Genomic DNA, 71,640 nt, shown 5'->3' with positions numbered 1-71,640 from the left:
TGATCCTTGAGGTCCCTTCCAGCCCTGACAATTCTATGATTCTGTGATTCTAACTTCACAGAAATGTGGCTTAGCATGGGTATACTTCTGGATGTGAAGTGCATTAGGAGCAGCAGATTACAGAAGGGCTACTTTTAAGCTCAAATTTCCATCTGCTTGATATAGTTTCCTGCTGCTCCACTTAGAGCAATCTGGAATACAAAATAAGTTTGATCAAAGCCATGTCCAAATGCAATTTTCACTTATGTCAGTTGAAAATTTTGCTTGAATAAGACCTACAGGATTTATTACACAGGATTTTATTACTCAAGTTCCCACTAAAATAATTGCTATAAGTGTAATGACAAACAATGGGGAAATAGTTGGGTTAGAGGATTTTAAAGAAAGTTCCTGTGTTTGTATAAAAAGTATCCCGGTTATTTTTTAAAGTTTGTTTTTCCTCTTGTGACACCTGTGCTGGAATAACCAAAAACAACATTGCATTTTGGAATTACCTCCTTTTAAATGTTTTCTTCTTCCCCTATTACTCACATTACTTTTCCAGGTTTTATTTTCTACCATGGTAGGGATTTTCTTTTAACTTTGTTGTATTTTTGTGTACACACACTAACATAATACTGCTGACCTTTTACTGACTTGTGAGTCAGAGGATTAATAAATCTGCATATGACCTTCTGAAAATGGTGGGAAAAATTCCCTTAACCTGCTTTGCAGGTGGGCAAATGGTGAAAATCCTATTTGTTTTTCCCCCATCCATTTATTACAGTGGATTGCTTCTCTTGCATAAGTGTTTCATATTTTTAAGTTATATATTTTGTCTACTAATATATAGAGTTATACAAATAATAGTACAGGTAACAACATATTCATGTTCTCTGTATTGGTTTTTAAAATGCAGACTTTTAGTGCATTTTGGAGGATATAGCCTCTATAACTGAAGTTCTTTTAAACTGGTTGGTTACAGTTGCTTTCTGATTTTATTAACATCTTCCCTCTTGTGAAGAGTTTCAGTAAAATACAATAGGAAACCCAGAACAAATCACTCCAGCACTCATATTGGTGGGAGCATAACAAAGTGAGGGAGAGGATCTTGCTATTATGGGCACAAAATATGTAAGTGTATGAGGAGGAACAAAAAGGTTAAGGTTTTGCTTTGTTATCTATCCAGCAAATGCTAAAACCAGCATCAAGGCTTTGAATTTGCCTCCCACAATGACCTTTGGGGTAAAGTGAATTAGTGAAAAATTTCAGAATTCCTAATTTTAGAAGTTATGAACAACAATAGTTTTCTTTGAACTCCATGGGAACTGAAAGCTCCATCTCCAAGATGCCACTAGTTGCATATACCCTGTACGTAGACATCCAAAAGTGGAAGTCACTTGGGTAAGTTCTGGCCTTAAGCTCTGTGTCTCTGAAACCCTTCCATGCAACAAGTAAAGGTTATGAAAAGTGAGAGGGAGAGTAGGATATTGTGGGAGAAAAATATCTGGCAGTGGCATCTGCTGCAGAGAAATAGAAAATAAGAGAAGAAGGGATTCAAATAGCAAATTGCTGTTTGGTCTCAAAAGAAGAGGGAGCAGAGCTGTGAAAACATTGCTTTCCAAATGGAATAATGTCCAATCTGTCTCAACGTTCAGTTTCCAAGTGCATTATGAATCCTATAGAGAGCACTTCACTAGTGAAGAACCCTACCTAATGTCTGGAACTGGACGTATAAAGTAATATTTTATTTGCATGTTATTTTCTTTTGGGTTTAACTCCTCTTAACATTGTTTTTAGCAGTGTTGGGCTTTCATTATTTGCTGAAAGGCAGACTTCTTGTGAAATCAGCCTTGCTGAAAACAAGGGGGTATACCAAGGAAGTGTATCCCTTAGCAATAGAAAACAAGTTAGAGTTCTTCAAAATTTTTCTATTCACATTTTCTGTCATTGTTAGTAGGCCTTTTATAAAGGAATTGGCTCACACTTCCTTTGGAGTGGTTTAGACTCAAGCATTAGTCAAGTTTAATGAGACAATTCTGTGAGTTTCCTTTGACACTAGTTACTGAAAATCATGTTCATGGTTTGATCAAGTATTTCAAAGGTATATATACCTCCTTGGGCAAAAGGCAGGGGGAGAGAGAGTTACGTCACTGTTTCTGTACGTATGAGACAAACTACTTAGCTAGCACATAAACTCTAGACAGGGTACACTGTAATTTAACTTCTTTCCAGGTGTGCATTAGTCAGAGTTAAGGCATTAAGAAAGAAGCTGTCCTGTCAGAAGTATCACTTAAAAAACTTTTGCCTAAAAGTGTTTAAACATTACAGCAGTTACTCTTACAGCAACTGGGCATACAACCTTTCTGTTTCAGTGACTATTTTGCTTCAAGTATAGAGCAACACACACAAGATGGTTAAAAGTAGGCATGCCAGGGGCTCTAAGGTCTTACATCCTGACATGCTGTGTGCTTTTCTTAATGTGACCCTCCCCACTTGGCTCCTCATGGTTGTTGCCGCTACCATTCCACCCTTCCTGCAGCCTCCCTTGTACTTCTTCCTTGAATTCTGACAAAGCTAATGGATCCTAAAAGCACAAGAGACTTGGTTTCCACTGGTGCCCTTTTCCAAGAAGTTGGCCCTAGGCAAGTCACCTATAAATTTCCCACAGAATCATTTGGGTTGGAAGGAACCTCCAAAGGTCCATAGAAGGCAGCACTTGTTAGCACCCAGACGTCATGCCTCAAGCTGCCCAGCTTTTGATGCAGTATGTTTCCACATTGATGATGGCTGATGAACCTCAAAACACTGCCTGCATTCACATCTACTGCACCCACAGTCCAGGCACTTAGGTACATATTTAATGAAAAAACTCCACAGACAGTTAAGAGTCATAGAAGGATTTAGGTTGGAAGGGACTTCAAAGATCATCCAATTCCAACTCCCTGCTATAGGAAGGCACACCTCCCTCTAGAATAGATCAGTCAAGGCCTCATCCAACTTAGCCTTGAATGCCTCCAGGGAGGGAACATCCACAGCTTCCCTGGGCAACCTGTTCCAGTGTCTCACCACCCCCACTGGAAAGAACTTCTTCCTAACACCTAGTTTAAATCTCCCCTCTTCCAGTTTAAACCCATTACCCCTCATCCTGTCATTACAAGACCTTGGAAACAGTCCCTTCCCAGCCCTCCTGAAGGCCACCTTCAGATACTGAAAGGCTACTATAAGGTTTCCTTCTCTTTTCCAGGCTGAAGACCCCCCAACTCTTGTAGTCTGTCCTCATAGCAGAGGTGCTGCATCCCTCTGATCATCTTCATGGCCCTCCTCTGGACTAGCTCTAACAGTTCGATGTCCTTCTTGTGTTAGGGGCTCCAGAACTGCACACAGTACTCCAGGTGGAGTCTGACAAGAGCCAGAGTAAAGGGGGAGAATAACCTCCCTTACACTGCTGGCCATGCTTCTCTTGATGCAGCCCAGGACACTGTTGCTGTCTGGGCTGCATGTGCAAACTACCTGCTCATGTTGAGCTTTTCATCGACCCAGACCCCTTGGTTATTTTCCTCAGGGCTGCTCTCCAGCCATTCACCACTCAGCCTGGATTTGTGCTTGGGATTGCACTGACCCAGGTGCAGGACCTTACACTTGGCCTTGTTGAATGTCATGAGTTTGACCTGGGCCCACTTTTCCAGCCTATCCAGACCCCTCTGGATGGCACCCCTGCCCTCTGGCAAGTCAACTGTGCCACACAGCTTGGTGCCATCTGCAAACTTGCTGAGGGTGCACTCAATTCCTCTGTCCATATCACTGACAAAGATGTTCAACAGTACTGGACCCAGCACTGATCTGGATAATGAGCAACCTCATTGTCCCCTGTGTATAATGCAACAGGTTGCAAAATCACTAAAAACTGAACTGGCCAAGTAGCACTGATAAGAAAAAAAAATTGAGGGTGAAAGTGTTTGTCATAAATGAAAATAATGAGATTTATTTTTTCACTTGTTGGTGGCAAAATTGACTATTTAATTTTTTCATTCTCAATAAACTTTGTAAAATTTAAATGGTAAAAGGCAATCTCAGTAAAGGGAAGGGAAATAACTCTACTGCTTAGTTAAGTGAAGCATGTTGTACATTCTGACTTCAGAACTTTTGCTTAGTGTTGTTTCTGGGTTGTCGATTCTGTGATGGTTTGGGTGTTACCTGCCTCCCCTCTCTTATGAAATAACCCAGACTAGACTCAGCCAGCTGGAAGTTAAGGAATGAAATTATATTTACAGCTTAGTGCAAGGTACAAGCATATGTATACAGCTATATTCAAGTTGAAAGTACTACAGAAACACAACACCCCTCCCAGAACAATCAGATTGCCAGGGGGGCTCCTGACCCAAACCTTCTCTGCACCCCACCTTTCCTTTCGTTCAGAAATAACTGGATCAACTCAGGTATATCTCATGTGATAAATCTAGAGATCTGAGGTGAGATGTCAAAAAGACGACAAGGAGGTTAGAGGAAAAAGGGTAAGGTTGGATTAGAGTTAAAGCAGAGGCAACCACAGAGACCAGATCACCAGAAAGAAGAAGAACACAACTGTGAGCTAACTGAGCAGTGTGTGAGAAGTGAGTGTCTTATCTATGTTTTGAATAATTGCGTTTCTCAGCAGTAGAATGGGTGATATAGGGTACTTCCCCACCCTTTTCTTCTCACAGCAAAGGATTTAATTTCTCTCACTAAAATATTCCAATTAGCCTCAAACTAGCACAGATTCAGTGAATACTTAATTTATTTTCTGGCAGTTATCCTGAAAGGAAAGCCAAGGAATATCATCTGAATACATAATTGTGGTTTGTTTTGTCAATATGTTGTAATAGCTGAAGTGGCCATGTATTTTGTGATTTAATGGAAGTACCCTGTCATCTTGGAGCCGAAGCAACACCTTTCTGCCACTTTGCATTACTTGGTTGTTTCATTCTGCTTCCTGACAGTAATTCTGCAGTTCCTACAGAGGACTTGTAGCTTCACAGAGAGAGTGATTTGCCATTGGAATGGGCTGCCCAGGGAGGTGGTGGAGTCACCATCCCTGGAGGTGTTCAAGAAAAGACTGGATGAGGCACTTGGTGCCATAGTCTAGTTGACTGGATAGGGTTGGGTGCTAGGTTGGACTGGATGATTTGGAGGTCTCTTCCAACCTGTTTGATTCTATGATTCTATACATCTTTTAAGCCATAGAGCTAGCATTAGAATCATAGAATGGTTTGGGTTGGAAGAGATCTTAAAGATCATCTAGTTCCAACCTTTGATGTTAGGAATGGTCTTGGTTTTGGGGTCTACTGAGGGATGTGGCTGTTATTACACAATGGTAGGGGCTGGAAGGGATTTCTGGAGATCATCTAATCTAACACCCCTGCTAGAGCAGGATCACCTAGAGTAAATAACACAGACACCAACAGGTGTTGTCTTTCTGTTCCTCTGTAAGCAATCTCTGTGGAAAACCTTAGAAAAAAATGGGAAAAGGAAAGAAACCAAATTATGTGTATCCTGGTAGTTTTCTGTAAAAGGATCCTTCCCAAGATCTGAGTTTTGAGCTAGAATACTAAATTGTAAATTTACTTCACCTAAACTTGGGAAACATTGTTTCCAGGAAAAAAATAAAAGGAAAGTTTTCCTTGAAAACTTATTTGCTTTCCACAAAGAAAGGAAAAAAAAACCATATTTCCATTGCAATATCAGTTTTATTTATTGGAGAAAAGCTTTCATTTAAAAAAAGTAAGTAGCTTTTCATGGTTTATGCTTTTATGTGAGTGCATTTATTTGTCAAGGTACTTACTGCTGTGAGGACAGACTGAGGGAGTTGGGATTTTTCAGCCTGGAGAAGAGGAGGCTCTGGGGAGACCTAATAGCAGCCTGCCCGTACCTGAATGGGGCCTGCAAGAAGGCTGGAGAGTCTGTTTATGAAGGCCTACAGTGATAGGATGAGAGACAATGGTTTGAAATTAGAGAAGAGCAGATTTAGTTTGGACGTTAGGAACAAGTTCTTTACCATGAGGGTAATGGAACAAGTTGCCCAGGGGTGATTGGGGCCCCATTCCTGGAGATATTCAAGGTCAGGCTTGACAGGGCTCTAGGCAACCTCATCTAGTTGAAGATGTCCCTGCTGACTGAAGAAGGTGTTTGACTAGATGACCTTTGGAGGTCCCTTCCAACCCAGACCATTCTATGGTTCTATGATTGCACAAGAAAGGAAGTTGAGTTCTTGTAGATTTTACCTGGACCCTTGTTCTATGAAAGACATCGGACACCTCTGGGACTGCGTGGGGGAAGAGGTTTCACACGGTATGTCTCGGCAATAGGAGGCCTAAGGACTGGTACCCTTGACCTGAAGGACATGCAGCAGCCTTGCTGTAATCTTGGTGTGGACTAAAAATTGTGCTTCAACTTCTTGGCAGAGCCATTTTTTAAAAGGCAGAGCCTGCAGAAGGATCACTTTGCTATTGATACCCCTTCGTTGCTTCTATTTCTGTGGATAGCCTTGGCAGAAAACTCATGACATAAGATAATTTTACAATTCCTTGGGCCATGTTTGTTTTCTCCTTCCAATTTCTACATCAATTTTCTTTTCAAACAGAGAGCTATAAAATGAAATTTGTTAAGGAAATAAAACTTTAATTACTGGTGAGTTCTGTACTGACATAGTGTGAAACGTCACTGCCTGCTTGATGCCATACAGGTCTGTTTGATTTTGCTAAGAAGAGAGTTCCTACTTAATAAAACCAGCCAATTTCATAAACAAGGGAAGTGAAATGATCAGCAATGATACATGCTAAACTCAGTGGGTGAGAAGACTAGACCTGATCTCTGCAGTCAAAAGATCTTTGACCCTTCACAGGCTGTTTTGCAGAAGTATGCCTGTGCTGACCATGCTCATGCACAGGATACATTTTGTGTTTGCATCAGTGGAAGTGGTGACAGTCAGCTCCTGTATGTCGCTGCAACGCTACTCAGATATGCAGGAGTTGATACTTCACTACAAATCATGCTGCTTGAACCTCCCCTCCACATCACTGCCAAGAAATGGCTGCATGTTGTATGAAAACAGCTACAGGCAAGAGTTGGGTGGGGAAGTACTAAGTAGGTTGTAATATTTAGCATACAAGGTTCTGAAATCTGAGTCTGGAAATCTTGATCTCTGGAACCGGATCAAGTAGAAACTTTCTGTGTGAGATTGCTAAGGCTTTACCTCCAGAATAGACATCTCTGTCCTTGCTGGGTTTGTTGCTGGTAGCTGGTGGGATTTTTTTTTTTGCTTTTAGTGGTAGCCTAGGGTGTATTTTGATGTAAAGGACTTGGTGAGAATAAGGAATATTTATTTTGGAGGCTGAAGCTGGGCGGTATTTTTTTAATTTTTCCTAATCCTCTGAGTTGGGAAATGGGATCTTACTTTTCCTGGAAGACAGGGGGAGGGTGGTGACAATCAATGTGCTAAGCCATTAGTCACCAGCTGCTGGAGTGCAAATATTGACAAGTACAAAGGTTTGGTGGTCTTGCTTTTCTGCATGAATATCAGCAATCTATCAGAGAAAGCCTGTGTGTGCTTCCAGGAGGCCTGTCCTCGGGTAAGGTAATTATTGCAGTTGAATAAGGAGGTAAATGGCTAGACACATGTAGCATAACTTCCACTGAGCCTGTATTTCCCAATGTCTGGTTATGCAGAGTTTTGCCTTGCAACATAAATGTCACAATTCTAAAATCAGCAGATTGCTTTCCTGCATCATACTTCCTCCTAATAACAGCCTTGTAAGTTCACATCTGATCACTTGATCATAGTTCTTAGGTCTCCTTCTTTGCTTTAAAACAGCACATGCTCAGAGGGATGTCCCTCAGGAAAAATGCTGTGGCTGTGTTGTTCACATGCTAGGAATAGAATCACTGTGGGAACTGAGCAATTTTCAAAACTGAAGCACCCTGCAGCGAAATCTGTGAAGTGAATGGTCCATGGACCCTGAACAGAGATCCATGAGCAGAGGGGTAGATATTAGATGATAGTATTAAAAGTCTTGTCTATAAAACAACCCCAAAAAACCAAAACAAAACCCACTTTCCACTGTTGCAAAGTCTGGGCAAGCTCTGTCAGCTTGTGACACTGAGTCATTGTATAAAATTAATGACTGGATGCTGTAGGGAGTTTCAAATTCTTATTGATGAGACCTGCAGAAAGCAAAGCTAGAAGATCTGGTGTTAGAGATGTCTACAACCTGGGAGACAGGTACAGCCAAAGAGGAAGTGTAATCTTGGTCCATTTATCTGTATACCCTCAGTCAAACTGCATATGCCTAGTGCCTTCTGCCCATATAATTCTCAAGTTGAGTATCCTCTGCAAACACTGTGCTGTCACCTCTTTTCTTTTTGAAAACCCACAAATCCCTTTCTGTACAAATCTCAGTTTTTACTAGACTAACACTCTGGAACCACTACTCCAGACTCCCTTCTAAAATCGGTACTGGTGTTGCAGGTATATAGGTACTTGTACATAGATAAAAAGCTGTAGAACAAGGAAGAATAGCGTTAAGACTTCCACTGATATTAGCTGAAATCACAGTTCTGTTCCCAAAGCAGATGTTAAACATACTTTAAGCAAGTTCCATTCCCTTTTGGCTTCTGGAAGCCACTCTACATGGGCTTAGCTGGACAAACGCCTCCTTGGTGTCCACCTTCCTCAGCTTGGAAGTGGCCAGACTGGTTGCTTTTAATTTGAGAGTCTCTATTTGTTAGAGGTGTTCATGTAGCTGGTTTAGGTACTCCTTCTAAGCCAAACTTTCCTAAATCATGTAAAATGAGCATTTTTAGAAGCAGTCCTAATGAAGTTAATTGACCTCTGAGTAACAAAGAATTTAGCACCTGCACCTGTTCTTGTGCAGGTTGCATGTTACATTCCTTTTAGCAGAAGCACTCAATAATCAAAACATCCATTCTTCAGTAGGGCACCTGGGGTTTGATTCATAAAGCTAGTTCATTCCTTTTAGTTCCTTTTGCCAACAAATGTTGTCCTCAGTCACCTGTGTTATAGCATCTGTTACTTATTGGCTTTCTGATAAACACGGACTCAAAGGCCAAGATCTGTCTTTAGGAGCAGTGCAATGACTTTTACACTTACAACCTCCCTTTGTGAAAGTAGTCACATTAGTATAAACAGGAATTTTGCCTGAAAAGCATCTGAACACACTGAGTGAAGACTCGGGATTTGGTTGGTTGGATGATTGCTATGCACAAAATCTTATGTTTGCATTCATTCAGGTTTTGTCACTGGAATCTGGGATGTTGTCTCAGTCACTTTATGATGATGAAGAGCAGAAAATCTGCTCCTTTGCACGTCCTCATACTAACAGGCAATTAGATATGTGTCTGCCATCTGTGAGTATTCCTGGAAGTAGCTTTAGTATGACTTAACTGTTAAGATTTGAGGTTCTGAGAATTAACTGCTGCTGGTACATCACCCAATGTATTTTTGTCTTTGACACATCAAATTTTAGTATTGGTGCTGGAGACACAGAGCAACTTTGCTCTCAGGACCAACTTTGTCCATAGGTGTGCACATTAGTTATTTCAGTGACTGTTCCCAAGATCAGACCCTATGTTTTTCCGACCCAGTGGCAATGAAACTGTTTTTCTCTTGTGAATCCACTATGTTGTCCTAATCTGGGACATAGCATAAGGTGGGTATGGATTATAGTTCTGGAATTTTTGCCTGAGATTTGCATCTGAAAATTAGTATTTTGGTAATTGAATTTTTCTAAGTTTCTATTTCATGGCTGACATTTATTGTGAGGCATGTTCTATACCGAGAAAGGTTGTACAAGTTTGAAGGCACTTGAGTACAAGTTCAGTCAAGGTGGCTCTGAGGCTTTCCTTTATAAGTGCACAGTAAGGTTAGCATGGATTAGTGGTGGACTTGGCAGTGTAAGGTTCATAGTTGGGCTCAGTGATGTGAGAGGTCTTTTCCAATCTATATGATTCTATGGTTATTTTTTTCCTTACCACAAGGAGAGCTGAAGCTCCTAATTTCTAATAGGTTAAAAGACTGTGTCTTAGAGCACTTGAAATATGTCATTATACTTAAGATCTGTGCCTTTTCTGGTTATCCTAAATCATCAAGTTCTTCTCCCTGGAGTTACCCTAGATAGGGTTAACTGTTGGTTATACTGAGTAAGCATGTTGCACAAGACAACTCCCATCCAACTGGAGCAAAAAAAACCCAACAAAACCTACCAAAACCAAACACCAAAACACGACAAAAATCCCCACAAGGTTTTTAAGTGTAGAATTTCCTAATCCTATTTCTGACAGAAAAGACCTAAAGACAAGGTTTCTAGGGTAGTGAGACCCACTCAGCAGCAGTAGTAGTGCAATTTCCTCATTGGTTGATGTTCCCCTTCTGAAGCAAAATTAGTGATTCTTTCCTACTTCATCCACAGCTCTGAAGGAACAGGCAGTCTTGAGGATGAAATCTCAGACTCACTGGCAAAATTCCTGGTCAAGGAGCAGAATTTTGATCCTGCCCTGAATGTTTTGCTGTTGATTAAATTCTCTGTAGCTCATACCATTGCATATATGCCTTTCCATAACAATTTTAATGACACCTGGCAGTATGAAGACAATGAATGCCTCAGGATAAAACCCTGAACCATATGGATGAGTAATGTATTAGTAGAGCACAGGCCACTGGCTTTGAGACTGCTTCATTATCCAGGACACATTTTCTTACTGTGAAAAAGGATTTTCAGGGAAAGCCCTGTGCAGCCTCAGCAAACTTCATCATTTTAGAAATGACATTTGTGTATGAGTGCTGTGAAAAAAAAAAGACAAACACAACCAAACAACCCCCAAACCAACAAAACCCAACCAAAACCATGAAAGAAACTGTCAGATGTTTTGCTTAACTGGCACATTATGGTTAGTTTCACCCTCTTTCCTGGCTTTTCAGTTGGGCAATTGGTTTCCTGGGAAGTCTTATGGCTTTGTCAAGACATAATATCATGTGTTACTATTTATATCTGCACTGAGTTGTGAAAGCAGACGATTCACCAGAGAACATAAATGCTGATGTAAATTATTTGCACATCACAGTGTTGGGTAGAGGGAGAGTGGAAATGCCCTTTTGACTGGGACGTGTAGGTTTTCAGACCTGCAGAGGACACAGAACATTGTGAAGGGAAACAGTAAATGCATGGACTGTAAACAGCTATACATGCAATGAATGGAATGGATCACATCATCTACTACAAGTCACCAAATCTACAAATAGATCAGATCTTTAAACTGAGGTAAACAGCCACCAATGGCTATTGTGTGGGCATGGGTCAGATGTTAACAGCTAGGGTGAACTCAGATCTGTTTAGCTGTGGTTTAGCTATTTAGTGGCCCTGCAGCAGGGAGAGGCAATGGGTGACCTCCTGAGGTCCTGTTCTGCTCTTATTTCTGTGATTCCAAAAGCTGCATGTAAATAGCCCAAGCTGAACTCAAAAAGCCACCAGAAGAAAGATAATGACAATGACAAGAGCATTCGTAACTCATGTCCTTGTTTTTCTTTTTTTTTATATAGCTACAGCAAAGCTCAAATAAAGTCAGTGAGGCAGAGCTCTGTTTGAAAGAAAATTTCAGTCTCACAATTATTTCCATAATGGAATGAACACAGAAATGGATACACTCACATAAAAGAAAGAAAACAGATAAATCAAATACTGCTGCATTCTCAGTTCAGCTACTTACTACACAAATAACGAACATGACAATAAAAGAAAACCAGCACTGCTAATTCTTTCATTGCTTGGGCTCTCAAGATAAGCTTGTCACAAGGTAGCTGTAACCTGTCACTGCAGAAAACAGCAGTCACGTTGGACTAAAATGTCAATAGAAGCACTGGCTACTGTGATGTCCAAACAAGTGATGGTGTATGGCATAACAAGTAGTTCTTGTTGTTTGTTAGCCTTCATGAGTCATCTCCTGAACATTAAGAAGACTGGCACATATCTTTCTGAAAGTGGACAACATAGGAAATGGATCTACAGAATAAGGTGCCTTATGATAGAAAGCACACCTCTAAAGCTGAAGAGGGCTTAACTAGGCTAGTACCTGCATGGAAAACCCATTGAAGCCCCTGTATATAGGAATATTTGGCTACTCCAAATGATGCTCCAAAGTATGGAGGTCAAACATTGTTTATCCTCCGGCATGGAGGATAAACAATGTTTCCTCAAAAGGAAAGTAGGTTAATATAGTTTCTTCTCCTAGGACTAGATTCAAGCAAGTATTTAGGAGTTTATAGCCTAAGCTATCACAAATCCTGTATCCCAAGTGTAAGCAGAATTCGTTACCTTTCAGACAGAGATATCTTTCATTTAACACTCAGAACTCAGAATCCAGAGAATTGGACTCCTTATAATTTGAACCATTTATTTCATGAGTACTTTCCCTAACTAAGTTCTCTGGTAGTAAAAATGAACTTAAGAAAGATGGAAAATGACCTAGGAAAACATGAAGAATGTCCTCCTGTGAAGGCTGTAGATACCCTGAATTTAATTCTCCGCTTAAACACAGCTGTCCTTAACACATCAGAGCCTCTGTCTCCTTTCCTTGGAGCTTAAAGAAAAGAATGTTTGTGACTAGAGGGTGGGGAGCAAGCGTACATTTCAGAGAGCAATCCTATGAAGGCATCTTCAAGAATGTCAGGGGTTGTAGAGGTTTCATTCAGTGAGAAAACTAAGGACCTGAGAGAGCTGAGAGTCTGGGCTGCGCGAGAGGTGCTAGTACAAAGATGATAGTGGAAACAAAAAAATGACTAATGGAGCAGTCTGGCTAGACTGATATATGGACTATATTAGCGACTGAGAGAAAAATCTATGGAGGATAAGAGACCATAGAAGTTGATGTCTGAGCGCTTGAGGTCCTAAATAATATTAGAGTTCTTCGGCAGGCCTGCTGTATCTGTATCTGTCTCTTCCTCTGCCTTTTGTAGCTCTGGAACTAATTTTACAGATTAAATAAAGTACTTTGTCGACTCAGTGTGTCTGGCACTGAATTTGTAAATCCCTCCTTTCTATTTCAGTCAGGCATGACTGGGTGAACAACCTCTATAACTAAAAGAAGTGACATGAATAATTCTTCCTTGAAATAAGGTCGGTGTTATCCTCATGTGACTTGAGCTGTGTGGAAGGAACAAAGACATCAACTGGGTGCCATTAGCAACACTGGGTGCAGGACATATTTACTCTTGATGTCTCAGCTAATAATTAAAAGAGACATGGCTATTATCTCAGTTTTTACAAGAACCACAGTTGATAGAAATGTACTTTAGTATCAAATTCACCTGGAGGGTGAAAGAAATTTTGTCATTATAAAGCAAGTTGTGTGTTATGCCCAAAGCTATTGCATTCGTGGCGCGCATTTACTGAAAGAGTTGCTAGCATTCATATTCTGCTTGGTCTTTATCATCATAAAGCCTAATCTTTTCTTGTCACATTAGAATACAGTTTGTGGATTTTTTTTTTTTTTTTTTGCTTTCTGTTCCTTTATGTACTTCTTGCTTCTCATTTCAGTGTACAATACAACTGATTTAAACTGGTATTGTCAGCTACGTTTGCTATACGTGTGATCTGTTAAATGTAAAAGGAATGGTAATAGTTGGTGCAGCCTGCTGAGGTTTTCAGATAGCCACAGAAAGGAATGCTTTTTATTTTCTTTTAAAATATACAATCTTAATCTATCTTAATTTAATGTGGAAAGCTTATTTTGTCCTTATCACAAAAGGAAAAGGACAATTCTGCAGTTCATTTTTTTCCCTTTCCTGCAGAATGATAGGATAGCAACAGTGGCCATAAAATAGCAAAATGCAGGATATCTTGTGTGCTAGTTTGAAGCAAGCTAGAATGTTTTGGTAAAAGAACTAGATAACAGGCAGTGAAATGAAAAACAATTGATGTCAACTTCTCTCACAGTCTCGCTGAGAGGACAGGAAATGACAGCATCTTCAGCAAAATGGACGTCATAGATTTTTTAATTGTTAAAAATATCCTGCATTAAATACTGGGTAATCTCTTTAGAAATGCTTAAGTTCCCAGTTTCACTGTCATATTATACTTCTGCTTATCTGTTAATAGAGGTTCACATTCTGCACCATGTCTGTCTAAATCTACTTACAGAAAGGAATGATGAGGCAGATGTATTACACTGGAAGACCTACATTATTTTCTTCTCATCTTCCTTACTTAGCTATAACTGTTCTCAGCATAAATTAAATAGTAGGAAAACTTGTCTTTCTCATATACAGATTTTTAAGTTCTGGCTATAATATTAAATCCATGCCAAAGAACTTTTCCAAACAAGCCACCAGCTTTAAAAACATAAGATTTTAAAATCAGCTTGTGGAAAGCTCACAACTGTCTCATCATGAAAATTCTCCTTAGCAAGGAGACAAATTATGTAAGAGGGTTTTTTTTATCAGATGATGGTTTTGCTTCTGCTCTTGCAATATCTTCAGTTGTTAATGACATCTCTTAGCCCTAGCTGAATGCTCATTGCAGAATTTTAGATACTGGAGCAAAATCCTTTCTCCTTTTACTGCCCAGTCCGAATGGATGAGGAGGGACTGCTCTTGACTGCAGGGGCTATAGCAGAATGGTGATGGAGCAGGTGCATGAGAAGCACACTTTCCATTGCCCAAAATAATGATGGGTAACTCACAAAACCAAAATTATTGATAACCTATGGGTATCACAAAATGTGTCTCAGTGTTTATCTTTCAAATAGTTTAGGATGTGCACCCTTGAAAGGCCTGTAAACAGATTGCGGGCAGTTGTGAGCAGCAGCAGGAGGCCAGGTGCTGTGAGTACTGGAGAACTGCACTGCAGCTCCCTTGAAACAGCTTGCAGTTGCTCCCTCTCTCCTGTAAAGCAAGAAGATAAAGCCACTAGCCTCAGTGGCGTCAATATTTAAGTGGTTTGGCTGAACCATTTTTTGTCCAGTGGATACTATTGTCAGGTAGCAGCCAGCAGGAGGGAGAAGGATGTTATTGATAGAAATCTGGAGTTCAGAGGATAAAATGCTATTTTTGGAAGTGCTACCCCCTTGCGCCAGTGTTCATAAGCATGTTTAAAGGTTATGCTAAGTACATATAAGTCAGAAAACAATATTCTGTACTGCAACTTTCTCAGATTACCTAAGAGAAGACTTCTAAATTATCAGGTGGTCTGGCAAGGATATAGAGTAATTGGTGTTCTTGTGTTACGAGAACCACTTGCTATAACTCCCAGATGATCAGATTATCTTCACATCACCATACTTGACTATTCTGATGAGTTTACCAAGGCTGGTTAAAAGAAAGCAGATAGATTTTACAACATTTGCTGATAATCTGTTTTCATTACTGTAATTTGGCACAGGTCATAGAACACTGTGAGTAATTTTGCTGTTATTAATTTAACTGTTTTTTTGCCCCAGTTGCATAAATACAGCTAAAAATCATTATTTTTGCTTTCAGTTTTGCCAGTGGTGGGTAGCTTGTTCTATTGGCAGTAATCATTTTTTATTTATTTCTTTTTTAATCTAGCAAATTGCACAAATCTGGCTTTACCTCACCATCTTTCTAGACCATAGCTGTAGCCATTTACAGCAGATTACAGCTCTTGTACTCTACCATCACAGAATTCAGGCCAAAATCATCAGCCACTTCAGTGATATGGGAATATGACCAAAAGGCAATTTCTTGTCCATTGAAAATAGGTCAGGAGATCAGAAAGGGTTGGACAAAGGCAGATTGTAAATTCTAGATACAATAATTAATAAAACTGCATTAAAGTAAGACATATTTAATTTTAGGGAACTAGAGCTATCCAGATATTTTGCACTTTTTAAATTTACATAAGCCAGTTTGCATAAGCTGGCTCTTTTGGGGATGTGGGAATTTAATTTACATGGACGTTCTGCATTTCTGATGAATTCAGTGAATCTACTTTCCCATAAAGCCAATGGTTCTTTTTAATGCTACTACTTCTTCTTCTAGTGACAGATAATATTTTAGTGATTCAAGAATTACAAACAAGAAACTGCATTAATGTCTCCTTCTTTCTCACCCAAGTTACTGCTCCACTAAACAAATTGTTATACACTTTCTAGGATCCTGCTTCCAGGGTCCAACACAGGGCAGTCAGAAATGGGACTCACACCCCTAACTGTGTTTAGATTGGCTCCATAGAAAAGAACCCAAATCTAAACTCTGAATTTAACATCACATCTAAACAATACAGCATACTGAAGCTATTAGCTCTTTAGTGCTAAACTTAGTGATGAGCAATTCCCTGGATGATTTGTGCATTCCAGAACTGCTACCACACAAGATTCACGGGGACGTGAGGAAGATTCAAGTTGCTTAACAGACACAGAGACACACACACACATATATATGAGAATTACATTATTCCCTAAACTGCCTGATAAACCAACATTCTCTTTTGACATAGCTCATTAGGCCCTGAAAAATTCTGTGGTGTCACAGATGTTACTACAGAGGAAACCACACTGGCAAGCAAGGAGGAAATAGTAGCAGCACTTTGGGTAATTTAACAGAACAGAAGGCTTAACCCTTTTAGTGTTAGAACAGGGCCTTATGTTCTACATTGAATGATTTAATCCATTTTAAGGTGTTAGTACTTTCCCCCTAGAAAGAGGTTTGGCAGAGGCTGGTTGGACATTTCATGTAGACTCTGTTTCAATCTCTCCCAGGGCTTAATGACACCATATCAAAAGGTGGCTCTTTGATTACCAGAAGGACACCAGATCATAGGTACTTTGGAGTAATCTGGCTTCAGACTCTACTGATAAAATTCAGATCAAAGTCTAGCTCCACAGACCACAGAGAAAAAAAACCATCTGCAATGCAAGTTAACAATAGTCATGGAATACCATTCTCAAAAATATACACAAGCAATGTTGATGGCTACCACAAATGTGTTTCACTGTTTCATTACCTACTCAGTCTTGTCTCCTCTCAGATTCTCAGAACCATAGAGTGTTTGAGTTGGAAAGGACCTCTGGAGCTCATCTAGCCCAAACCCATGCTAAAGCAGGGTCACCTAGAGCTGTGTGTGGGATATAGCCATATGAGTTTTGAGTATCTTCAGTGATGGAGATTCCACAATCTCTCTGGTCAGCCTGTGCCAGTGCTCAATCCCTCTCATAGGAAATGTTTTGAGATATTCAAATAGACCCTTCTGGATTTCAGCTTGTGCCCACTGTCTATAGTCCTGCCACTACTGAAAAGAGCCTGACTCTTTGCACCCTCCATCCACGTATTTGTATGCATTGATGTGATCTTCCCAAAACTTCAGGGTAAACAGCCTCAGCCTTTCCTCACAGTTCCCCTTCTATCTCCAATATGCTCATGCCTTTCTTGTACTGAGGAGCCCAAAGTGGGCTACAGAATCTCAGATGTAGTCTCATCAATGCTGAGTAAAGGAGAAGGATGATGTTCTGTTGGTCATCTTGTCTATTTTTCTTCCTTAAACTAGGATCAAGAGTATTGTACTTTCTAACACCCTTACCCTAGTTTGGTAAAAGATATTTATTTAGTCCCAGAAAAATCTTTTCTTGTGAAAAAAAATATTTAAGAGCTGTAGATTGATCTCTGAATCAGCCCATTGGAAGTATCTTCTCTGCCCACAGGTGTAGGAGAAACCATTGAACATTTACAGTGGTGTTTCATAGTTCGGTCTCTAGATTAGGTCAAGACAGAGCACACAGGAAAGTCTCTAATGCTGGTTTATGTACTCCAAATGGAAGAAAAGTAGTTGCTGCATTTGATTAGTTATTCCCCTTGCTGTGGCCCTTACTGCTAATCTGAAATCAAAGCTTTGTCTCCTAGCTGTTGGGTTATTTTGTTCAGGTGGGAGGCAAATGGAAGAGGCTTGGCTCAAAGTAGATCTCTTGGAAAGGAGGGAGTCAGCCCTTGTTGAGGCTCCCAGCAGCACAGACTGGCAGCCTCTTCTCATAGCAGCCAAAAAGACTCTGAATGCCACAGTCAGACCTCTGGGACCAAGGATGTTCTTGTGGCCCTGGGAGCATACCAGCGCTCATAACAGTGGGAGCTGAGGTTCAATCACTGACTTTTGCTTTGTTTAATCTGTTAATTTACTTGGTAGTCTCATTCATGAGCCTATCATCACCTGCATGGATAGACAGTGAGTAATTGAGCTCTTTCCCATTGTTAGGTCTTGATACACACCACTGCAGTAGGAAGGACACTGGAGGTGCCTGTGACTAAGGGCAGAGAACATGTGAAAGGAATTAAATTTTACTGCTTGTGGTGCTGTTTGCAGGACACAGATACAATCTGGTGAATCTGTTTGTTACACTAACCATCAATGAAACTGAAACCTCAGGGTTTGGATCTGTGTAATTTCAGTGACAAAATGTACAGGGTGCCTATAGTCCACCTATGCATTCAGCCCAAGTTCCTAAGTGACTGTGGATGCTATATTTTGTGATCTTTCCACAACTGCCAGGAAGATGACTGCAAGCTACTAACTCCCATGTGGTAGCAGGCGGCTGGGAATGCATCAGTGCAATCCGCCTGGGCTGAAGAAGGGCATTAGGCAATTCGGGAAAACATTTGGCAAAGCTATCAGCATGGACTTCTCCCTTTTCCAAACACCTAGTTAATATTCATTATGCCAATCAAGACACTAGCTGTCCCTGCCTGTCTTGTCTTTTCTAGGATGATGAAATGTAGTGTGATTCTGCTGCTAAAGAAGGCAACAAGGGGCATGTAGTCACAGAGGGTGTGGAGTACATCTGGGGGAAGCTAACAGCAAATTGAAGTGTCTCATAATATGGCTTCAGCTCAAGGAGAAACTGACACTGGACTACTTCTCTTTTGGGTTTTGGTACATAGAATTTGTGAGTTCACTTTCACCCTGTGAGTGTGCTGCCATATTTGGAGGGGATGGGGAACGCACTAGTTACTTATTTCAAGAGCAGATGATCGTGATAAAGTATTTCCTTGACTGAGTGATTGTAAGGCTGCACCCCAGTGCTCATCTTTACTGTCTCTATTGTTCATCTCCTCTCTATTGTTATGGTTATCACTTACAATAAAAGGGCATTGATTTACAAAACACTTGAACTTTATTAACAGGGTATTGTGGGGTGATGAAGTCAATTGAGAGCTTCACAGGAGGAAGAGGTGACTTGATGGAGTGTGATGTGCTAGTGGCAATAGCTTGCATGCCTTCAGAGCTGTAGCTCTGGGGCTGTATTTCCTGTGGTTGCCAGCATATTCCCTCCTATTGTTTCCAGAAGTTCTGCCTTGTGTTTCATTGTCCGGATTGCATCCAGCCGCATGTCTTGCAGTACTTCTTTGCTCTTCCCAGAAGGCTGACCCTACTAGATTGACTCACCTTTTTCCTTGTGATAGCATTAGGTGCTTCAGAAAAGTCTGCAATAATAAGACACATCTCAGAGGATGCTTTCCCAGGTGTATCATCCTAACTTGCCACAGCCACCACCATAGGATTTCCTGGTTCTGTTGATGCTTCGTTGGCCTCTGGATATAAGCACACAAAGAACTCAACAACTCTTTATTTCCTTGTGGTTGAAATATTTGCAGAGGTGTGGAAAGATATTGCAGAAATTTGCTCTTCAAGATCACAGGTGAACTAAGAAAACCAAAGCAGCTAACTGTTTCTAGTCCTAGTATTTCCCAACTTAAACCCTATATATTTAAACTTTAATTAGAATCTTGAAGGTAACCCTGCATTTCAAGCTTTGGGTGCTGAGCATGTTTTTTCCCCCCTACTATGCAAGATCAACATCTTGTAAAACTTATCCTGGAAATACAGAAATAAAGGGATAGGGAAGGGTAAGAAGAGGATTTAAGGGAAGATATTAAATTATTCCAGTCAGAATCCTTGAGGGAATAGCTTTGAAGAGGAGTCCTTAAGTGGTGGGAGACAAGACGGGAAAATATGCAGCCATTATGTTACACAACTTTCCGAGAAAGGCTGATGGAATAATATTCCTTGCCACATTCAGTTTCTTCCTCTGTGCTGTGCTAGCAAAGTCTTAAGCATCCTGTAAAACACTGCTCTTAAATAGGTGAGTGTCAACAGCTTCCAATGGCCGTAAGCCACTGGACTGACTGTGGCTGCCTCCAATGAGCTTCTATTAGCTTTTGCCAAGCAAGGTCCTTGGCTCCCTCCCGTCTTCTGCCTCCCCAGAGATGGCTCATCAGCCTGTGTTTGCACTGGGAGATCAGAGCAGACCTAGAGTGGCCCTAGCAAGCACTGTGACATTACAGCACGGGTGTGGCTGCTGCTTCACATCATCTAAATAAGTACTGTCATCATACATTCTTCTTCTATTAGATGGCAAGATAGACAGAGCTTAACCTGAAACCTTCATGGCACAGCCCACTGCTCAGGTCTGTGTCTGACCAAAAAAGGTGGGTTTCTGATACACATGTCAAGTTTACAAACCAGAAATTTACATATCTGTGACTGAGTTTGTAGCAGAAAAAAAATCAAAATCTTATTGTAGGTCAACCCCCATAACAACATAATTTCATTTCTGTAGGATATTTTAGCTGTCTTTTCCCTCAGTTGCTCATATGTGTATAACAGAATCACAGAACTGCCAGGGTTAGAAGGGACCTCAGCGATCATCCACTTCCAACCCCCCTGCCATGGGCAGGGACACCTCACACTAGATCAGGTTGCTATCCACCCTGGCCTTAAAAGCTTCCAGAGTTGGGGCTTCTACCACCTTTCTGGGCAACCTGTTTCAGTGTCTCGCCATCCTTATGGTGAAGAACTTCTTCCTAAGTTCCAATCTGAATCTAACCACTTTTAGTTTTGCTCCATTCCCCCCCAGTCCTATCCCTACCCAACACCCAAAAAAGTCCCTCCCCGGCTTTCTTGTAGACCCCCTTCAGACACTGGAAGGCCACAATAAGGTCTCCTTGGGTCTTTCTCCTCTCCAGACTCACTCTTGTGTATCGCACATTCATTCAGATAACTATAACCTATCAATACATTTCGTGGACACCTATCCCGTTGTTTTCTCCTCTGCTCTTCTGTACGATGGCATTGCAGTAAACTTAGTTTTGTCATACAGATGCTGTGTAATGCACTTCCTATGCTTTAAATAAGTTTTGTTAATGTATTGAATTGTATGCTTTAAAAAGATCAAAACATATCATGTGCCCTGTCACTGAAATGAGAATGCTGTCACCTCCATGTGCTGTCTTTTGCTCTTGCATTCAGCCTATGCTTCTGGCAAGAGTAAAGTTGCCTTTTGGGGTTATGTTAGGATATAAAGGCCACTCACTGGAAATTACTCAACTGGTTTAAAAAAAAAAATAGTGAATTTGAGAAAACTTATGACCCATTTTCAGGAAACTACTTTGGTGGTTTAGGATGTGGGGGGCATTTGGTATTTTGTTTGGTTTGTTTTTTTGTGGCCTCATTTTGTTTTGTTTGGTTTGTTTTTTTGTTTGGTTTGGAATTCTTTTTTTTTTTGTGTGTGTGTGTTTGGATTTTTTTAGGTGGTGGAGACTGACTAAAAACTTGGTAGAGAGGAAATGGACGATGATTCAAATACCACCTGAAGGCATTCCTGTGTGGCCTGCCCTAGGTGATCCTGCTTTGGCAGTGAGGTTGGGCTTGATGACCTCTGGAGGTCCTTTCCAACCCATAGCATTCTGTGATTCTGTGTGATTTGGAAGCATATGAATGATCTGGAGGAAAGACAAGATCCCCATTTTTTCACTCATACCTGTTTTCATTGGCTGGGAAAGTAAGGACCAGAGTTGTTAATTCAACATTTAAGTACAGTAAACATTACTTTGGATTCAAGATTCAGGAATTTGACAGAGGTTAGTGTTTAGCTGGAGTTTATTTCTTGTGGAGTAATAAAAAAACAGGTATGTGAGTGAGGTTTTGGGCTCCAGGTCTATGTTAGTGTTGGACCTGGACCAATTCTGGGCTTTCAGGCAATTGATTGTACATGTTCTTTTTGTCTCTAAGACAATGCATGGCTTCATCTCTGCACCACCACTGACTGCATAGTTCATGTTCATTAACAGGGAATAGAAGTGGAAGTGTGGCAGTTCATTCTATAAAAATCTTTTTTAATATAATTGAGACTTTAAATTATGGATAGCAGCATCTAAAAAGTTTACAAGGCACTTGGCTGTTGAGTGTGGGTAGCCCTGCAATCATATAGCTGTATCAATTTAAGTCACTATTTAAACTGCTCTGATGTGGCCCACTGGGAGGGGTTTGCACTACTAGTAAGGAGTGTGCCAAATTATCAACGGTTTAAGGTAGAGATGGACATGGTGCACACATCTCTACTAGAGCAAAGCAAGTTCTCACAGTATAATTTCTGTGCTTAGACAAGCAGTTATGTTGTCATTGCATCCGTTTCTCAGCCATAACCTTGCAAAGCAAACTTATTTTCCCTGATCTTGAAGACCTTTTGAAAATCAGTGTGGGTCCCAAAGCACAAAATAATACATAGTTTAGCTATTATGCATTTAAATATCCATGCACACAGAGACTGTGATCTTATCTGTGTTCTTTGCTGCTTAGTGTATAAATTCACTTATGTCTGCACTAAAATGTCTGTTGTTGATAGAAGACATTAATGGAATGACTCACTTTTCCCCAGAAAATGATCCTGTCCTTATCACTGATGCTGTAACTACCCCTAGTCACATTTAATAATGCACATAACTCTCAGACAGCTTGTTCCTGAAACAGCAGCTTACTTATAAGAAGATCTTTAAAATGTTGCTTTATCTCACCTATATTTCAAGGAAAAGCCATAGGTGCTTATAGGAGAAACATCAAGAAAAAATGAACAGGAATCAATCTACTCTATGATCAATAAGTATAAATGCACAAATCCGTGGGTGTGGGGTATACCCTCGAGTGCTGAGAGAGCTGGAAGGTCATGAAGAACAGAAGAGGTGCCTGAGAACTGGAGCAAAGCCAGTGTCACTCCAGTCTTCAAAATGGACAAGAAGAAAGATCCAGGATACTACACAAGAGTCAGTGCCACTTTCATCCCTGGAAAGGTGATAGAGCAGCTCATTCTGGAGGTCATCTCTAAGCACATGGAAGAAAAGAAGGTTATCAGGAGTGAAGGAGTAGCCAGCATGGATTTACAAGGTGAAACCGTGTTTAACTCATCTGATAGCCTTCTATGATGGAATGATTGAATGGGTAGATGCAGGGAGAGCATCCTCATAGGTAAGCTCAGGAAGTGTGGATTAGGAAAGTGGATGGAGAGATGGATTGAGAACTGGCTAAGCAATAGAGCTCAGATGGTCGTGAAAAATGGCACAGAGTCCGGGTTGAGACCTGTAGCTAGTAGTGTACCCCAGGGCTCAGAACTGAGTCCAGTCTTGTTCAACATCTTCATTAACAACCTGGATGAAGGGGCAGAACGTACCCTCAGCTGATGCCATGAAACTGGGAGGAGAGGTTGATGAACTAGGCTGTGCTGCCATTCAGCAAGATCTGGACAGACTGGAAATCTGGGCAAAGGGGAGCCTAAGGAAGTTCAAGAAGAGTAAGTATAGAGTCCTATACTTGGGAATAAATAACACCAGGTACCCATACAGATTAAAGATTGACCTACTGGAGAAGGACCTAGGATTGGTGGCAAGTCATCCATGGGACAGCAGTATGCCTTCATGGACAAAAATAGCCAATGGTATTCTGGGGTGGATTAAGAAGTGTGTCCAGCAGGTCGAGGGAGGTTCTTCTCCCCCTCTCCTCTCGTCTTAGTGAGACCACATCTGGAGTATTATGTCCAGTTCTGGACTCCACAGTTCAAGAGGGTCAGGAAAATACAGGAGAGAGTCCAATGAAGGGCTACAAGGATGTTAAGGAGCAGGAACAACTGTCTTATGTTTAGTCTGCAGAAGACTGCGAGGGAATCTTATTAACGTATACAAACATCTGAAAGTGGGTGTCAAATATCTGGGTGTCAAGAAAGGGCCAGGTTCTTTTCAGTGGTGTGCTGTAATAGGATAAGGGGTAATGGACACAAACTGGATCACAGAAAGTTTCCACATGAGGAAAAATGTGTCTACTGTGAGGATGACAGAGCACTGGAGCAGGCTGCCTGGAGACATTGTGGAGTCTCCTTCTCTCGAGACTTTCAAAACCTGTCTGGATGTGTTTCTGTGTGCCTTACCCTATGTGATCCTGCTTTGGCAGCAGAATTGGACTTGATTTCCAGACGTCCTTTCCAACCCCTGTCATTCTATGATTGCATTGAGATTTTAGCCTCTAGAAATGGAATAACTGTGCCAGAAGAAATATGCATGTTTTTTCCTGAGACTTTACTAAGGTCATATGCCAGATTTCAATAGGCTTTTCACCACGCAGTTTGTTCTTACATTTGAAAGGCAGAGCAGCTCCTGGGATATAACATGGCTTTAAGGATAGGCTTGTGGGTCCCCAGGATAGACCCTAAAAACCCCACCCACTGTAATCAGCCTCTCAAATTACAATGCAGCCGGGCACAGACCTCTTCAGGTGATTCCTCGCCTCCAAGCCAGAAGTTATAATCACACAATAATTCCTAGTTAAGTGAGGGTGCGATTGCTTGCTATAATCTTTCTTTGCAAAACATAAACAAGATTTTCTTCCTTAGGGAAAAGAGAAAGGGAATGATTTTAAGGCTGGTTATTGGGTTGTTTTGGTGTTTTGGTTTTTGGTTTCTTATTCTGGTCAGACCATTCAGAGAACAGCAGTAAAGGTAGGAGCTCAGATAAATCACAGAATCACAGAATTGTTGGGGTTGAAGTGACCTCGAAGATCACCCTGTTGCAACCTCCCTGCAGGGGCACCTCAACCTAGATTAGGTTTCCATTCACCACCACACAATGAGAACACAAGCTTAGTCATGAGGTGTGCTCAGACTGATTTTCTCTTCTTTCCATATACCCTCCAAAAAAAGAGATTTTTTTTTTCTCTGAAAATTGCTAAAGAATGAAGCAGGTAATAGCTCAGTGTAGCCATAAAACCTTGAACATCTGCTTAAGTACTCCAGTCTGTGGATAAGACAATCACCTGGTATGTGCTCACAATAACTAAAGTCAGGGTAAGTCTCCTCTGAAGATATTAGCTGTTCCCATCTGGTTTGGGCACCCAAAATCTGCATTTTCCAGGCTTGACTTCCCCTGAGGTTGCTGTTGAACCCTCACTGGGTTTTTGGTGGTAAATGACTATTTGCCCTCAGACTTGTAAATCCCCAGAAAGGCAATGAAGGAACCGTAAAGGGAGACTGGTCTGTTTATTAAGTAAGAATGACATTTTGAACTGAGCCTAATTACCACAATTTCTGTGCAGGAAAGGCAGTAGTAAAGATCTCTCATGAAAAATGTAAAGTGTTACAGGGCAAGATGCACCATTTGAAAAGTAAATTATGGTCACCATGCTTTATTTGGACATACCAGCATCCTGGCATCCTTATGTTTCATAGCCAGACAATGAAAGACAGAATTTAGCACCGGCCTCTCTAGATGAATGATGAAAAACATGAATTAGGGTCAATTAAACCACTATGACAGTAACTTAGGAGTAACTGGAAGCTTGCTTTGGCCACAAAATGAGCTGTAGAAGTACTGCATTGTCTACCAAATGAATACTTTGGATATATATGAATTAAGCAATCTACTTTTAAAAAATCTGATATTTGTTTTTTACTCTTTTTACTGTTATAATTAATTAGACAGGACAGTTGTTCCACAAGGTCTTTCTTCATTAAATCTCCTCATCTGTCAGTTAAGTCACTATATTGTGCTTGCATCACAAAATTCCTTTTCTGTTTTTCTACAGAACATTGTAAACCACAATGAAGAAAAATAATTTCACGAGTAACCAAAAGTCTTTTTTTCCCTACAACACTCAAAAGTCAGGAGTCTATTTTTTTGTACACACTATGTGAAGTCTTGGATTATCATTTCTGCATTGGTATCTGAAAGGGTCCTCTGGGAAAAAGATACCTCTGGGTAGCTGGAATCAGAAAAGTGTGTTTGAAAAGGCAAATTTCATTACAACTTAGTTTTTTTGCTGAGCTGCATGCAGTTTGTGAAAGGTGAGGTTATTTGGTCAGAGCCCTGTGTAGAAGGGACTTCAAAGATCATCTAGTTCCAACCCCTCTGCCATGGGCTGGGACACCCTAGATCAGGTTGTCCAGAGCCCCATCCAAACTGGCCTTAAAAACATCAAACAGTGGGGTTTTCACCACTTCCCTGGGCAACCCCTTCAAGTGTCTCACCACTTAAGCTCATGTTGATGAGCAGGAAGGGAGCCTCAGTGTTAAGTCTTCATTTTTTATTCTGTTTAACAGTGAACTCCCCTCTGTACCTAAGAATGGAGTTTTCTTGCAAAGAAGGACTTCTCCTTGGAATTGTTTCTGTGCCATGCCCACCTTATCTGAACACCAGGATGAGGACTTACCAGGATGCAGTTTAAAAGGAATGATCTAGCATTTGCTCAACATGAGCTGAAAGCTGTGCAAGTGTGACTGATAGCTACTGTTAACTTATCATAATAAACTAATAATATTGTGGGGTGGCTGCTAGGTGCCCACCAAAGCTGTTCTACCACTCCCCCTCCTCAGCTGGACAGGGGAGAGAAAATAGAGTGAAAGTCTCATGAGTCAAGATAGGGACAGGGAGAGATCACTCACCAATTACTGTCACAGACAAAACAGATTCAACCTGGGGAAATTATTTTAATTTATTACCAATCAAATCAGAGAAAGACAATGAGAAATATCCCCAAATCTTAAAAGCATCTTTCCCCCAACCCTCCCTTCTTCCTAGCCTTAACTTTACTCCCAGTTTTCTCTTCCTCCTCACTTCCAGCAGCACAGTGAGGTGGGGAATGGGGGTTGTGGTTAGTTCATCTCACTTCATTTCTTGTGCTCCTGGCTCCTCATGGGGGAAGGCACCTCTGTTCTCTGGCTTCAGTGTGGGGTCCCTCCCGTGGAAGATAATCCTCCATGAATGTCTTCAATGTAAGTCCTTCTCATGGGATACAGTTCTTCACGAACTATTCCAGTGTGGGCTCCCTCTATGGGCTGCAGTCCTTGAGAAACAGACTGCTCCAGTGTTGGTCCCCTGCAGAGTCCAGAGTTGTGCTAGCTCATTTGCCTCAGCGTAGGCTCCTTTCTCTCCACCAGTGCACAGGGCTGGCCAGGAGCCTGCTCCAGCGTGAGCTTCCCATAGGGTCACAGATTCATTTGAGTGCATCTATCTGCTCCAGAATGGGGATTTTCATGGGCTGCAGTTAGATATCTGCCTATTACCTTCCATGGGCTGCAGGATACAGCCTGTCTCACCATGATCTTTACCATGGACTGCAGGGCAACCTGCAGTCTGGTGTCTGGAGCACCTACCTTTCTTCCTTCTTCACTGGCTTTGGCACCTGCAAAGGCAATTCTCATATTCTCATTCCTCTCTGGCTGCAATTGTTACTGCACAGGGGAACTGTCTTAATACATTACCACAGAGGTGCCACTGCCATTGTTACGGGCTCATCGTTGGCCAGCAGCTAGTCTGCCTTGGACCCAGTTGGCATTGGCTCTATTAGACAATGGGGAAGCTTTTAGCAGCTTCTCACAGAAGCAACCTGTGTAGCTCCCCCAATAGCAAAACTTCGCCATGCAAACCCCATACACATTGATTTTTGTTGTTATTATGTGGCTGGATAACTTGCTAACAGCTCTTGATGCAGAAAAATAAAAAAGAGAGAAGAAAAAAATTGCTTTTCAGAAACCAGATGTATGAACAAGAGGTAGCTACCAACAAGATCCTCAGAATGATGAGTGGCAAGATCTTAATTAAAATTTATTTACCAGCAAAGGAAAAAAAAGAAATAAAGAGCAAGTAATATGCTAAATAGAACAAAGCATACATCCTGCCATGAGGACAAACTGAATGCAGTTTTGTTTTAAGGATGACACTTTATATATCTGTGTAAGCTGTTAATTTTATAACTTGATATGAACATGTATTTTACATTTTACTCAGCCTAAATCATACTCAGGCAGTAGTTGCTCAGAGTAACATCTGGCAAACATCCTACAAAATAGATGAATTTTATTAGAAACATTAATTTCAGAGAGGCAAACAAATCTTTGATTCAAGTTTTATTAGTAAGCCATTCAGAAGAGAATTTAGGGAATAGTACTTCTGTGGCTCTGCATTAGGAGAAAAAATTGCTTTAATTAGGTATGGTAAGTGATCAATTCTGCATGCTATGATTAGGAGGACAGCTCTATTAATAATATATACAATAAGATGTCCAAGTCCATGAACATCTGTTCCTAATCATCAAACCCAGAATATACCAAAAGCTCTCATTTGTATTCATTTCTGTGCCACAGAAACTCAAATCCCAAATATTTTATTGTGATCTTTATGCAAAAAAAAACCCACAAAACAAAAAACAGGGGAGGGGAGAGGAGGAGAGGGAAGGGGAAAGCTAAGGAAAGAGAGGAAAGGAAAAGAAAAGGAAAGAGGGGGAAAGGAAAGAAGATAAAAAGCAAGGAAAAGAATAAAAAGGAAAGAGAAGAGAAAAATAGAACAACAACGAAGACAACTCTACTTTCCTACTTGCATTTCAGCAGGGCGATGACTAGTGAAAATCAAATGTAATTTTCATTGCAAGGTAGAGATTTCCCAGAAACGAAGTTTGCCTGTACTGACAATTGCACAGTGGACACTTTACCTGGACTTTATAATTAATATTAACTACTGCTTGTTCACTGTCTACTAGAACCGGAAAAGTGGAAAGTCTGATCCCTAAAATTGTCCATCCTCAACATTCTTTTTGTGGTGGTGATTTTGCTTTGCTTTTGGTTGCTTATTTTTGTTAATTTGTTTGTTTTGTTGTTGTTTGTTTGTGTTTTTTGTTTTGTTTGTTTTTTGTTTTATTTGATTGATTTTTTTTTTTTGTATGTGTGTTTTGTTGGGTTTGGATTTTTTTTTTTTTTAGAAAGAAGGTTTAAAACACTTTACTTCTGCCTTTCTTCCTCTTCACCTGTATTGATACGTGCTAGTTTGAAGCTACCTAGAATGTTTTGGTGAGAAGAACTAGATTACAGGCTGTGGAAGGAAAACAATGGAGATGTCTACTCCCCTCATAGGCTTGCTGAGATGTATAAAAACAAAAATCCAAACATAGTTAGGGGAGTCTCACTTCTGCTACTGGTGAGCTCCAAGCTGCACCTCTCTTCCTAACCTCACCCTCCATTTTTTTTTCCCTTTCCTAATCCACTTTGCTTCCTAACCCCCTGGCAGAACCTCCATTCTTCTGTGGGACTGGGATAAGGTTTAGAGGAGTAGGGGGAAGGTGAAGGGGCAGTTGGGAGCTCCTGGGGACTCAGGTTTCTGGGAGGGGAGTTGTGTTTCTGTATTACCTTTTTGCCTTGTATATTTCTGTATATAACTGTATATACTGTAAATATCTGCTTGTGTGTTGTGCTAGCTGTAAATAATAAGCTTCATTCAATTTCCAGAGCTGGCTGAGTCTAGTCTGGGTGATTTCTAAAGTGTGTGGTGGGGCAGGGAACACCCAAACCATCACATAATATTAAATGACCAGTTAGTGTATTTGAGAAAGACACAGGAAAGATTTTGAAGTCTGCTCGTTTCAGCAGGAAACTCTTCAATGATGAAAACTTTGATTTCTGGCCTGTCAAAATTTATGGTTCTTCTGACCTGAAGTCATTTGCCACACAACTAATTCAGCTGTGGCTCTGGTCTTTTGATTGGTGGATTACTGCCTTCCTGGATAGAATCTCTAGTCTAGTACAATGTACCATCTGGGGCAGACTTAATTTTCTGTTGTCAGGGTTTGCTGTGTAATCTCCGAAACACTAAGATACACTTGGTAGCAAAGGTTATGGATTCTGGAGATGAATGCCTATTTATCACAGTATCACCAAGGTTGGAAGAGACCTCACAGATCATCAAGTCCAACCCTTTACCACAGTGCCCAAGGCTAGACCATGGCACCAAGTGCCACATCCAACCCTGCCTTGAACTGCCCCATAAAGGAAATTAAGTTTTAGGGTAATCATAATGTTACTTATGGTAATTTTCTTTTTAATTTCAGATGTAAACAGTTGCCCTAGATGTAGTTCTCAGCACTCCAGATCACAAAGGTAAGGTAAAAACTCTCTAAAAATTGTAAATAGGTATGTATGGATGTCTCCAGAGATTCCTAAAAAGGTGTTAGCAATTTAAAAGTAATTGAACCTTGTTGTACAAAAATATTATACTAGTAAAATATACTGCTTTCCCTTGATTGTGATGTTTCCTTACCACATTGAACTTCTCTGTTTACATAATGAAAATCTCAATAGCTGCCTTTTTTTCTCCCTCATAGCCATACATCCAAGTTCTTTATAGTACAATAGTTGATAGCCATAAAATTAACAGCCAATTGCTGAATTGTCAACCTGTGCATTAACTGTATTTACCGTGCAGTTTGGACTGCTCACTTGTTTCACTCCCTGCATATCAGTTTTGAACACCCCACTGTTTTTCAGATAGGTCTCAGAATGTCACAAATGGTCAGAGAAGATGCATGACGGGCCAGTAGAAACTGCAAGTTTAGTTTGGTATATCTAAGGGGATTGCTGGAACAAGACTGGAGGAGTGCACTTAACCCCATCAGGAAGCTGGGAATCTCACATCCCAAAGGGCTATTGTTACCCCTGGAAAACTTAAGAAAAACGTTATGAAAACACTCTGTTGTCACTGATGCTAGCTGAGGTTCCTTAGTAGTAACAAGATTCGCAGAGTTGTTTTTTTCCCAAGGGTATGTTTTGGATGACACTGGTGCAGCAGCTAATGTATATTTGCTGCCTGCTACAAACAAGGCAATCTTTTGCTGATGTCAAGATGAGTCAAAGCCTAGCTTGAAGTTTGATCACATATCAGCCAACTCTGAACCCTAGTGCAGGCCAGATGTCTGTGGCAGTGAAGGAAAGAAGGCTGAGACATAAAAGCAGTCATTCCTACCCAAAGGGGTCAGTCCCAATGGTTCTCTATCCTTCCAGCATCTCTCACAGGAGCTGACCTGAGACAACTCAGCTCTATGTTGTGGCAGACAATGACTCTTTTTCAGCTGTTTTCCACAAGATTCCTTTTCTGTCATCTTAGCAAATGGGATCAGCTGTGGAGAAGTCCAAAGTATGCCAAAGCAAGTGCAAAAAAAGGTGTGGGGGAAAAGGTGCTGAACAAGCTGTTAGATCAGCTCAAGCCATGACATGTACCTTTGTCCTCATGCCTGCTTTCAGTATAACTTAATATTAAGGGTGCTGACAATGTAGCTCCAGCAGGTCTCGTTGTAGTCAGAGACATCACACCAAAACATGCCCGTTTGAGGAAGGCATGATTTATCAGTGCTTGTGGGGGAAAGTACCACTCTATGAACGTCTGCAAGGGGTGGGGGGAGCTGTGGGTTCAGGCATATCTCTCTCCATTTCGGACTCCTGAAAGCAGAAAAATGGAGCTGTAATGACCAAGTTCAGCTACAGCCAGAAGTCAGAATTCTCAGTCCTTGACTCATTGAAGTGACAGCATTACCCCTGATAAAAAAGGCTACATGTGCAGGGTCTGCAAATACTTGATTCTGGCACAGGTCTGTGTGCACACATGCAAACAAGGAGAAGTCCAAGAAAAAGCATCAAAGGACTTAGGCACACCATGGTTTTTACACAACAAAAATGTGTGAACAGTACAAGAAGGCAGCAATAATGTTTCCTAATGTATCCAAATTTCACAACTGACATTTTGCAGTTGAATTAATCTTGCATCCCTTGCTGATTATCATAGCTGCTCTTGGCTTACCATGCCTGACTGGTTTTTTAGATAAACATTAAAGGATTAATAAGATTCAGGAGTGTATCTTATTGATTATAGCTACACTTTAATGTGAAGTGTGTACCTAAATCAAATGAAGTCCTTTGACAATTCGTATCTCACTGTGGATGAATTTATCTGGTGCAGATGTATGGCTTGGTGCTTGACAGCACTGTCAGGGAATAACCGTTGAGGAAGTGTCAGGGAATTCATTGTACTTAGTGCTGTGCTCTCTGGGGTACATACTGCTGGCTTCAAGAACAGACGTGGCATACGTGACCCACTCCTGCGTGTGTCAGAGCTCGGTCTTTGCGGCTCAAGTAGCAGCACGAAGTGCTGGTAATCTCGGCAGGGTCCTCGACTTGAAGGGGAAGAAAATAACCGGCGTGAACTTTGCCATTTTGGGGAGTGAAAAGTGCCGGGTTCCGACTGAAACCCACCTAGCTCCCGGCTATGCCCTGCCGCTGTGTCGCAGCGCAGGACGCGCCGCATGGCCAAGCCAGGCTTCGCGGGTGCCTGAGCAGTCTTCCCTGCGGCACAGCCCTCCCCCTGGGCGAGTTTACACACGCAGGCGGGTCCGGCGGGGGTCCCGGGAGGCAGCTGAGAGAGGGAGGTGCCGGCGCGGGGGACGCGTTGCCACGGTTGCCGCGCAGGATAGATGGCCCTGCCATACGGGCAGCTGCGCGGTGGCGCAGTTAAGAGCGGGGGGCAATGTCGTTAACTTCAGTTGCACTGGGTGAGGCGCGAACGCTTCGCCCGCAGTTTCCAGCACGTCTTGGCTGCAGGCGGCGTCTCTCTGATTTTTCTTGGCTTCAGTTTTGGTTTCTGCGGAGGCTTTGTGTGTTTGTTTCCTTGTTTAGCACATCGTGGGCACTTTGCGCGTTGCACTGGGAGCAGTTATTTACTTTTTGCTTTTCGTGAGGCGCTGTTAATTGGATGCGTGCTGGTCGTGTCGAGGACAGACTGAAGAGAGACAGCTCGTGGCCCGCCAGTTCACAGAAAGGGTTATCTATAAAGCGGTGACGCCGGGGAAAGGCGCGCTGCCGCTCGCAGCCAGGGACGAAGCTTTGCACGGTCTCACTCGAGCTGTCTCGGAGTGGCACAAAGTTCGCTCACAGCCCGCAAAGTGTTTTCTGCCAACAGAGCCAAAAGACCTGACAGGCCCTTTAGGATAGATAATTAAGAGAAGGACTATTTTATTATGCAAACCTTTTAAAAGCTAGGGCCTTCCTCGCCCAGGGATACCGTACCTGCCGCCTAATGAAACACTTCCATCAGGTCCCGAAGCCGCCGCTGCCCGAGGCGCGCGTACAGGACAGCTGGGGCGCTCCGGGAGGGGCATGCGCAAACCCCACCTGGTCTAACTAAGAGCCTCGGCGCGGGGTGCCAGGGGACCACAGCGCGGCCGACATGCGCGGGCAGGATTCCTTAATGGCGCTGCCTGCGCCCCTTCAGGGCAGGCGGGGCTGGCGGCGCGGCGGGCCACGCCCCTCGCGCGCACGTGCGGGAGCAGCCGCCGCCCGTTCCCGCGGGCTGGCCGCGCCCCGCAGCAGCCGATTGGCTGCCGGCGCCGTGGGAGCGGCCTTAGGCGGTGCGGGCCGGGCCGGGCCGTGTCGCGCGGGCTCCGCCTACGCGCGGCGCGAGCGGGCGGTGTGGCGCGCACACATCCCGCACGTAGCCGGCGTCGTTCGCAGCGCGGGGTCGTCTGCCCACTCGGACGACAGGTCAAGCGTAGGCTGCCGGGCGCGGCTCCTGCAGCGCCTCAGTGGGTCCCGCACGCTGCTTGGAACGGAGCATCAGCAGCGCCGGGCTTGGGCAGCACCGCCGTCCCTGAAGCGCTGGGCTGCGGACCGCAGTGCAGCCCAGCCCGTCTCGGCGAAAGTTTTGCCTCGCCTCGTCTGGCCCCGCGCCGCGGCGGAGCCCTTGCCCGGCTCGGTCTGGAGCCGGCAGCGGCCCGGCAAGCATCACCTCCCGACGCGGGCGCCGGCAGGGTAGCAGCACTCCTGTCCCCCACGCGCCATGCCACTGGGGCACATCATGAGGCTCGACCTGGAGAGACTCGCTCTGGAGTACGTCGTGCCCTGCTTACATGACATCGGCTTCTGTTACCTGGACAACTTTCTGGGAGAGGTGGTGGGAGACTGCGTGCTGGAGCGGGTGAAGAGGATGCACCGCGACGGGGAACTGGCCGACGGGCAGCTGGCCGGCCCCAGCAGCGGCGTCGCCAAGCGGCATCTCCGTGGCGACCAGATCAAGTGGATTGGGGGTACTGAGGAGGGCTGCGAGGCCATCAACTTTCTCCTCACTCTGATAGACCGACTGGTGATGTACTGCGGTAGCCGGCTCGGCAAGTACTACGTGAAAGAGCGATCCAAGGTAAGGGGCCGAAGGGCCTCGGCGCGCCCGCCCACCGGCGCCGGCTGACAGCCGCCGGACCGATTCGACTCGCAGCTCTCGGTGGGACCGGGTGGAGGGTTTCCACGGGCTCCTTCCCTGTGCCGTATCCTCGCTGTCCGCGGGTGTCTGTGGCCGAGGCAGCCCAGCTCCTGGTGGCAGAGGTGCCTTGCGCTGCCTCAGGTACTGCCGTGGCGAGTGGCTACTCGGCCGCCCTTGCCAGCAGCGGCAGGGAGCGGTGACCTCCATCTGCGGGCCTCTTCCCCCGCCCTGTACCATCCGTGCTCTGGGCACGCTCACCGCTCTGCCGTGTTCTGGGTCTTCGCCGGGTTTCTCGGTTGCCGGACCCCGGACGGGGGTTTCACTTGTATCCCCATGTGCCACGGAAGACCAGTTCGTAGGCGGCACTCTGTTTCCCGCCGGTGAGGCCAGAGAGTGGAAACTGCCACCACGGGACATGCTACGCCAAAACCCAGGCTAATCTTGAGCTTGACTTTATTTTGAAGCGTTGTTTGAGATAGAGGGAAAAGCAGCCTTTCCCAGCACGCACAGGGCATACATCCCATTATCTGGCTGTTTGCGCTCATGGGATAGTCCTACCCAAACTAGTTTCGATGGCCCAAATCGTGCCAGCGTCCTGCAGCTGAAGAGATGATTGTTACAACATTGCTCTGTGGCACAAAATACAAGGGATGCTCAGTTTGAGTGCAGCAAACTTTTTTGAAGATAAGTGGGATTTTTTTTGTTGGCGTTTTGTTTTGGTTGGTTGTTTTTTTTCCCCCTAAACTTTCTTGCTCAGAAGTGGAGAGGACACTTGTAATACAGGTTTCTCTCCCAGTGAAGTTTTAGTTGCATTTGCAACACTCATTACTTTTTAGTTCGGGTAACTTTTCGTTTTGCTCCCAACTTGTAAGTTTTGCTGAGGCAAAAGTGGATTGACCTTTGCTTCGTTGTTCCTGCTGCTGAAAACATCCCCGTTCCTCTATCTCTGACTCAAATTATATATTATCAAAACATCCACTTTTTTTTAGAGATATGCCAGAAATAGAAATTAACCTTTTGCAACTTTTTAAGTTTCATAAATGTTAGGTCTAAATGTTCCTAACTGAACTAAGGAGATGTGTAAGTGGTTCTGAGACTTGTCCCCCCTCAAAGACAATGAAGAAAATGCCATGGTGATGTTTGCCAGTTGCTTGAGAACACCTTAAAACCTGTGGATGTACCTTCACACAGCACATGTGAAGGATGTACTTGCACACAGTGTTGGGATTAATAAAATGTTGAAATGTTTCTATTAGCACCACTGGACAATTTATCAGTTCAGTTAAAACTTGGGAAGATTTGGTTTAAAACGTGCCTAAACTAGATGTCACTTATTCATGGTGGGAGCCTGGCATTAGAAGGTACATGTAAGCATTCTGCTTTGACATGCCTTTAAGGTTTTCCTAGTTCCTTTGAGTAACTCTTATTTGCTTGATTACTGCTGCAGGTGTATTGCTGGCTGTCTGGGGGCAGGATAGGAAACAGAGGCTTGTATTCAAGTTGGAGTGAAAGGAGGTTGTCCAGCATTTTTTTACAAGGCATTTGGAGAAAGAGTCAACTGAATATGTGAGGGCTGTTGGTGCTGGTTGGAGAGAAGGGTCATTTGAGAGTGACCTGGGGTTATGGAGATGATGTTAAAACAGTTGTGGTGTTCTGGCAGTCACTTTCGTATGAATAATAATAACAGGACAGTTTGTTTTATAGATGCCAAGCTACTTGCTGTTAAGAGAGGCTTTTGGCCCTTGTGCTTTAGCATGGAAGATGTCAGGCTTCAGAGAGCATATGGAAGTGCTGCACAACAGTCCAGAACTAAAGGAGACTCAGATGTCCTTTGTAAAATAAATGTGGAGGAATTTGTATCAGAAATTCATAGTGACTAATGCACTCATAATAATAATAAGTACCATGGATATGTGGCAGCTGCTGTCTGCAGCTGAGATATGGGATAGCTTCAGCAGAAACATTACTCCTGTGACCAACCAACTGACTACTACAGTATATGGAGCTTTCCAGGTTATCTATAGACATTCCCCTTCCATTGTTAAACCTTCTCATGTTGTCTATCTCCTGAAGTCTTTTGAATGCATACACAAAAATCCCTAATTTGAATTAATCTTATTTTATCTGCACAATTGTGTAGGTAAATGAATGTCTAGAGAACTTTTACAGCTTAACATTTGAAGGGACATAGGGTGTTTCTGAGTAATTGAACTAGAACTTCTTAGCTGGACATGTGATATTGTAATTTATTGGTTTGGAATATAGGTATTAGATGGAACTAACAATCCAGAGCAGTTTATTTGAAGTGTAAGCCTTTGGCTATGTGGTAACTCCTCTTGTAATAGAAATGAATCTGTGTATCAGCCTAAGCGTTATGTAGAGGTTTATGCTTGATCCTTGAGATCCCTTCCAACCTGGTATTCTATGAACCTGTAAGAGAGGAGGGCTTGCCAAGTGAACTTCTGTCAGCTCACTGTCTGTTTAGTGTGGTGTGCTTCATGTTGTTTTGGTAGCTTTACAAACAGAAGTTAAGAACAATTTTTGTCTAATAAAGGAAACTTTCCTTGTGTGGAAGGCATGAGAGAAATGACTCAGGATTTTGCTGTTTTCAAATTAATTTCAGCAGTGTTAAAGAAAGTTAAGAGTGAATCAGAGTGGACTGAAGTAGAGTTTTACAAGGGTACTGGATACTCTTAGGAGCTGTTGGTCTGGTAATGAAATGTAACCCTTTTTCTTTGCAAACCAGTGATTTCAATCTATCTTTGGAATAAGTAGTTTAAAAAAATACTAGCTGCAAGGTTGAATGATCAAAATAACCAGATAAAATTCTTCTAAAGGATTCATAGATCAAATATATTGCTTGTAGGCTTCTGCATTCTCAACTACAGTTTACATTTTCTGTTAAGTGATACGATGATTTCACTCTTCTAGTGGGTAAATGGCTAAAGATATCACTGAGGCATTGTTGGCCTGGATTCAGTCTTCTCCCCAGAGTGAGAAGATTCATGTCCTTGTGCAGTGGGACACTCTGTCTCCACTCTACTGGAACTCTGATGCTTGGTGAAGGGAAGCTGACAGGTGGTTGCAGCTGGGAAACAAAGCTGCAGCTTGGTCTGTGAGGCCAATGACCTGGAGTGCTCTTAGGTTGAGTGATGATCTGGGAACTTTGCATGAAAAGGTGATGTGCTGCAGCCACTGACTCCTCAAGTCCTAAAGTCCCCCTTCTTGGGATTAACTGGCATTTATAGGGACTTGATGGGTTGATGGGGTGCCCTGTAGAAAAATCCCTGCATTGTCAATAAATACTTTTAAAATCAAAACAAACAACCCCCCCTCACAAGCCTAAAGGGTAGGAAAATATTCCAGAAAGGAAGACATTTGATAAATTTCTCTTTCAAGACATGATAAATATTTACGTGCCTTTTTTTTCTCTCTTTAGATTTAGAAGCTGCAGATATCCTAGGTGTTGTGGAGTTTGGGATATCCACGCCTTTGGCAGCCTCGGATGCTGCAGAGTCTGGACAGCCCTGGGCTCTGGAAGTGTCCGTCCTGTGGGGAGGCAGGGGACAGAGGCTGGCAGGACCTGTGTCAGCTGTCAGTGTGGAAACAAAGTTGTGTTTGTGGTGCAACATCTGCTCCTGAGCAGTTGTGGCTAGTTCCCCTTTGACATTTTGCCTTTCATGGAGTAGGACAGCTCTCCCTGTGATCGGCTTGGTCCCAAAGGGATGCTGTCTGTGCTGGCTAACCTAGGCCACCTCATCTGAGTCAGCACTTACTGCACTGCCAGTGGGCTATTGGTCCTCACAGGTGAGAGGTGGAAGGTACTTTGAACTGGTGTGGCTGTGTTCAGCATGGACTCTGCACCCTGGTCCTGACAGCAGCACGTCCCTCTGTGAGTCAGTGGTACCCTCTTGAGTGCCATCATAGGTTGCATTCCATGTAAGGGCTGCCTTTGGGGACCTCAAGCTCATCCTGTGCCTGCTGTACACTGGTGAGATCCAGTAACTAGGAAATAAGGCAGAACCCAAATGCTTGCATTCAGTGTCAACTATATGGCCTGAAGTTAAAAGAACATGTTTCCAATATGGGATTAGTTACTTTAGAAGTCCCTGTGGGAAGTGAACCCTCTTGAAAACTTTATTGAAAATCTGTTAGGCCTTTCACTTTTTTTAATGGGATGTTTTCTGCTCCCTCTATTGTAGCCATAATACCTCCCTGCTCACCCACTCCTGCTCTCTCTGATCTTTGCAGGAAAAGTGCTTCGTGGATAGTGAGTCTTTGCTGGAAGTTACAGTGGGCCCTTCTGCATGGGGCGTGCTTAGGTAGGTTTAGAAATGCGGTTGGTGTAGCAGTTTGCTACCAAGATTTACTGAGGACTGAAGTGCATGAAATGTCACAGGCCTGAGCTAAGTGGTTTTACCAAGTCCCTCATAACTCCTGTAATGAGACAAGATATTTTTACATTTATGTATGAAGAAAAGTTCTTTTCTATAGCATTCAAACTATATCCTTTGCAATTAAAACACAGACTGAAATGCTGTTGCCTTTTCTGATTTGAGGTGGGTGTAAGGAGCAGGATAACAGAAAACTGCCTGTAGAGTTGAAGGGCAAGTACAGCCTGTAGAAATATCCCAGTTTATTATGTTAGAAAGGACTTTCAGTAGTTGTATAAGCAGCATGCCTTGCGATTAGTTTACAATGGGAGATCTGATGAATACCACCACCCAGAAGAAATATGCATAATTTCTGTTTCTTCTAATCAAATGCACATGTTCTAGCATAATGGGTAAGTTCAAATCTGTTCTTCTGGCCAGACACTGGCAGAGTCCAGAGCCACTGGAACTGTAAATACAACAGACAAGTCATTTTATGATATCAGACTGAGGAATTCAGCATTGGCACAGATCCTAGAGTGGTTGCTTTGGCTCAGTGTCAAAGCTGATGTTTATATCTGTGTTTGTCAAGCAAGATTAGTTAGCTTGGTTAATTATACACAGGAATTTTTACTTGACAATCAGAGCATTAAATGGGCATATTAGCTCTTGGTTTTGTTCTTCTCCAAATTTATTCTCAATGACTTTTTAAAGCTTTCAAAAGATACTTCTTCTCTGAAAGAGACGCTTGGAGAATCTTTCAGATTGCTTATTCACTCTGCAGGGATAGGGTTTCAGGGAAATGTGTCACTATTTTACAGGCAAGGGATGCACATGTCTGTAAGTGTGTTCAGAAGCATAAGTAGCTTCTGTGCAATGGTGTTTGAGCTCATACTTGGGTGCTGAAGTTACAAGCAGCTTGAATTTGGTACCTGTTGTTATCATCGCTCTTGAAAACCTGACTGTGTGCACTGGTAGACTTATTCCATGGCAGGCAGTGCAAAAAAAGTACTGTCTTCATGTGGTACACCAGCACTTTTGGCAGCCAGGTGGCTGCTTCCGATCCTCCTTTGCCTCTCTCGTGGGGAAGTCTGCAACCACCCAGGGACCTTTCTTGCACAGTGTTAGGAACCCATTTGTGTACTTCACAGTTGTAGCTGCAGAGGAAGGCAGAAGGTGACTTGGCTAATCCTGTAAGAGAAGGGATATAAGTCTGAGCTCTTTGGCAGTATATAGAGCAGAGTGATCTGTTTGTCCTGAAATTGTGCAGGTGTTTGTGGCATCAGAGAAAGTAACTTAACTTTTTAAATATTGTCTGTGGTTTTGCAGTCAGACAGTGCTTAAAGAATTGTATGGAACTCTGGAGTTAGATGATGGCAAAGTAGTGAAGTTTTCTACTGTCTCATACTGGTAGTGCATGTTCCTCAATACCTTCTTAATCCATTGCCAGGATTGCTCTGGTATCAGTCCTTCCCAGCACCACTGGGTCAGCTCTTAAAGCCAGAGAGCTGCAATGATAGCCCTGCTGATGTGCCTGCCAATACCCCTGTTGCAAGCCCTAAGTAAACATGTCTGTCTCTATTTAGTGGGGAAGGGGCTTGTTGCGCATTATATGTCACTGTAAACATTCCACCATTGCATGGGGACACTAATACAGGTGGCACTAATGATGCTGAGTGTAGGGAGTGTCTGTCCTTTGGACTGGTGAGGTGTGTACAACAGCATTGTAAGGCATGGCAAGATTGAGATTTCAGTGCCCCCTCCTGCTGAGCTTGCAGTTTGAGGGGAAAGGGGGTTGGTCCTCGATGATAATATTTGTACACAGCCTTCTCCCAGGATAATTATTAATGAATAATTCAATTCATTACAGCTCATTGCTAACGATAGTATAAATTTAAATGGAAATGTGTTGACGTTCATGATGCTGATGCAGGGCAACATCTATGTAGTAAAAGTGAACTTGTTTCTTTGCATTAAGGGTTCCAGCTGCCTGTGTTGATTCCAATATTTTAATCTGATTTCACAATAAACTCTTTTTTTCCTCTGACTTCCAAACTGATCTGATTGGTGGTTCAGTATAATACAGCCTTGCCCTGCATGCTGCTTCCTGGGCAATTGGGTTGATTTCTCCTGTGGTGCACAGATGTATTTATTTAATAATTTATTTACTTATTTTTCCTGGGGTAGTGGCTATAGGAATGTTTAAACAGTGTGTTTACTGCTTCAGTAATTCCTTTCCATATGTGAAGGGGGTGGGATAGAGGGAGAAAATAAAATCACAGTGAACTAAACATTAATGTATTTTTAATCAGACGAAATCTTGATGTTTGCTAAGCAGACTTGACACACTTGGAAGAGATCAATACTTTTATCAGATGTTTCAAGATGACTCTTACAAAGTCAAAGTGGTTTTTAACGCTTTTTCCAGGTATTCAGTTTTTTAAAAGTTGGGATTTTTTTTTCTTCTGCTCCTGTTTCAATTGAATTGCCTTTTCCTGCTGTGTAATAGGTCAGGAGCAAGTGGTCCTTTGGCACTGTCAGGCCACATAGTGCTCATCTATCTTTCAGGGGATGGCATATGAGGAGGAGGAGGTCAGGAAGGGAAGCCTGTGAGTAACTGTTGCCAGTTTTAGATTTATGGAGAAGGAGTATGTGTGCATAGCAACTCAAGGGAATTTGAAGCCCTGGGTTGGATTATTCATGACTGTAATCCTTCTGTCACAAAGCTGAAGACTTGAAATAACATTGTTAGAAAGCTGCTAGCAGCACAACTGTCCCTAAGCTTCTGTGAAAAGGTGTTATTACATTAGTAGAGGAGCTCTTGAGTAGAAGTGTTTTGGGGAACTGCTTCTGGTACCTCGGTGGACTTCTTGATGAGTAACTGATGCGTTGACAGGGAACATGGGGGTACTTGATAGAAGGTTTTGGTTGATGTGTAACATTACATAGTGGTTTGGTTTAGACCTTTCATTGCTTTGAAAAGAAATGACAGGGGGTTGGTCAGAAAAGCAAGAATGTCTCTTTAGCTGTTCAGGCTGTGAGGTGGAGGAAGAAAATGAAGGAGTTTCATGCCAAGTACACTACGTGTCTCCTGCTGTTTAAACTATTCACAGGCACGTCGTGCTGTGCTGTCAATACAACCACTCCTGACCACTCCTGCCAGTGACTAGGAGAGCGCTGTTAGCCCCATTTCCCCTCTATCACTCACTCACACATACGCATCTACTATCTCTGTGACTGAAAGGAGCTTTTCCTGCAGCCGTTTTTCTCTTGCAACAGTGTTTTGATAAGATTAGTAGACAAAGAAACTTCGTGCCACCATGTGAACTACTTAATAGGAAGCAGTTGATTACACAAGTCATTGGTTGATTTTCACAAATAGAGTAATGCAAGAGATTTTGCTGACCATAATGGTACCATGGAGGCTTACTAAATATTCATGCTACCAGCCACGAATTCCATTTTTAGATGTGTAGCATAGATTGCAGGGGTACAGCATAGCACTCTATCTGCACACACTGTAGAGTTTGTCTAAAGCTTTGACAGGTGGAGATGGCTGACTAGCCATGCCTTTAGCCAAACATCAGGGCATTGCATCCTATTTTATACCAAAGAGGTAACTGTTTAGTTCATCTGAACATCCATCTGTTTAGTTCGTATGAAGGTCATGATAGATTTTCCTGTGCTTTCTCTTTGGACCTGAAAATCCAAAGAAGAAATAAGTTTGCATTTTACTTGTCTGTAAGTTGTCATCCTAAATAATTGCTTATATGTTCTTTAATTATTATTATACAAATATTATAAAGTTTTGGGCCCAGGTCAGCAGTTCTCTTAAGTGCTTTCTTTAAAGGCTCTTTCAAATGAACTTGACTGAAGCACGTCCCTTGCTTCTTGGCTTAGACTATACTAAAATATGTTTAGTTAACTTTGTGAAAAGTTGCAGTGATTTCTTGTGCCATCTCTAGTCTTTGTCTACATTTTGTCTTAGATTTGAAATATGAGCCACCTTTTACATGGCATCTTGAGAGCCTTGATGGATGTGATTTTTGTTTAACTTTTGCACTTCACTGTTTTGTGGTAAACCTGTCTTATACCATTAGCAGTGGCAGCTATTCCCTGTTATATAGGGAGATAGGTGATAGTGCAGGCTGGGGAATGCCACTGTGAATAATAAAAGCTTGAGGTGCAAGACACTGTTGGACAGCAGACTCTAAGGTGGTGGATGCCCTTGTGGGGCTTCCTGACTGCCCTGAGGCTCCAGGGAATGACAAAATTCTCCTGCACACAGGTCGTGTGGGTAGGGAAAACAATTCAGGATGAGGGCAATTTGGGAGAGGAAATGTTACAAAATAAAAGGGTGTGTGTGTGGATGGGGAGGAGAAGCATCAATTAGTTCTCAGCTTGCCTGTTCCTAGGTTGTTAGCAGTCTTGGAATGTGTTTTTTTGCTATATGATTTCCCTTAGGGAATCTAGTAGAAGTGGTTTGAGAAGTGGAAAAATGAGAATCTTCACTGTAAAAGCTGTGTCATGCCCTGCTTTTAAGACACATAAAACATGGCATATGACTTGAATGTCCCCCAGGGTGCATTGATAACTGTGTTTTTTACAGTGTTCACCAATGCTTCCACATCTTTAAATCAACTTGTCCTCTGTCTTCCGCTGTCTGTGCAGCATCTGCATGATGTCTCTGAAGCAGGCCAGTGAGAAAGGTCACTGCCTGGTTAACTGTTTTACAGACTTCCTCTTTACAGAGGAGCAATGAAAGGATTTGTGTATGCTGGTCCTCATTGCCAAATTTGCTATAATTCAGCATTTGATGGTGGTCAGAGGTTCAAATGTCAAGGTTGTGCATTTGACCGTTATATTTCTCAGTGCATAACTCAGTGTCTCACTGGTGACCTAAAGGCTTGGTGCCAGTCTGACACTCACAGTGATGGTTGATTGGCAGAGGTGAAAATGTAGTGGACTTAATTTTCTTTTTGTTTAGCTAAGATGTCTGCAACTGAAACAAATGCCATATTTTCTTCTTTCTTAGTTTCCTTTTGTCTTTTGTGGGCACTTGGTTCAAAGCCTGTTTTACTGCTTACCAAGTGTAGAAGCTACTGCTGAAAATTATGAGCTGCATGACTACCATGCGGACACCAGTTGTACCAATGGTGATTGTAGCTATGGGCAGACATAGTATCTACTTCACCACTACACCTAAATATGCATATATACCTCTATAGACCTGACTTGCCACCATGTTATCTGTCCTGTCTTCCCCTCTGCATTTCCCACTTGTGCCCGACACCTCTGGCAAAGCCATCTGCAGACAAGGTGTTTCTTACCCTAACTTTTAGCACAGCCTGTCATGCCTTTGTAGCCACCATTTCTCATCTTCGCCCCAGGGAATGGAAAAGAATGGGATGAAGACTGCTCCTTCTAGCTGCACAACCAGCTGGCACCCTGGGAGGACAGCTCCTGCCCAATCTCCAACTAGCTCTCCCCCAGCCTCCCCTGTGGTGGCTCCGTGTACATGCTGCTTTTGTCACACTGGCTGCCAGAGAGGAAAAGTTTTGGAGAGGAAGAGGAAGGAGGGGGGAACAGAGCCAGAAAGACCACTCCAGGCTTTCTGCATCCTCAGGAAGCATCCTGAACCCACACCAGAGAGACCACCTTTTGGCTTAGTAGTTGCTGAGCTTCCTGCAAAAACTGCCTTAAATGCCAAACAACATTATTACTTTAAGACCTAGTCCTGAACTGGGCCTCCCAAGGGCCATTACTTCAGAGAGTTGCAGTGGGAAGGATTGGGTAAAGCTCCAGAGGGGACTGCAGCAGAGCAGAGCTGCAGGGATGAGCAGACTGGAGGGAAGCTGGGGTGAGAACCCTTTGGGCATGGCTGTGTGCCTGTACAGGGCCACTGCTCCAGCCTGTGTTTGAACCCTGTTGCAGCAGCTGCCAGGCAGCCAGCATGTAGGGTTGGTCTCTTCTGTCAGGTGGTGGCAGCATAAATCCATGGGAGAGATCTGACCACTGGAAAAGGAGAAGTAGAAATTCAGCAGCCCCTGATCAAATCCAGAGTATGATTTTTGCCTCTCAGCTGAGTTTAGGACCAAGGTTCTCTTTTTATGTAGCTTTAAGATGTGCAAACGTAAGGGTGTGCAAATGTAAGGTTGTGCTCTGTGTGTGCACATCTGTTTATTCATGCTTTCTGTATTCTGAGTTGTCTGGTTTGTGTCTACACACATCTTAACTGGTGCAAGTACCAACTCTGTAGATAGTGGGCAGAGCAGGCACTACAACACTTAGGATTTCTTTTCTTTTTCACTAGTACATTTTATTGCCTAACCATAGGACAGGTGTATGATGGTATCATTACCAAATTGCCTTAAATCCAAATAGCTTGTTTCCTTTCCTGCCTGGAAAGATGCTGTGTCATCACCTTTAATTGCACCCACACACAAGGGATTGCATTGTTGTAGTGCACATGTGTGGTCAGAGCAGTGCAACTGCATATGTAGGCAAAGCCTTAGAGGTGGGAAGCACACATGCTGTTTAAGCACAGCAGAAATCATTTCGGGTGGTAATTTATTATAAGCGAGTTTTACTCTCAAATATTTATTTAAACAAAATCCTGTGCAGGAATAAATGTACTGTTAGCTAGGTAAGGTCCTTGGAAAAGGTGGTGAGGGAGCAAAAGATGGGTGGGGGGGTGAGTGAGACAGTTTTCTTCTGAAGTTTACATAGGAGATAACTGGTCTCATCAGTTAGCCTTAACTTGGTGCTGTTGCTGTGGTAATGAACACTGAAGAACCATTCATCTCTCTGTCCATGAATTCCACTAATATCTTAGCAGCCTCAGAAGCCCAGTTTTGGGAGGACTCTTGAGGCATATTTGGGGTAACTGCCAAATGTGGCGGCACCAGTCTGAATCCTGCCTTCCACTCTGACGGTAGAGAGAGACTTCCACTGGGCCAAATGGAACAAAGTAAAAACTCTCCCCGGTGTGACGCTGCCTTCGCTGCGGCGGCAGTGTGCGAGGCCACCCGTACAGTAGCCCCAAGGTGGGGTGCACAGCTGGGGCTTCCCCTCCCCCACTGCACATCTACTTCCAGGTGATGGCTCATCGCGTCCCGCCCGCCGGGGCTGCTCCTTGTGAGCCTCCGAAGCGAAATGGGAAGTGTTAGGGGTGCTGTAAAGGTCTTGTGGTCAGAGCTGCTTACATGCCCTGGCCCCACGGGCTAAAAATAAATAGTAGGTTAAAAAAAAGGATGTTGGACAGATTGGGCAACTCGGACAGCAGCAAAATATAGTTTGCCTGTGTGTCATGACCTTTATTAATGCACCCACAAGAACGGCAAAATACATAGTTCTTTAAATGTTGCTTGGGGGGGGGGGGGGGAAGAGTAATCCTCTGGGTGATTAGTAGCAGAACTGAAAGGGTCTTAAGCACTGACAAAGAATGAAAGGCTAGAATATTTAAGGAGCTATGAAATTATCTTTCTACCACACAGATGAAGATATTCCGCAGAGGATGTCAGCGCTGGTTACCATGTCTTTATTTCCTGCTGAGAACTTGAACGTACAAGTAGGGTCCTTACAGATTTCCTTAATGAGCCTTACGAATTTGCTTTGCTGTGGGGGTGGCGCTTGTCACCGTGTCCCCCCGGGACTCATTACAAGGGGAGCTTTCTCCATCTGCATTGATTGCTTGGGATGCTTTCTGGCAGAGCAGATCGGTCAGGCGGTGGCTCTTGGAGGAGAGGAGAGGACTGAAAGGATTTCCCGCGTGATGAAAGAGGGGCGATGAAAGCCCAGGTGAAAGTAAACCTAAAATTCAATTAAACCGACTTGTGTTTTTTCAAAGTGTGGGAATTAAATAAGCGTGTGTGCCTGTGTGTGCGTGCAGCTGGGGGGGGCAGGAAGACCAGTAAGAACCAGAACAGAGAAGCGCCTTGAGCGTCTGTGTGCAGCGAGCGTGGGTTTTCCCCTCTTCTCTCCGCAGCGTCTCCGTGAAGTGTACTCTGGAGTAAAGTTTGCGTTTGATCGGTGATCGCCTCACGCTCCGCACGTAGCACTGTCGTTAAGCCATCATCGGCCTGGCCTGAAGCCAGGGCTCCGCTAAGCGGTGGCGGGAGGTCTTTCTAAACTGCAACAGCCTTTATTGATACATTGATGCACTGCGCATGTTTACAGCTGCTAATTGGAGACTTAATCTGAATATCCTTGAGTGAACTAATTCACCGGCAGTAGCCGTGGTGGTGTGTGCCTGCTCCTCACGGCGAGCTGATCTTTACTGGGACTGTGCTGCCTCTGTGTGCGTGCCAGGCACAGCGGCTGAATCCCGGTGCAGCTGAAAGTGTAGGTTTAGGTTAGAGTAGAACGTAAAATAAAAATCATACCTGATTTTGCTGTTGCAGAAGATGAGACGATCGCCAGGGAATCTGGTGAAGTGCTAATTGACACACGTTGCAGAAATATGTAGATTAATTAAACATACAAGGAAGGATGTGAATCTTTTTAATTGCTAGAAGAAACAAAGATGCTCAATTCAGGGACAGCTGTCATCCTGTTCTTAGATTTGTTTCCTTAAATTTCAGTATTCTGTTTTCTCCTGGCCGTGCTCAGAGGCTGAACACAGAAGTGGTAGTTTAAAGCAAGAAGCATTATTTCACTTGGCTTAAGAAAAAAAAAAAAGAGGTGTGTGTGGTAAAAAGCAGTGCAGAAACAGTGTACAGGGGAAAGGCAAATGCTTGGCTTGCTTTCTTGCCTGGAAGAACAGAAGTCACATTCCTCTGCTCCCTTGATCAGGTTTTCTCTCGGTTTCCTAAACTGCCTGTTTATTTTAGGGTCCTGTGGGGTATCCATCAAGGGTGAAAGCTCAGGAAAACTCACCACTATCACTGAAGCTGGGCTTGCAAATGCTGCCTATTCTCTTGGCAGTTGTGGATGGTCACTGCCAACACGAAGCATGGGCTGTTCCATGCCTTCTGACTACACAGTGGCACTGCCCTAGCAGCCAGCTGCAACTCAGAGGGCAACCAGATTTATTTCTAAGTGTGTGTTCTGCTAAGAAGATAAATGAAAAATAGTCACAGTCTGAAGCTGTCTTTCACATTAATAGGCTCTTCAGGCTACGAAGAACTAAGTTTTGTTGCCACTTGTCAGAAAAGCTTCCTAAGCCCTGTTACGGATTCATTGAAGGAGAAGCTCATCTTTAGAGCAGCATCAGCCTGTGATCTAGCTTCTTTATGCACAGATTCCATAAGATTTGAAAGCTTGTTAAGAGTTCCTTGAGTCACCATTGGAATAACATGCCAGTCATCAAACAGCTGTGTGGCATGGAGACAATAAGTAAAAGAGCTTTCACAGGTGGTTCTTTGTTTCTGTCTTTAGTTCTAGAAGAAATACAATAAGCAGAAGCAGTTTTCCATCTTATGTCAATTAGAATAATATCAGGTAATAGTTGTTTTTCGGATGGTGAGCAAAGACAAACCAGTATCTTTGCATCTTTTTCCTGCAGGTGAGAGCAGAAGTCTTTCCCACAATTCCTACTTGCAGGCTGTTGTTCAGAAAACTCTTCAATGTGTGTCTTTATGCACCTGAAAATAATAAGCTACAATGGTGCATATGAAAGACCAAATGGAGTATAAAGGGAGAGGTAACATTTACAGTTCTTGGAAGATCTGAATCTAGTGTTCAAGACTGCATGCATCCAAGGAGAAGCAAGTAGCAGGCCACCTGGATAAAGTGCCATCCACAGAAAGGGGAGTTTCATACAGTTACAGGTGCTTCCTCAGGAGGAAGACATATTGAAAACAAAAAAAGCAGTAGTGGTGACATTGTACTCCTAAGATGAGAAGTTTTGAGAATAAGTGTATTTTTGCTTGTGTGGCTGCATCTTTGGCTATAGAAATATTTTCTTTCTTCCTCTGAAGTTTTCAGGGTCGCTGATATAAGAGCAGGAAGCGAAAGTAGCTGGACAGACTTACATGATTACAAGAGATAGTGCTCCAGAGATGAGTGGCCAGTTACTGAAGCAGGACCCTGCCAGGTTTTAATATCTTGTTTGCCATGGCTGTTTTGGCCCTTCAGTAGACATTTGTCACCTGCATCCAATACACCTTCTGTTGTTCAGGACTGCTTCTGCAAGCTAGTGAGGGAAGTATATTCAGGAAACTCCATTTGTAGCCAAGTTCATAGAGTTTGCTCTGCTTTGTGTTTCATGAAAGAAGGTAACTGCCCCAGAGTGTTTATTGATATTTCTATTGGCTTTTGTGTTTTATAGATGTCCTCCATATGGCATCAGTTTAGGCCTCTGTATGGAGATGAAAATTGAAAGGATGCAGGTGCCTTGCCCTGACAAATTCTAGCACTTTCCCCAGTGATTCTTAATTTCTGAAAATAGGCTACTTCCTCATGCTTTTCCCTTCTCTTGCCTCCACCCCTGAGCAGGAAGCTGATCAAAGAGGAGATGGGTATGTTTAGCTGTTTGATGGAAGACTGATAATCAAGTTAAGGGTGAGGAAATTAGGTATCTCATGCAATACTGCCACTGAAGACCATTTCATGTTTTGCATGACTGAAAACAAGCAGGGTTTTGCTTCCCCTTGAAACTGGTGATTCCCTTTCCAACAAGCATGAAGCTAATGTATCTAATTTTTTTTAACATAATTTTATTTCCTCTGTTCCCTCCCATCACTATAGAGTGCTAAATTAGACCAATTTTCCTACTTCATGCTTCAGTATAGTAGCTGAGTGCTTTAACTTTCATAAATTCAAACAAACTAATATTTAATAATGTTCATAAATATTTTATGCTTAACTGTTATAGGCTACACGGTAGAAAACACTTGGGTGCAATTGGGTGCAACGAGAAAGTACTTAAGAAACACCCTGTTGTGCCTGCATGTCAGACAAGCTTCTACTGAGAATCTCTTGTCTTTGATCATGAAATGTCAGACTGCTCATGCTCTTTTAATGTAGAGCAGGCTGTGTGCCTTTCCCTTTCTGGATGTACAGGCTGTGTGCATCTATAAACTAAAGTCAGGCTGGGTACAGTAAGCACCCAGGCCTATGTGAATCCTGGTAGTCCTCAGCTCCTAAAGTTGGGTCAAGTTATTTTTTTTTTTGTTGTCATTGTTCTCAAGTTCAGGACTGAGATCTCGACAGAAATTTGGGAAATCTGCAAGCATGCAGCCAAATAAAAATGTATCATCTGAAACCTTCAGTGCCTTATAGCACTGTTGATTCTTTTTATTACCTTGGTTTGCTAGGTGACAGAATACATCTGGTTGGAAGAGATCTCACAGATCATCCAGTCCAACCCTTGACCCAGCACTGGAGGGTCAGCATTAAACCATGTCCCTAAGAACCAGGTCCACATGCTGTTTGGACACCCCCCAGGGATGCTGATTTCACCACAGACCATTCCAGTGTTTGATAACCCTTTCAGTGAAGATTTCCTAATATCCAGTCTAAACCTCCCCTGGTGCAGTTTGAAACCATTTCCTTTACTTCTGTCACTTGCCACCAGGGAGAGGAGGCTGTCTCCTCCTCCCTCCAGCCTTCCTTCAGGTAGTTGTAGAGAGCGATGAGATCTCTCCCGAGTCTCTTCTTCTCTAGATGAAGAACCACAGCTCCCTCATCTGCTCCTCATAGAACATGTGCTCCAGGTTCTTCATGAGCCTCGTTGCCTTTCTCAAACCATCATAGTGATATTGCAGATCAGTGTTGCTTTGTGTCTGTGTAGTGCCTTTCATCTAGCAGACTTTACAAGTAATTTCTGAATTTAACTGTTTGATATACAAAACTGTGTGGAGATGTGATCTACACTAAGGATCAAAATTAGCAGCTGTTTAGCAGGATAGAGGAGAAAGTTGGTACAGGAAATAGAAAAGCATATTGTGGAGCCCTTGGTTTAATCTGCGAGGGTGGTTGGTGTTGGCAGAATAGAGTTAGCAGGCCTGAGTTTTCTCTGCTGGTTGCAAAGGGGAAGAAAATACAGGATCAGTACCACCTCTACAGTCTGCACTAGGAGTAATACTGAGACCTTGGCTTAGTGATAGCAGACAGGGAGAGCATCTCCTTCTGACCTGCTGTCTTCACCACTTCCTGTCAAGCAGTATTTGTTTTGACTTATGAGCATCTTCTTGCTGAGATACTCTCTGAAGCGTTTTGTTCCAACTGTTGGTCCACGCCAGCACTGCTTATTTTATGAAATGTAGCATAATGATGCCTCACAGCATGGTCCTGGCTATCAGCTAAGAGAATTTGGTTTTCTGCTTGCTACAAGCACTGGGAGGCAAGGAAAAACCCTCTCTATGGAACCTCTGTTTTTTTTTTAATCTGCCTCCAAAGCTTGCTGATGTCTTACAGATTGACTTGCAGATTTCTTTGGCTGACTTGAATGTAATGTTTAAAAAATGAGTGATGAATAACTTAACTTCTGCATGCTTCTGTGCACCACAGAATTTAACGATGATTTCTGGCTCCTTACTAAAGCTGGTAATTACTGCTTGTTTAACTGGTGGTTGATTTGCACCCTCTTGGGAAACCTAACATCTCTGAAAATGACAGTGCAGAAACTGCAGCCTTGATGGTTTGGTTTTTATTTTCCAAGTTCTGTACGCTTTAGTTATGGCTGTGAACTAGATCACTGGGTCTTCAGACTCCAGCGTGTGTGCAACTCTGTGTATCAGAGTCTTAATTGTTCAGCTGTTAAGACAAACTCACCCATTTTAACCGAAAATAAACTGGTAAATTCACACTGTAAATTGAGACAACTACAGTCATTGTAATGGGTTATATCAGAAAAAAGAAGTTAGGTAGATTCCTGCAATAATGAGTTTAGGTTTGGAGTTGGTTAATGAAAGGAATTGCTTCCAAAAATGGAGCAAAACAGCTAAAAGTATAGGAAATACTTTTTTTTTTTTCCTGAGACTCCACTTGCTCACCTGGTAAATGGTTTGATGATTATGGTCCAGCCTCTGGCTTTTGAAGCTAGCCTGTGCACTAAACTGGCAGACACCAGTGTTCACCTAAATTAAGTCTTGGTGATGCTTCTCATCTCCTGTTTCTTGTTTGCTTTGAATGAATGAATCCAAAAGTAGTCTAACAAGCTGGAATCCAGCTTGGCCTGCTCTGGAGCTGCTCCAGCTCATGTTCTGATAAAGCCTGGTATCATTTCAGCAGGCTCTAGGAGGACGAGAATGATTTCCCTTCATTGTTTAAGGTTTCATTCAAGTATTTGCCATGTGAGGGGGGGAAAAAAACTATTTCACTTCTGCTTTTTTTTCTCTTTGCTGCTTCTGCTGCTACTAGAAACTCTTTTCCTCTCTTCTCTTTTCTTAAAAGATAAGCTTGAGTGTGGCCAGTGCTTTTGGATTCTGTTGGAATTTTTCTACTTCTTCATCCCCAGGGACTCTGTTGCAGTTGCAAAAGGTGCATGCTGTAAATAAATAACACATCAACGTGTCCTAGTCAAAGCACATGTTCTGCTACAAGAACATATTATGTGAAGGAGGCCAGGGAAACTCTGGCCTTCTGCCCAGCTTTCAGTAGTAAGTAAAGCACCTAAATCCCTTTCAGGATCTGGCCTGAAATTTGTTATTCTTTGGGTCTTTTTGATTGTGGCATTAAAAAAATAGTAGTAGTACTGCATTGGTTTTTAGGCAGTTCAGTAATCTGAATCTGGAGTAATGTCTGCTCTCCAAAGAGAGACTTCTTGAAGGCCAGAGTTTTATGTTGTGCATCAACTTAAAAATGAGGTATTATCAGTCAGCAAAGTTTTATTGCCACTGTGCATTATTCCTCTGGCATGATTAGCAGAGCTCTGCTGAGCCAGTTCTTGTGCTGGTGCTATAGGTGTGCATCCCTCAGCAGCAGCTGTGCTTGCTGCAGAGGTGAGCACTCTGCTTCCCTGGCTCTCCTGGCACAGCCCTTCTCCCTGCCCATCCGTCCGCTGCTCTCTCTCTTGAACTCAGCTCCCAGAGTCATGTTCCCCAGTGTATGGATCAGGTTCATCAAAGGGTTACTATTTCAATCATTTGATGTAGTGCTTCTCTCAGTGCATAGGATGGATGAAAGGTGCACCTGTGTGAGCTGCTGTGCTAGCAACTGGGATGGGGAGATGCATGAAGGGATTATCAGTGAGGGTACAGCTCCCTCAAACCAATTCTACATTGCAGGTGCAGTTGGCTTGTAGTTTCCACCAGGCTTACACTCTTAAATTTGTTTTCAGTGCTAGGTGGGGCAACCCTTACTGCTGTTATCAGGCTGTTAGTGAAATGAAAGTTCAGCTGTGGGGCTGTTTAACAGCAGAATGAAAATAGAGTAGACAGGACCTATGGCAAGGCATCTAGCCAACTACCAGTCATGATGGAAGTGGGCTTATTGCTTGGAATTAGAGGTGTTCGCTCACATTTGCTGGCCCTGGAAGCCACCAGCACCCAAGCTGTGGCCTGAGGCACTGGGCCAAGGAGCAGCCTCTGGGGACTTTCTGCTGCCCACAGGTACCGTTCTGATGGTGCTTGTGGGGAGGAAGAAAAGTCAATTCACACATGAAATGCAGAGTTTTGTGTGCATCTGTCCTATCTGGCTGACTCCTATGAATAGTTTCTGTTCTTGGTAGCAGGGGGTCCAAGGAATCCACTGCACTGGCTGGCAGTAACTTCTGTGCTGATGTTTGTTGGCAGAGTGAAATTACCTTTGTGATTAAAGCAGTGTAGTCTGTATTCTATCTGGTTGTGTCCCTGATGAGAACAGCATGGTTTTAGCAGAAAACAAGGCCTCTGAGATTGCTAGATAAAAATTTGAGTTACTCCTAGTAAAGCCTGGACTGTCAATCTTCAGTACTATCAGCTGTGCTTGACAGATTATTTGGGACAAGTCATGCAAATGATGCACAATCACATCTTCATTCTGTGGGACAGGGGTGTACGGTACTCCTGCATTCAAAGCTAAGATGTTATGGTCTGGATGGCTGGGGAACTGGATGGACGAAAACCTGGGTGGACGTTTGGGCCTGGAGGGTCATGTGTTTATAGATAGAGACTGGTAAGAAATGGAGCATCACAGGCATCTCTCCTGGTAGCTGACATGCTAACCACCTTTATCAGTAATCAAAAGCAGTTGGCTGAATGCAGTTGTCAAGTCTGGAGATTGAAGGGGTCCAGTTGATGTACTCAAGGAGAGGGCTACTACTGAAAGGAACCCAGATGGGCTGGAGAAACCTAATGAAATTAAACATAGACGAATGCAAAATCCTGCCCCTGAGAAGGAGCTGCCCCTTGCAGCAGGCTGCGAAGTAGCTCTGCTGCCTAGGCAAGCTGGTGGTCTTGATGGGCAGTGAGCTGGTGTGCCCGTGCACAACAGAGCCCAGGGCAGTAGTCACAGAAGCACAGCATGTAGACTGAGGGGAATCATTATTGCCCTGTCTTCATCCCTGGGGAAACCACTTCTGGATACCATGCCCAGTTTTCCAGCTGAACTTGGTCCATCATCTCCCATCACTCTAGCAAACAGTGAAAGGAGATGTCAGAGGAGTGTGAACAAGACTCCTATTGCCACAGCTTCAGTGGGTTAAACTCCATGGAAGGTGATTAACACTACCAAGTAGTTCCAATAGTGAAGAAATGATGCGAGACAAAGATCTGGTGTTCTACCAGCAGCCTCCCTGCATCGTGCTCAGGCTGCTAATGGTTTCTACTCAAGTTTAATAAACTTTTGCTGTAAAAACCCTTTTAAGATGTGTTGACTTCATGTGGTTTGGAGAAATTAATGTAAGGCTTATCTCATCATTGAAGGTGAAATTTAAACAAACTGTGAACTAAGTGATTGTATCAGCAAGTCCAGGGATGATCAAAGAGAGAAGTATGCTTCTGCAAGCTGTTTGGTTAGTTCTGTGGCTCAGTCCATGTATGCAAACATGCACTGCCCTGTGCAAACACAGCACAAAGGAGTTGCAGATTTTTTGCAGACTTTGTTCTGTGAACTTTTGCCCACACCTCCTGGAGACCCTCACTTCGTATTGGGCCTTAGGGAGGTATATGACAGGGACTGGAAGATATGAGTGAGGCATGGCTCTGTAGGATTGTTTCCTATTTTCATTGTGACTAGCAAATCAGTTTTGCAATGACTCCTCATCTTTAGGAACTAAAGCAAATTTGAGCTGAAGACTGCCTCGAAGTCACAAAGCTTGTAAAGAACAGTAAGCTTGTACCATACATACCAGGGTTTTAGCTTAATACATTTTTGGTTGGTGTTTTTTTTGATCCTACTTTAGTGCATATATTGTGAAATATGAAGGGATGTCACTCTGGCTTACTGACCCAGTGAAAGAAGCATGTGCAAAGATACATTCTGGTGGTGTCTGCTGTAGGTTTTGGCTTGCTCGTCTGAAAAATGCTGAGCCAAACTGGAGGGGGAGGGATGTTTAGCAAATAAACACTGAAGGTGAACATCTTGTAGACTTTATCTTCAACAATCTTTGTCTTTGATTCAGGCTATGGTGGCTTGCTACCCTGGAAATGGAACTGGGTATGTTCGTCATGTGGACAATCCAAACGGCGATGGGCGCTGCATCACCTGTATTTATTACCTGAATAAGAACTGGGACTCCAAGGTGAGTAAGCCATGGGACTGAGGCAGAACACAAAGGAAAAACTGCTTCAGAAACAGAGCTTTGGAGCTGTCACTTGCTTCTGTGAACTCTGGTGAACTTCTGAGCAGCTGATGCATTCTTTATTTCTGCATTTTTTTTCTGGGTGTTTATGACAATCTTTGGAAGTAAGGATCTAAACTGTTTACTTGTCATTCTCTATCCCATCCCACACATACTCTTTTGTTGTTGTAGAATAAAGCTTCTAAGCACTGGGCTCTTACACTTTGTTTAGAGGAAACAGCAATGAAGCACGAGAAAGAAAAACAATTCACTAAAGAATAAGTAGAGCCTGGGAGCAGAATAAAATGAAAGCCCAAATTTGGGACTTGAGCATTTTTGACACTCTCTCTTCAGGCTAACCTGCAAAATCGTAGAATTGTCAGGTCTGAAAGGGACCTCAAAGATCATTTAGTTCCAACCCCCTTCCACAGGCAGAGACATCTCCCACTAGAACAGGTCACTCAAGGCCTCAACCAACCTAGCCGTGAACACCTCCAGAGAGGGAGCATCCACAACCTCCCTGGGCAACCTGTTCCAGGTGCAAATATCAAATCTATTTTGTGCACTGCACTTTTATCCTAATAGTGGCCACTTAGGTGCTTCCTCACTAAGATAACTACCTGAAACCCAGGACACTGGTGGAGAGTATTATGTGGGTGTGATGGTAATTTTATGCAAATGTATGCCAGAGGAGATGCAGTATAAGCATGCTGGCCCTTGAAAGCAACCACGTTGCTTTAAACCTAACCTAATAGTTTCTTACTGAGGTTTGCATGCCACGTGGTGGTACTAAGTCAGGTCAGGTCTGGGTTGGCAGCATTTCCCTGCACTTTGTGGTGCAGCATAAAAGCCTCCAAAGAGTTGTCTCACAGCAGCAAGGAGGAAGCAGAGTTCACCGGCATCTCTTGAAGCTTCTGCAGCATGTACGTGTCACCAGATGTTTTCTCTGAAGCTCACAGCACACAGAGAGAAATGGTGTGGTAGAGTAACCAGGCTATGTCATAAACAAGGATAAGACTGGCTTGGAGGTATAATGCATGCATATATGCCTTTATAAGAAGTTGCTTGCACACCCAGCTATAGAAGAGACTTTTGTCTTCCCAGGGTCTAAAAGTTAACTCCTATGAGGTCAAACACAGGCTCTGAAATGCGGTAAGCAGTATCTAGCAATTGCTGGGAGGAGAGTCTGTTCTCAGGTTTGTTAGATGGAGCAGTCTTACCTGCCTTGTGGTATTCACTGGTTCTAGAGTGTTTGTTACAGGGAGAGCATCGTCTTTATCTTGATTTGTTTTCAGAATCACAGAACGTGTCTGGTTGGAAGAGACCTCAAAGATCCAGTCCAACTGTTGACCCAGCAGGGCTACCTGTGGCAGGGGGGGTGGACTAGATGATCTTTTGAGGTCTCTTCCAGTCCCCTGACATTCTGTGATTCTGTGGCTCTGTGAACACTAAACCATGTCCCTAAGTGCCAGGTCCACGTGCCACTTGGACACCCCCAAGGGTGGTGACTCCACCTGGGGTCCCTGGGCAGAGCGTTCCAGTGTTTGATAAGCCTCCCTGTGAAGAAATATTTCCTAATACCCAGCCTAAACCTCCCCTGGAGCAGCTTGAAACCATTTTTTCTAGTCCTGCTGCTTGCCACCAAGGAGAAGAGGCTGCCCCCTCCTTCCTTCAGGTAGTTGTAGCGAGCAATGAGGCCTCCCCTCAGCCTCCTTTTCTCCAGACTGGACAATACAACTCAGTTTACTTTATCCAGATGCTTATGCTGAAACATTACGGATGGGGAAAATCAAGGTGTACGATGTTCTGGTATGGTTATATAGCAGTCTAACTTATTGATAGGTGTTTATTCTTCATTTGTTGGGTGCTGAAGAGGTAGAAAGAAGTCACTGTTTGCATGAATGTGTGGTGGAAAAATTAAACTTTCCTTTTCTTCCAGCTGCATGGTGGCATTCTTCGGATATTCCCAGAAGGGAAGTCCTACGTAGCAGATGTTGAGCCGATTTTTGACCGGTTACTATTTTTTTGGTCAGATCGAAGGAATCCACATGAAGTTCAGCCTTCTTATGCAACCAGGTAAGTAATATATTTAGTGTTGATATCTGGCCAGGAAAAAAAACAAAGCATCTCTTCTACCAGTATTTGTATTTTGAAATTAATGACCATCAGGTGTGTGTTGAAATTCAGGCATGCACAGAAAATAGATAGTTAGATTTTGAGTGGATTTTCTGGTTTTGAGGCACTGGGAATTCTTTCATCAAATGAGGAAGAACAAGTCTGAATGCTAAAATTCCACATGTGCTTGGAAAAAAGAAGTTCTTTTACCACTGACAGGAGAAATCTGCCAAGACAGGCATAGCTGTTTAGTTGGGAGAAGCTCAGTTATACTTTTGCCCTCACAACACTATAGGGATTCTTGGGGCTACTATCTGTCGACAGGCTACAGAAAGCTGATGTGACACAGGGCAACCCCTAAGCTGCCTACAGGTGCCTCAAAGCAGGAAAACGTGCAAAGGTCTGTAAGCTGCTTTTGCCCTCTGTAACCAGAGGCTGTGCACTCTTGTGCCTCCCAGCAGAAATTCTCACCTATATCTCTATGTTACTTGATAAAATACACATTGAACATATTGTCAGGGCCTCCAAGAAGGTTGGAAAGGGACTGTTTACCAAGGCCTGTGGTGATACAATGAGGAGCAATGGTTTTAGAGAAGAGTAGATTTAGGCTGGGTGTTAGGAGGAATTTCTTTATCGTGAGGATAGGGGAATGCTGGAACAGGTTGCTCAGGGAGGTAGTTAGGATCTCATCCTTGGAGGTATTCAAGGTCAAGCTTGATGGGACTCTGGGCAACCTGATCTACTTGAGGATGTTTCTGCTCAGTGCAGGGGGGGTTGGACTAGATGACCTATGGAGGTCCCTTCCAACCCAAACCATTCTATGATTCTTTGTTATTTGTGTCCTGCCTTTTTATCCACTAACCCAGTTTTGTTCTTTACTTTCTCCATAAGCATAAACCCCAAGGGCTCTATTTTAATATCAAAAGCTGAAACAAGGACAAGATTTCTTTCTTTTATAGATATGCCATGACTGTGTGGTATTTTGACGCTGAAGAAAGAGCAGAAGCAAAAAAAAAGTTCAGGAACTTAACCGGTATGATTCTTTTATGAGTGTTCAATGGAAACAGTTTAATGCATTTTGATATTTTCAAGGTCAGAGATGGTCTGGGAAGAATTCTGTAGCTGTATGGGTACACTTTTCTATTTAGAAAGATTTTTCATTAGTCACTTATTTTATGCAAAGTGAGGAAGTGGTAGAAGAGGTGTCAGGCCTGGCCTCTGCATCCTTGATGAGTGTGATGGGGAACAAGGGTGAGACGGTTTCTGATTTCTCTCCTAAAAGGCCGTGGAGACTTTGTTGCACCACGAGGTGTCTGCTCTAGTCTAAGCTCTTCTTTTATTATTTGGAAAGTATATTTTGTCTCTTCCACATTTTGTTTAGTACAGTCCTGAGACTTACAAAAATAGCTTCATAATCATGTTCTCTAGATATTCTGAATGAATAGGACCTGTCTAGTTGGGGGCTTTTGATTACACGTGCATAAAATATATATGTGTATACACACACATATTTTATGTGTAAGTGCATCCTATAAATGTATCTTATGAGTGCATCATTTGGCAGGCAGTTGCAAGGGTATCTGTGACCATGGTACACTTCAAGAGCTACCTGCATTCAGCTGGGTCTCACAGATAGCTTACAGTTGGCCCAGAGGCAAGCCTGGGAAGAGGTGACCCCAGCTTACCTAATGGCAGTCACGCTGCCTGCTAGTGTAGTAGTGGCATATAAATAATGGACTGAGTTGCCCAGCTGTGCTCCACCACCCTACCTGGAGCCATGCTCAAGGATTTGCTGTTTGAAGCAGCTGAAGATCTGGTCTTCAGGGACTACCTCAGGCAGTTTCTCAAAATACGGTGTGGAGAGTGCTCGTTGTCTCTTTTAATGTGTGCCGTGAACGCACCTTGGTAAGGTTGTAGTCAGATGCTTTCAGAACAGACCAATTGTCATTTCTAGCTGGCATGCAAAGCAAATACTGCCTTCACCCTTAAAGGAGATCATGAGCAAGGAGCCAAGAATGGGAGGTAAAGTATCACAGATTTGGTGTTTGTGATATTGGGTGTCTTAAATAGTGCATGAGTCTCCTTTGGTTTTGACAGGCCTGCAGTGATAGGATGAGGGACAATGGTTTGAAATTAGAGAAGAGCAGATTTAGATTGGATGTTATGAACAAGTTCTTTACTATGAGGGTGGTGGAACACTGGAACAGGTTACCCAGGGAGGTAGTTGAGGCCCCATTCCTGCAGATATTCAAGAGGAGGCTCAAGAGGATTCTGGGCAACCTGATCTAGTGGATGATGCTCCTGTTGACTGCAGAAGGGGTTGGACTAGATAATCTTTAGAGGTCCCTTCCAATCCAGACCATTCTATGATTCTGTTTTCAGGTGAATGCTGTCAGAACCCTCTGGCTTAACTGCCTCTTCTCTTTTTATCTTTTCAATGTAGATGCAAGGAAGAGAGAAGCACCTCATAATGAAGACTGATTGACTGTTTCTGAACTCTTTGTGAGGAAATAAGATCCCAAAGATGACCTCTATTTCCAGCAAACAAGGGCAATTTTTTGTTATGCACAAGAACACACTGGTTGTGTCCAACGTGTGCATCTTATATTGATGGTACTTAAATGAATCTTCTGTTATGCCTACATCTGGCAGAAGGGACACTTGTTTTCTATTTGTCTTTTGCTGGAAACAGTAACCAGGGTTAAAAGGAAAAAAAAAAAGGAAAAGGACAAAAAAGAGTATCACTAAACCTAGTGGCAGAGGCTTTTGGTTGCTCTTGTAACCAAGATAATGATCATTGGAAGTAGTGGTAAAAATCTGAGTCTTATTTGCACTTTAATGGGGGTAGGGAACGGAATATAGTTCGGTGGGAAGGAGTTTTACAAGTTTAAAATCTGTGGCAGACTGCTACCAGGCAAGGAGAGATATTGGAAATGTGAAATTAAACTGTATTTTTCTAGAGGGTCATCCTGTGCTCTGTCCCATATACTGCTCATCACTTTGCTGTGCAGAGCAGCAGCTCAGCCCTTGGGCAGCATGACTTTCCAAACAGATTTTTATCTACACAGCCATCACATTTCCTGGATTTCGTTTGCTTGTCAAGATTAAAATTCTAGCTAGGTGGTTGCACTGCCCTTTCTGTCCCAGGGCTGAAGGGTTCGTAGTTATGCATCTGTCCATGACTTTGTAAAGCAGTTTCCTGTCTGTTCCAAGTGGGAGCGGTTGTACCTTTTCTGTCTTCATGGTGTGGTAAAGCAGCTGTTTTCTCCCAGTGGCCCACAATGCATTGGCACTAAAGGCCAATGATACATAGAATTGTGATTTTTGTGGCTTCTCCATCTACCATATTTAATATGTCACAGATATGAGTTTGAAAGGAAAGGCTAATATCTGGAAGTCTTGACAAATGTATGGGTAACTTAGACTTGATTTCTGTGCTGCTTATCCTTAGTCAACACATTTGTTTAACTTTGCATGCCTCTGTAATTGGAATGAAACAGTGATTCTGTTTCAGCTGATCTGCTATGCCAGGTAACTACTTGTGCTGTGCCCAAGCCGTGACATCAGTTATTCAAACAGAAAAGCACATTATAATTATTTTTTTCCTCTCCATTGTTTATTTTGTTTCAAACTTACTAGACTCAATGAGTAACTGGTGAGCCATCTCCAGTCTGCCTAAGCTTCTATAGCCAGCACTTACTATGCAGTTCAGAATAGCTCTTGATGAAGCTGGGAGCTGGCAGTGGATGTATTTATCAATCACACTAATTGTTCTTAACCTAATACACTCACTTGCATTCATTTTTGTCTTGTGTTGTCAGCGTGTGTGTCAGACCCTGCCAAATGTTCCAGATAGGTGCCCTCTTCGTCTCATGTTTTCCTGTGCCACCTTGCCTGCACTGGTGAAGGTGGTCTGTCTGAAACACTGGCCCCTGCACCAGTTCACCACGCTGTTCTGGAACTGCAGCCCAGTTCTGTTGCGTGGTGAGCTAGGGAATGGAACAGTTTGCATGCAATGGCAACTGCTAAACATCAGTTACAGAAGGATAACAGCTGGATAGGACCAAAAAGAAATAACTTGAGTGATATAAAAAAAAATAGCAATGGAGGTTTGTTTTTTTTTAAGTAGCTCTGTCTCTTTAGACAAAAAAAGACAACCAAAACAAACAAACAAACAAAAAAAACAACCCTGGACATCCTTCAGCTTGTCCTTGAATTCTGAATGTAAATACATTAGTGCTAAGAAACCCCTCATCCTCTCTGGCTTCTCCCAGAGATCCGTCTATGGTCTTAGGTGCTGGACTTTTTTCAGCCTGACCACTGTGCACCTTAAGAGAGGAATATGAGGGAAAGTGTGTGGGAAATAGTCTTATAACTCAAGACTAAAAAAAGACAAATAATGTCATAAATGTCCTTTAATGTCAGGAAAAACATTATTCCACTATGGTTGCTTCTAAGTGGCACAGCGTAGGGCTTAAAGGAAACTTAATGATAACTTGGAATTCTCTTTCTGCAATGTTCATGTGGAAGGAGAAAGAATTAGGGCTTGCCCCTGAGAGTGAAAGGTATCCCTTTGGAAAATGAGTGATGTTGGAAAAGGACTGCCACAGGATTATTACTTAAAGTCAAGGGGAGTAGAACCCAGCCTGTTGTATTGCTGGGCAAAGTTGATCATGGCACGTAATTTTGCAACTCCTACATGACTTTAAAGGAGGAAAAGACAGATAAAACAGAGCAGAGCAAGCCTTGCTTAGCCTTTAGAAACTGTAACCTTAAAAAAATGCACTAGAAAGAGATGTTAGTACACATCTCACTGGAGCCTAGAACAGTATAGAAACAGTGGGGTGGGAAGGGGAGAGGCTTTGTATAAAGGTTCAAACAGAAAGGTTGCCTCTGTTGCTACCACCTGGTTTCAGCAGGGGTCAGCAGAACGTGTGGTGGATGAAGCATGGAGCAGTATAGATGCATTTCTTGTAAATAAAGTAAGCACTTAGAGTTTTAGCCAACATCTTTGTGATCCCAGATAGGAGAGAGCAATTATTCTGTGGCAGATGTAATTGTTTTTTCTTTATTAACACATATAATTAAGTTCAAAAAAGTTGAGGACACAGGATTTTGAAACCAATTCTCAGTCCTGTGTTGCAGACCTTTGCCCCATTTCCAGATCAGTGGGATGATCTCCTTGGAAGATGCTGCCGTTTAATTGAGTGGAGTGTGTTAGTCATGTAGGAATCCACAGGCTTGTTGTTTTCTATGCAGATTTCTCTTGCTTGTCTCTGAAATTGTTGCAAAATGCTCTGCAAGAATGCAGTCGTCTGAAGAACTGCGGGGGGGAGCAGGCTGCTGCAGTAGGGAGGGCATTTCAAGGAGGCTCTTTCCTTGTGCTTTGTCTTCACAACAAACTGAAACACGTATGGCTACACAGCACTTGCAACCCAGTAGTGAAAAAGAGTGTTTTTTCCTAAGGCATTTTATTTCTAGTCCTCCAGAAACTGGTTTTGGTTTTAGTTCTGTGTTTGGTTGGGTTATAACCTTTAGGTAATGTGCCTTCATCACATGTATCTGTGAAGATGTTACATGCCACCTATGTGTGCCATGCTAGTTTTTCATGGCTCTTTAATTAATATGGTTGCCTTTTCCGTGTGCAACTGCATTAAAAACATGCAAAGCCACTGAAGCCAGTTTTAAACAGGTGGTTTTAATTGTGCAGGGAGGTTGAAGGCCAAGAGAGAGAGACTACTTTTTATTCTTAAACCTGTAACCACTGGCCTTTTGTGCAAAACAGCCTTTAATAAATCTTGTTTTCTCTAGATTTCTTCTGGTTTTATGAAGAGCAACCTCTGTAGAATAGTGTCTAAAAACATCCAATCTTCCCCCCCCCCTTCCTTGGCTTTAAACAGTTTTATTCCTTTCCTATTGAGTTTTTAAAAAATGTTGGAGTATATTATGTGTAATTATTTGTTGTTGCAAAGTAGCTGGCTCTAACACCCCTTGCAAATAGCTGTTTGCAGGCAAGTAACTAGTTCTACTTGGACTGTGGTGTACTCCCAGCAGATATCTGAGAGTGAGTTATAACTACATCTTCTCTTGTCAGGTTGTATGCTGGTCAGCAATCCTGGCATTTTGCATTGGATTGATAGACAAACCCCTAGTAGTATTTTGCCATACATCACATTTTGTGTTCTTTTTACTATTGAAAAGAAAAAAAAATCCCAAACCTGTTGTGGCAGGAGTCAATAAACACTGGGTCATGTTCAATGTTGTCCTGTGCAAATCTTTTCACTCTTGTGTCTTACCGTGGCTAGGGTGGGTTGTGGCAGGTGGGTGTAGTGCCACGCAGGTGGATGAAGGGTGGTGGCACTGCACAGAGGTGACACCGAAATCCACTGGTCAGTGCTGTCCTTTGCTGTTGAGGAGAGATCTGTCTGTTGCCATCAGCTTGGCTTGTTTCCTTGTGCACTTCCTGCTATACTGAAATTGCTTACCTTGCTAGAGACCCTCCTCTTGAAATGCCTATTTGTTTTCACACTCCTGTGGAACTAGATAACATTCTTATGATTCAATTGTTGTCTGATAAGTTTTATTTTTAGCAGCATTCACATCCTCCCCCTGCTACTTTTCCAGCTTGAGTCTCACAGTGTTCTCTTGCAGCCACAGGGAAGGCTTCTCCTCACTCCCCGTTGAATGAAAGCCAGGACATTGTCACTCATCAGTTAAAGTGCTGTGAACTTTCACAGAGTTGTGAATAGTGGGACTTACTCCCCTCTGTGTTAGAGACACTTTCTGTTCTGGCAGCCTTGGGTTTGGTTTTACTTTTTTTTGCCCTGGTCAAAGAGGAGAGAGAATTCTAGATAATCTGTTGCATCTTTAAGCATTTCTTTTACACGGGAATGCTTAGAGCATGTGGAAGAGACCTAGAGAAAGCAGAGGGGTTTCTCTTCTAAGCATGCTCTTTCCCAAAGAAAGGTTTCTAGGGACTGCTCAAGAATCAGCTGGCCATTGGCCATCCAGCTGCCAAGGACTTGTCTTTTCTCTGAACTCTGAGTAAACTTTCTGTGAGTGAATATATTTGCAGTAATTGTTATCTTACAGCTATTTAGGGGGTCTCTTTCCTCCTCCACCTACCCAAAGGGATATGGCTAAATATGCTTGCACTGACAATTCCCATGACTCCTGAGAATGCATCTGGTACCAGAGCTTGTGCTGCAAATTACAAGGTAGTGTGACAATGGAAAAGAGGTTAGCAAAAAGTGATTCCCCTTTCCCATGTAAATTTTTCTCTGTGGAGTACTTCTGCTTCAGAGAGTTGGTAAACATCCCCTATCCTCCTTCACAAAGTAGAGATAGAAGTTTGTTTTTTAGATCTGTCTCCTGGAAAGCTGGAATAATGTCATCTGCAAGTGTGGTTGCTTTAATGCTGGAGATGGTCAGTAAACTCCACTGGGTCAACTGCAGTCGACAGCCATTTGCATGTGGTGGCAAAGTCAGCAAGTGCTAGTGTGCAGGTCTGTTCCTTTACTGGACACCCACAGTGGAAAATCTTCCTGCTAGAAATGAGAGAGGAGGCAGGTTGTGGTCCTCAGTATTAGCCAATGCCATGGAGACTGATTTAACAGGAGGGGAGTGAGTATGCCTGTCTAGTTCTGAGGTTTTGGAAAGGTATTAATCTGGCTGGCTCTTAAAAGTCTGCTGTGTGGATGGTCAGTGAGAAGCATGGAAAAGAAGATCTTGTAGTCAGAGCTAATTGAACTCCGACGATCACTTATGATCACATGCAGCTATTCTTAGTTCCTTCAATGTTGACACTTTCTTGGGTCATACCTGCTGCGTGTCTTGTGCTAAAACACCTCTGAGCAGAAAAAAATGGAACAGAGTTAAGCTAGAGCAATTAGGGACAAAGATCTTCAAACAGTAAACTTAGTGCACTTAAATATGAGTTTCTGTACCTGCCTGTGTCCCTTTTCTCCAACTCTCTCAGTCTGGTTAATAAAAAAATGCAGTCTCTGCTTATATGCATTGCCTTCCTGATACAGCTGTAACTTGGACAACTGTGGACTTAAAGCATTTTTCTGGTCCCTGATGCCCTATGAGCTGTGAAGTGTTGCTGCTGCATGATCTTTCAAACATCACAATGTGTATGCAGCACAGGTTTCTCAACTGAGAAATCATGATCCAATTTCACAAAGATGCAGCAGAAGGCACTACACTGAAGAGGGCCCCTTTGCCCTGTAGAGCTGGTGATGGTGCTGTGGTGAGCTGATTTTACTATGCTTATCTATTTGCAGGACATATGACTGCAGTAGGTGAGAGCAGACCTGGGCTAACACAAGAAATGACCACAGTGCAGCTGTCTTGTCTCCAGAGTGACGGACAGGTCTGCCCAGCAACTTAGGAACAGAAACTGCTGATGCTGAGCTGCCCTCTTCCAGTGTGGGCTGTGACCAGGCGTGTCATCCTGTCGATGTGGAAGAGCCTAGGAGTCAGCTGGAGAGAGATGCAGAGAGATGAGTGAGACCCCAAGCATTTACACATTTAGAGGTTTTGACATGGACCTGTGACCAACCCCCTCAGGTTTTGTCTTTACTTCTGGCAGAGGGAATTAAATTCACAGGTCTCATCAAGAAGTTAGGCAGAGGGAGCAGAGCCATCCACCATCCAGGCCAAAATCAGGGCAGATTAAAATCCCTACAGTACAAGGAAGCAGTGAATTAAAAACCCCCAACACTCTAGGATGGTGAGGCATGTAGGAACTGGCAGCCCTTGCAGCTGGAGTTGGGAAGAGCAAGATTTCAGTCCTTCCTTGGCACAGGCCTTCACACATCTGCCTCCCAGGAGAGTGTCCAAGTATCACATGCTGGACCTGGCTATGTGAGGTGGTGCTAGCAACACAGTGCTCGCAAGCTTGACAGGAGACTGGGTGAAACAAGAACTAGGAGTGTTGATTGGTGATGACAGATTTGCTACCCCTCACAAGATAAACCTCTCAGTCTCTGCTGGCTACCAGTCTCTGCAACTCATATCCTAACTTCTTACAGCAAATGGCTGCTTGTGTCCCCAGTTTTATTTTTGCTTCCTTTTTGTGGAGTGATGCAGTGCACACAGCTCCACTGCCCTGCTTGGGTCAGCTTAGTGATAAACTCTGCTTTCATGGTAGAGATGAGCTGCTTTTGAAGCCAAGCCCCAGTTATTCCTGTGGAGAGTGCCCAGCACTGAGCACATGCACTGCCATGGGAGTCTGTGCAGAGGGCAGCTGCACCTGTTTTTTTGGCCTGGGTCTTCCCTTCCTTGGCAGAAGATGCTGAGCTATTAATGTTTATGAAAGATGCTGTGTTACTGTCACTGTTCCCTCTCACTTGCTCTGATACCAGCACAAGAAACCAGCTCCATCTCTGGAGTGCAGTGGCAGCCACTGCCTGAATGAGTGATACCTCTGTGAGTGTGTTTGTCTCCCTCTGTGCATCTAAAGGGAAGACAGATTTCCAGGGGCAAGTGATTTGAGGAAATTAAAAGCTGCCCCTCTGCTACCAACTAATGTTGGTAATATAAACCAGGTCTCCTTCCCAAAATGAAACCACATCTAGCATCTTTGGAAAGCGGAGTAACATAGAAAGCCTTTCCATCAAGCCTTAAAAAAGGCTTAGCTGAGTTCTAGGGCTCTTTCACTGGCTACTATTGCTGCAGGAAAGAAATGTTGCAATGCCAGTGCCCAGAGAGGGCTCCTGCCCTTCACCAGGACTGACAGAGGAATGGATCTAGAATTACAGTGTTCATTATTCCTGAAAGGTTTGTCTTTGAAGTGACAGTGTTGTTTTTTGCTTGCTTCTTTATCTATTGTTTCATTCTCCCCCCTCTCTTTTTTTCCCCTTTTTTTCCCATTTTCTTTTTTTTTTTTTTTTAATTTTCATCTTTTTATTTCCTCTCTCTCTTCCCTCTCTTTCTTCCCTCCCAAAGGAAAGGCATTTAGAGAAACATATACAGCATCTGCTTATTGTGTAAGTAAAACTTAGTAGCTCTGTTCTGGTCTGCAGCACTGTAGTAAACCGTCCTCAGCATTCCTGTCCAGTCTCTTGCCAGCTGTTCTGCAATACAGCATTTCTGCATGGCAGTCAGGAGCATGCAGAGTGGGAAATTAAGGAGAGTCTGAGGATGTTGTGGCATTGCTGCTGTCTCTGGGTTTAAGTCAGTTGCATCTCCTCTCTCATTGCCTCTGTGGGGCAAAGCTCAGCCTCAGGCTGTTTTACAGAGGCTTCCTGTGATGAACTTGACAGCTCTGGAAAAATTTATCTCCAAAGTGATATTCTCAAAGAGCTTAATGCCCTTACCTAGGACTCAAAGCCTTTGCCAACTTACCTGCCAACAACCACCCTTCACTACCAGCTGCTAAGGTGAATGTCCTGGGGCAAGCTTCAGAAGCCTCAAGCAGTGTTCTGCATGAACACAAGCATCATTCCCAGATGCTCTGTGAAGCCTTGGGGTCTGGAGGGAGCTTCTGAGCCTATGGCTAAGGTGTTGGCCAGACCTAATGGCAGAGATAGGAAAGGGCTGTCAGGTGGAAGGCTGAAAACACATGTAAAATTTCTTGAAATCCAGGAAAACTGCATAAAACTTCTAGAATCTGAAAAGGAAAAGAACTAAAATTACAAAGAAAATGAACAGAGAGGCTGACACTTCACATTTGCCCAAAAGTTAAGGCTCAGTCAGCCTGCCAATCATGCTATTACTAGACATGTTAAGCACCTGAGAGGCCTTGGTATTTCCCAGTAGTGGTACTGTAAAATCTGATCACCCATGGGAAACACCTGCCTACCTTCTTAGTGACTGCTGATACCCCAGCTAAGTGAAAAAAATGCTGCTACTTATTTTTTCCCCCCCTCAAAGACAGAGAAAGTACTTCATTTTATGCTGGAAGTATCTTTGTGTTTCAATCAAAGTTGTAGGCACAGGAAATAGGAAACTATCAAGGCCCAGTTCTTGAATAAAAAGCACTCCAAGAAAAGTATGAAAAGATAATGTAATGGCATCTTTGTGGCAGACACTGGATCCTTAAGAGGAGAGGATTAGAGCTCCCATGTTGCATTTCAGCACTCTCTCTTGGGGGTTAGACCATGCAGAGAGCAAAAAGTTATTACACAAAATGGAATATGGAAAGGGGACCAAGTGACAATGTTGTTGCTGTTTCCAACCCAGCACAGCAGCTGCCACTATGTTGAGTGTGTAGCTGGGGCTGCACTGTGGATTGCGGGTGGGTGGTCCATCCCCCTCAAAGGGAGGACCACTCAGGCAGTGAAGCTCAAATGATCTCAGGGGCTCAGTCAGACATCAGCTCCTGGATCCTGCCAAGACACAGGCAAGTGAGGCACTGGGAGAAGCACAGATCCAGCATCAGACGTAAGTACTTAGAAAATGAGTGTTCTCATGGTGAGAGGTTAGGGGACAACAGGGAGAGGGTGTTCAGGACCTTCTCTTTTATCTGTAAGTACCACTAGCTAGCTGACAGAGTGCAGAGGCAGGATGCCAAAAATGTGACACCAGGCTTAGCCAAGGAGATTCAAACTGCCTTCATTTACCCACCAGGAGAAAGATCCTGAGTATTAGTCTACACAGTCTGTTACTGTGGCAAGGGAGTTTAATCTTGCTGGTTAACCCACTGGAGCTGTAGCATCTCTGAGAGAATAAATGCATTGTCATGGAGTCAAGAGGAAACTGATTTGAAGTAGAATATTGTGGCTCATTTTTTTCTGAGAAAGATGTGGGAAAAAATGTTCTCCTATTGGCTCATTGGAAAAAATGAGTGCATTGAGATACCTAGAAAATCTGACCTGTGAGGACAAGCTGAAAAACCCAAGGTTATTTCTTCCAGGGGTAAGTAGAGTGGGGAGGGGCATAACGGAGGCAGTAAAAGCATAGTAAGAATCTTAAAAGGCAGAAAAGATTAATGTGCAGAATAAGAAAGTTGTCTGTTCTCTATACCTGTGATGGCTAACACACAAATAATGAGATAAAATTGCAGCAAGGAAGTTGCCAGTTAGCTATTAAGAAGAGCTTTCTTGTGACTAGGTCACTGAATCACTGGTGTGCCTGAAGAAGTCATGAAAATGGCATTAGCAGAGGTGGTTGGAGAGCACCTGCCAGGAGCAATGTAGGTAGGAGAGGGTTTTGTTCTTGTTTTTGTTTTTTGTTGGAGCAGTGAGTAGGGCCTGACTGGACCAGCTGACATCTGTGTCATGGTAATGTCAGCCTAAATGGTTGAGGTATTCCATGGAAGGGAAGAATTTCGAGGTTGCCTTATTTCAGTGAATGATTATGGCCAGGACTAGGCTGGAGTTGCCCTTCCCAGGGAGTGACATTCAGCCCAGCATTGCCTTGAGCAGTGGTACTCCCTTGCCCTCTTCTTTCTGGCCCGATGTACTTGCAGGCACCCATGCTACATGCACTGTGTTGTCCATGGTAAGCACACACCTCAAGAGGATTCTCTAGCCTGGCACTGCTCTGAGCAGTACCTCTTGTCTTCTGGCACAGTAAAGAGCTGAATTCACATCTCCACAGCAATGAGTTACTGATAAGATTTTTTTTTTTAACCTTGCTCCCTGTCAGAGAGTTGGTGCAGGTTACACTTCTCCTATTATTTGATGCCCAAACATTTTGATCTAGTGTCTAAGGCTGTAGACTTGCCTCCTATGTTACCTGCCTCAAATTCAAGAACTGCAGTTTTGAGTCTGATGCTCCTTTGGATCTAGCCTCAAAGTAGAGTTGAAAACCAGTTTAGAGCAGGGAACACGTCTTGCTTTCCCTCCTATCCAGAGCAGCTGTGCAGCTGGTTGGGGTCTCCATTTTCTAGGAAATCCTGAGTTGTAGATCATCTTCAATCCTTCATTACACATGCAAATTACACTGGGGAGAGAATTATGAAGAAATATACAGTGGGGTATTAGGAGTTAGCTTATGGGAGCATATGAAATTTGGAAGGTTAAAAAGCATGTACATATGTCCATTTGAAAGTCAGCTTTTGCTGCCTCCATTGAACATTTTCTTATTGCAAAGCTAAGTCTGTTTCCCAGTATATGGTAAGTAAATTCTCAGCTGAGTCATTAATTCTTTCAACACATCTAAAAGAACTGCAGTTAACTAATGTGATCATAAATTCAGGCACTTGGGATATCAGTACTTGAGCCCAGATGTGTTTATTATTAATATTAAATGCCATGGGTAGTTCTTGCAAACTTTTCTTCCTCTTCCAAAACTGGCAGCCCATCAACATTCTATATAAGGTTGGGACCTATGGTATTGTTACTGCTATAAATATGTTAATAGCATAAGCCAAACATTTCCCCCTGTATTGTTATTGTATTTCCTTTACTTAATCTCTGCAAATGTGCCCAGAGAGCACATGAAAATTGTTGGAGTTTCAGCTTCCTTTCTTTCCCCTCGTCAGGAAATCATGTCCAGAAGATGTAGATGAGGACATTGTGAAGGAGGTATGGGTTTCCCCAGCTTCTGTAGATGGCACATCCTCCTCAAGGTGGCTTAGCACTTTGTGGGGTATGGACCCCACTGCTATCTCCTCTGGAAAGAGCTCCTGTGCCAGAACCCTAACCACCAGCACTGTCCCATGCAGTAGGCACAAAAGGAATCTCTAGGAGATTTCTTCCTGGCAATCTTAAGACTCGAGCAAGGCATCAGTTTGCTGTTGTCAGCTGCTGACCTCAAAGACTTGGTGCTATAAAATTTGTGCTCTGTTTCCTGAGAGGTGAGGAACAGGTAAATGCAGGTGCCTTTTGCACTGCTGCTCTTCTGTCTGAGGCTGTGGTGGGTTGGGCTGGTGAGCACTCCTGGAGGCTATTGCAGCTCTTGAACCTCACCTACGTTATCATCTGTGGACTGTTTTGCTACCTAGAATCTATTGGCGGCAGCGGGCAGAAATCCCTGCTCTGTACCACACCTGGGCTGCTGCGTGACTCTTTTGGGCTGCTTTTCCCAGAGCTCTGCTTCCTGCCCCTTGATAGCCTTGGGGTAGCATGTCACTGTAGGACCAAAGCAGAACACAGCACCACAAAATGACTGTGTGTGTCCAAAGGCAGCAAATTTGCACATCCTGCACGTCCTGTCTGGGGAATGATGGACATTAATGACATTACCTGTTAGGCTTAATGGGGGAC

General features: G+C 43.1%; 1 protein-coding gene and 1 long non-coding RNA gene across 2 annotated transcripts; one reads left to right on the top strand and one right to left on the bottom strand.

The window, feature by feature from the left end:
- Positions 1–31,830: 31,830 nt before the first annotated feature.
- On the bottom strand, positions 31,831–33,338 carry LOC135180826 (uncharacterized). The gene is made up of 2 exons (XR_010304569.1): positions 33,166–33,338; positions 31,831–33,079 (listed from the first exon to the last, which is right to left on the bottom strand). It is a non-coding gene; the product is annotated as an uncharacterized LOC135180826 (long non-coding RNA).
- Positions 33,339–33,542: 204 nt separating this feature from the next.
- EGLN3 (egl-9 family hypoxia inducible factor 3) lies at positions 33,543–63,742 on the top strand. The gene is made up of 5 exons (XM_064148734.1): positions 33,543–34,291; positions 55,211–55,330; positions 57,309–57,445; positions 58,444–58,517; positions 59,928–63,742. The coding sequence occupies exons 1-5, from the start codon at positions 33,935–33,937 to the stop codon at positions 59,963–59,965; spliced, it is 726 nt and encodes a 241-aa protein (XP_064004804.1). The 5' UTR covers positions 33,543–33,934; the 3' UTR covers positions 59,966–63,742.
- Positions 63,743–71,640: the final 7,898 nt, after the last annotated feature.

Source organism: Pogoniulus pusillus, chromosome 1 (genome assembly GCF_015220805.1).
Source record: "Pogoniulus pusillus isolate bPogPus1 chromosome 1, bPogPus1.pri, whole genome shotgun sequence".
NCBI lineage: Eukaryota > Metazoa > Chordata > Aves > Piciformes > Lybiidae > Pogoniulus > Pogoniulus pusillus.
This window is presented reverse-complemented; position numbering and strand designations above follow the sequence as displayed.

Coding starts and splice junctions, on each gene's coding strand:
- EGLN3 (XM_064148734.1), top strand. CDS start 33,935: ATGCCACTGGGGCACATCATGAGGCTCGACCTGGAGAGACTCGCTCTG. Junction 34,292..55,210: donor ACGTGAAAGAGCGATCCAAG/GTAAGGGGCCGA, acceptor TCTTTGATTCAG/GCTATGGTGGCTTGCTACCC. Junction 57,446..58,443: donor CAGCCTTCTTATGCAACCAG/GTAAGTAATATA, acceptor TTTCTTTTATAG/ATATGCCATGACTGTGTGGT.